This window comes from Pelodiscus sinensis, chromosome 28 (assembly GCF_052426305.1).
Source record: "Pelodiscus sinensis isolate ZL-2025 chromosome 28, ASM5242630v1, whole genome shotgun sequence".
Lineage (NCBI taxonomy): Eukaryota > Metazoa > Chordata > Testudines > Trionychidae > Pelodiscus > Pelodiscus sinensis.
Window position 1 is genome coordinate 19256205 of NC_143079.1, and position 70435 is coordinate 19326639.

A 70435-nucleotide genomic window follows, 5' to 3' on the forward strand; every position below is an offset into this window, starting at 1 on the left:
GACTTTCCCACTCCCTGGTCAGGGGATCTGCTCTGGAGGGGAGCCGGCGGGGGGGGGTCGGTACCTGAGGCTGCAGGCGGCGTTGAGGCAGTCGGCCAAGACCAGTGGGGTGGGGGAGTCCTCCATGATCTCCTGTGAGACCCAAGGAGACAAAGGGGCGTGTGAGGCTGGGGCCCCCAAGAGACGCTCACACGGCCAGCGCCCCCACCCAGCAGGATCCAACCCCACTGCCTCCCGCTGGCCTGTAGCCCCCCTGCCCGGCACAGGGCCCCTCCCAGCACCCCCCTCCCAAACCGGGACCAGCTCAATCCTTGTCCCCAGGCCGTCTCCTGCCCCTCACTGCCCTGGTGACCAGCCTCTGAACCTCCTCATCCCTGCTCCCCAGGCGCATCCTCAGCAGCCCGCTCTGCTAACCTTCCAGCTCCCCCCCCCATGGCCCGGGGAGACCCCTCCCTGTTCCGAATCCCCCTCCCTGTCCAGCACCCCAGACCTGCCCCATTTCTGTGTCCCTCCCTCCTCCAGCATCCCCACGCACCCTCCCCATGTCCACCTCCCCCTCCCCCTCCAGCATTCCTGGCCCCACCCATCCCATTTCCAGCACCCCCACCCGCCGCCATGGCCCAGGCAGACCCCTGTCCACCCCACGTATCCCCTCCCCTCCTCCCGGCCGCCGCGACTCGCTCACCACGATCCTGGCCATCATGGTGTCCTTGCAGCAGCACGGCGCCAGGGTGTCCTCGCCCCTTTGGAGGGCGGCGAGGCAGGCGGGGGGGACGGCCAGGAGGAACCGCTGCAGGGCGGCTGGGCTCTGCACCCCAGAGAGAGTCTGTGAGCCTGGGGCCTGCCTGCCCCCCACGGACAGCTGCAGGGCTCAGGCCTCCCAGGAGTGGAGGTGGGAGCTGCCGGTTATCCAAGTACCCACACTCCCCCCCCCAACTGCTTCCTCAGGCTTGTGGGGGCCCAGCTGGTGCATGACAAGAGACCTCAGCTTGGGGGGCCCAGGTCATGCAGGAGAAGGGGCCCCAGGGGGATCCCCAGGGACAAGCCCCTCCCGGAGGGGGGGACGTGCTGGGAAGGGGCCGGACAATCTCGGGTCCCCCCCCCGTGTGGAGAAGGTTCCTACCGTGTCCCGGGTGTGGAGCTGCTCTTCAATATCATAGATGGCCCCTTCCTCCACCCGGGAGTCCATCCGCTCCTGGCAGAGCTCCGCCGAGGTGCAGGGGGGCTCTGTGCGGGAGGGAAGGGACCAGGGTGACTCCAGCGGCCAGCAGGGGTCACGCGCCCCCATGTCAGGGACCCAGGGCAGGTTGGGCCCCACACGCCCCTCGCAGGGACCCATCCCCCTTCCACCCTCACATCTGCCAACGCCCTCAGCAGAGCCCCCACCAGGAACAAGAGAGCCAAGCAGCAGCTCCCGCCCCCATCCATTGCCCTGGCTGCGGGGCAGACACTGGGGCTGCCCCCCCGTGTACTGGGTGAGCCCCTGGGCCCAGCATGTTCACGGCCCCTCACCTGGGTCTGAGCGGCTGCAGGAGGTGGCCCGGCTGCAGCTGGAGGCCCAGGCGCTGCTGCTCACTGAGCTGGACCCACAGCTGCAGGGGCTGGTGCGGAGAGGCTGGGGGCTCCCGGAGACTGGCAGGTCCCCGGGGGCCGGGCAGGGCGATGCCCCCTGGTGGTAATGGGGGCTGGGCTCCTGGGGCAGGTGTTTCTCTCCACAGAGGAGGCCCCAGAGCCACCCTACCCGGCTGCCCCGCTGCGCTGGGTCCCGCCTTCCCAGCCGCCTCTGGAGCCAGGTCCGGAGGGGCCTGGCCGGTGGGCGAGTCGCCCCGAGCTGGTGGGATTCAGCTTCCCCGCCCGCGGGGACGGAGGAGCTGCTTCCCACCGGCCCTGGGGCCATCTTCAGGGCTTTCCGGAACCACAGCCTGATGTGTTTGGCCATGCTGCAAATGAGGGGAGCAAAGGGGAGCTTGGGGCGCAGCCTGCAGACCGAAATCCAGGGGTTCCAGCTCCCCAGAGCGACTGCCCCCAGCCCCCAAATGGCCCCTTGCTTATCGGCTCGGTCTTGCACAGGCACTTCTGGCCCTTGACCGAGGGCTGGGCCTGCCTGGAACCCAGCCGGCCCCGGGCGGGATCCAAACCCCTGGGGGCTCTTACCTTCTGCAAAACGCTGTCCGGATGTGGAACTCACAGAGGACAAAGCAACTGTGAGCAGGAGACGCACCAGAGCTAAAGCAACCGGGGGTCTCCAAAGTCCCCTGGGCCCGCCCCCCCCTTTATCAGCCTGAGATGTGGGTTCCTCTGTGAGGTCACCACCTCCCCACCTGCCCTTTGCCTGATCTGCTGAGGGCTGCCCAAAGCCCCTGTGAGGTCACTGCCCCCCCCCTCACCTCACCCTGCCAGGCAAATGTCCTGCCTCTGGCCACCCCTCTGGGAAGTTGGAGCCATTCCTAGGGGTCCCCCCCACTCCCTGACTGGGCATCCTGCAGCCAGCAGCTCCAGTAGCCCCATAGGCTGCTCCCTGCCCTACGCTGCAGGCTTCTTGCACAAGAACTGTTTCACACCGGAGTTCTTGCGCAAAAGGTCTCGTGCAAGAGCACCTCCACCCTGCCATGTGCTTTTGCACAAGAGTGTCCATGGCATTGTGAACGCTTTCTTGTGCAAGAAAGCTCTGATGACCATTTTAGCCATAAAAGTGTCTTGCTCAAGAAGCCCCTGGTGCCCGTCCACGCTGCCTTCTTGCACAACAGCTCTTGCACAAAAGGGGCTTATTCCTCGTGGGGAGAGGAATAACTCCTGTGCAAGAAGCCCTCTTTTCTGATGCTTTACTGCAAATTTACTTGCACAAGAATTCACGTGCAGTGTAGACGCGCCACAAGTTTTTGCACAAGAACAGTTGTTCTTGAGCAAAATGCCTGCAGTGCAGACGTGGCCTTGGTGTCACCCAGCACTGGACTTCCTGGCCAGGAGCAAGAGTTAGAGCCTCCCACTCGCCCCGCTGCCTCTCACGGGCTCCCGTCCGGCCCCAGCCCTGGGCTTTGCCCTAGCGCATCCCAGCAAGGCCTCTGGCCTGCACTAGACCCATTGACATGTGGAGAATCCACCACTGCCCTGGGGCGCTTTTGTCTATGGGACTCGGACTCACAGCTGAGCATGGAGCCTGATTTCTCCCAGGACTTGGGCTCTTTCCTGGCCAGGCCCTGGAACTGGTTCCACCTTTGTCTGCCAGGGACCGATACTGTCTCTCCAGGGAGGCCCTGCAGTGCAGGCACCTTCCTTTCCCCCCTCCGGAGCAGTCATTGTTCTGCACCCCACAAAGCAGTGGGGGGCTCCTGGCTGCCCCAGCTCCAATCTCTGAGCTTCTCTCTCAACGGGGGCCAGGCCTGGAGGCTCTAGTCCCCCTGGGTATGTATTTCTACACTACCCCGCTAGTTCGAACTAGGGGGGTAATGTATGCATACCGAACTTGCTAATGAAGCCCGGGATTTGAATTTCCCGGGCTTCATTAGCATAAAGCCGCGCCGCCATTTTTAAAAGCCGGCTAGTGCGAACCCCGTGCCTCGCGGCTACACGCGGCACGGGCTAGATAGTTCGAACTACGTAGCCATTCCGAACTATCTGTACTCCTCGTTCCACGGCACGGGGTTCGCACTAACCGGCTTTTAAAAATGGCGGCGCCGGCTTTATGCTAATGAAGCCCGGGAAATTCAAATCCCGAGCTTCATTAGCAAGTTCGGTATGCATACATTACCCCCCTAGTTCGAACTAGCAGGGTAGTGTAGACATACCCCCTGAGACTCACTGGTGCTGGCTCACCCCCTGTCCTGCTCGTGGCTCCGTTGTCCTCCTCCCCACAGCCCCCCCCAGCTCTAAATGCTGCTCACATCAGTTCCCCTTCCCCGTGGCCAGGCCCTGCAGGGCTCTGGGGGCTGGTTTGCTGCCCTCAGCCCTGCAGTAGCCTGCTCCCCAGTTTGCAGCCCCTCCCATCATGCGTGGGGTCTCCTGGTACCGGAGGGAGGACGGGGGCAGACCAGGAAGGTTAATTTGATGTTGCAGCGGCAGGAAGAGGAGGGGTGGCGCAGAGGAGCTGTCAGTACATTATCCCAATACGCCATCCCAGTGCAGGTGTCGCACTCAGCTCTACCTGCAGAGGAGTCTCTATCTGCGCTGAGCAGAAAGGGGGTCTAGGACACACACACAAGTAGCCCCAGAACCACGCAGGAGCAGAGTCGTTCTGCGAAAGGGAGAGGTTTATTGGGTCTGCGAGGGCGGCCGTAGGGGGGTGTCGTGTGTGTGCCACTCATCTCCGTCTGGGCAGCGGCACCGGTCGGGCTCAGAACTGGGCACAGGACCCGACCACGGCACCATCGATCTCCAGTGTATCGATCTGCTGGAAGCCGCGGCAGAGCTGAATTGCAGAACGGCTGCCCATTGGCAAAGACCTTGAAATGCTGGTTCCTGCAGCCGATGGAGAGGAACCCACTCCTCCTGGGGGGAGGAGCAGCCAAGAGAGGGACCCACTCAGACCGGTCTGGCAGCGTGACGTAGTGGAACCAGCGCTGCCTAGGTAGGGTTTTACCTCCCCCCAGTTTGCTTCTGAGACCGAGTTTCCCCCTCTGCCCCATGGGCTAACAACAAGGCACTTTACAAACATTCTCTGTGTCATCGGCATTGTATGAAGGGGGAAACTGAGGCATGGAGCGGCATCTGATTTATATAGCTCAATCCAGTCCCCACCCCTCTCGGTCTGCAGGAAAAGAAGCCAAGTGCTCTTGTTCCCACCAGTCCTCCATTCCCCTGCTTCCACCTGATGTCAAATACACAAATCTCACTACTTCTTCTTTCCTGCACTTAAGCCAAGCAGATCAGGATGGGGAGGAGACATGAGGGAGCCCCCAGGCTCTTGCTCTTTCTCGCACATACACACACATATATTACTTTAGAAAATGCCAGGTGTGAGCTAGAGGAGAATCTCCATTAACTGTTAGCACTATAGGGCATATGATACATACATAAAGCATTTACAGTCCATCCAGCAGAGGGCAACAATACACCCCGCACACATGTAGCTCCCCCTCCTTTTCCAAATGCCCCAAGATTTAAACTACTGGAGACTACCCATTAGTTGTTAGTTGTATAGGAACTATGGGTATGTCTACACTACAAAGTTAAATTGAACTAACAGCCGTTAGTTGGAATTAACTTTCATAGGTGCTACACATACAAACCGCTAGTTTGGACTTAATTCGAACTAGGTAAACTTCATTCTACCAGGAGTAACGCCAAATTCAAATTCAGTAGTTGGAATTAAGGGCTGTGTAGCCACTTAATTCGAAGTAGCTGGAGCCCAGCCCTCCCCAGGTTCCCCTGGTGGCTGCTCTGGGCCAAAGCAGGAAAACTCCTCTCCTCTCCCCTGCCCTGGGGCCCTTAAAGGGGTAGACTCTGGCCAGACGGCACTTGCCAGAGCCAGCCCTGCCAGCAGTCTCTGCCCCGAACCAGGGGCTGCAGGATGAGCCAGGCAGCCAGTGCCAGCGAGCCGTCCCCCCGCCCAGTCCCCCAGCACCCAGGGGCCAGCCAGGGGCCGTAGATGGCGCGCACCCTCCTGGTCTAGTGTGGAGGTCATGGACCTCATTGAGGTTTGGGGGCAGGCCCCCAGCGTCCATGATCTCTGTACTAGGAGGAGGAACGTGGCCGTCTACGGGCGCATAGCGGCCGCCATGGCCCGAAAGGGACACAGGCCACCCAGGAGCAGGTGCACCTGAAAGTAAAACAGCTGCGGCAGGCGTACGCCATGGCCACCAGGGGCGGCGTCGCAGCAGGGGCTGCCACCTGCCCCTACTTCCCTGCCCTCGACCGACTCTTGGGGGGCGGGGCGGTCCGTGCCAGCCCGGGAGGCAGCGAACCGGGACTGGAGGGCCCTGACCGGGCACACCGGAGGGGCCACCACAAGGAGTTCCAGCACTGAAGTCGGCAGGATCATCCAGGGAGACCGTACCGGGGAAGTAGTTCCAATTAAGTAGTTCGGGGGAGGAGGCGGGAGGGAGACCAGGGACCGCGCACGTGGGCCATGCCTCCCACGGATCACACAGACACCTGTGCACGTGCAAGCACATGCCATGCCACGCTCCAGCTGCGTGACACCCAGGGGCCGTGGCCCAATAGGCACATGCATGTCTGAAGAGACCTGACATGCTCCTGACCCTGGGGCGGGACCACAACTTCACGAGTTTTGCTTACAACACACCTGTTGATACAACCTAGAATCATATTTGCTTTTTTTGCAACAGCATCACACTGTTGACTCATATTCAACTTGTGGTCCACTATGACCCCTAGATCTCTTTCCACCATGCTCCTTCCTAGACAGTCGCTTCCCATCTTGTATGTATGGAACTGATTGTTCCTTCCTAAGTGGAGCACTTTGCATTTCTCTTTATTAATCCTCATCCTGTTTACCTCTGACCATTTCTCTAACTTGCTAAGGTCATTTTGAATTATGTCCCTCTCCTCCAAAGAAGTTGCAACCCCACCCAGTTTGGTATCATCTGCAAACTTAATAAGCGTACTCTCTATCCCAATATCTACATCATTGATGAAGATATTGAACAGTACGGGTCCCAAAACAGACCCTTGAGGAACTCCACTTGTTATCCCTTTCCAGCAGGATTTAGAACCGTTAACAACAACTCTCTGACTACGGTTACCCAGCCAATTATGCACCCACCTTATCGTGGCCCTATCTAAGTTATATTTGCCTAGTTTATCAATAAGAATATCATGCGAGACCGTATCAAATGCCTTACTAAAGTCTAGGTATATGACATCCACCGCTTCTCCCTTATCCACAAGGCTCGTTATCCTATCAAAGAAAGCTATCTGATTAGTTTGGCATGACTTGTTCTTCACAAACCCATGCTGGCTATTCCCTATCACTTTATTACCTTCCAAGTGTTTGCATAGGATTTCCTTAATTACCTGCTCCATTATCTTCCCTGGGACAGACGTTAAACTGACCGGTCTGTAGTTTCCTGGGTTGTTCTTATTCCCCTTTTTATAGATGGGCACAATATTTGCCCTTTTCCAGTCTTCTGGAATCTCCCCTGTCTGCCATGATTTTTCAAAAATCATAGCTAAAGGCTCAGATAGCTCCTCTATCAGCTCCTTGAGTATCCTGGCATGCATTTCATCAGGAGCTGGTGACTTGCTGACATCTAACTTTCCTAAGTGATTTTTAACTTGTTCTTTGTGTATCCTATCTTCTAAACTTACCCTCTCTCTGCTTGTATTCACTACGTTAGGCACACCTCCAGACTTCTCGGTGAAGACCGAAACAAAGAAGTCATTGAGCATCTCTGCCATTTCCAAGTTTCCTGTTACTGCTTCTCCCTCCTCACTAAGCAGTGGGCCTACCCTGTCCTTGGTCTTCCTCTTGCTTTTAATGTATTTATAAAAGATCTTCTTGTTTCCCTTTATGCCTGTAGCTAGTTTGATCTCATTTTGTGCCTTTGCCTTTCTAATCTTGCCCCTGCATTCCCGTGTTGCTTGCCTATATTCATCCTTTGTTAGTTGTCCTAGTTTCCATTTTTTATACGACTCCTTTTTTATTTTGAGATCATGCAAGATCTCCTTGTTAAGCCAAGCTGGTCTTTTGCCATATTTTCTATCTTTCCTACACAGCGGAATTGTTTGCTTTTGGGCACTTAACAACGTCCCTTTGAAATACTTCCAACTCTCCTCAGTTGTTTTTCCCTTCAGTCTTGCTTCCCATGGGACCTTACCTACAAGTTCTCTGAACTTATCAAAATCTGCCTTCCTGAAATCCATTAGCTCAATTGTGCTGGTCTCCCTTCTACCTTTCCTTAAGATCATGAACTCTATTATTTCATGATCACTGTCCCCTATACTGTCTTCCACTTTCAAGTTCTCAACTAGTTCCTCCCTATTTCTTAAAACCAAATCCAGAACAGCTTCTCCTCTGGTAGTTTTTTCAACCTTCTGAAACAGAAAGTTGTCTCCAATGCAGTCCAGAAACTTATTGGATAGCCTGCGCCCCACTGTGTTAGTTTCCCAACATATGTCTGGATAGTTGAAGTCCCCCATCACTACCAAATCTTGGGCTTTGGCTAGTTTTGTTAATTGTTTAAAAAAGGCCTCATCCACCTCTTCCACCTGGCTAGGTGGCCTGTAGTAGACTCCTAGCATGATATCACCCTCGTTTTTTACCCCTTTTAGCTTAACCCAGAGACTGTCTACACAGCTATCTCCTACGTTCATCTCCACTTCAGTCCAAGTGTGTACATTTTTAATATACAAGGCAACCCCTACTCCCTTTCTTCCCTGTCTGTCCTTCCTGAGCAAGCCGTACCCTTCCATACCAACATTCCAATTGTGCGTCCCATCCCACCAGGTTTCTGTAATACCAATGATATCAAAGTTGTATTTATTGGTTAGCAATTCCAGTTCTTCCTGCTTATTACCCATACTTCTTGGATTTGTATATAGGCATCTAAGATACTGATTTGATCTTGCCTCCCTGTTGTGCCCTGACCCTCCTTGCTCCTTCCCATTATAGGCCGTAATCCCCCCCATTTCCAACCCATCTCTCAGTCCCGCACATTCAGCACTTACCTGTGGGCTTTGCTCACCTGTCCCCGTCGAACCTAGTTTAAAGCCCTCCTCACAAGGTTAGCCGGTCTGTGTCCAAACTGAATGACAGGAAATTACCTGTGAGAAATTTGAATGTGTGGAATCCAGGGAGCTCAGGGCTGGGGTGTGTGGGTGTGGGGAGCTCAGGTTAGGGGGATGGAGTGTGAGGATGTGGGGGAGCTCAGGGCAGGGGGGTGGGAAGTCTGTAGATGTGGGGGAGCTCAGAGCAGTGGGATGGAGAATGTGGGAGTATGGGGAGCTCAGGGCGGGGGATGAGGAGTGTGAGGATGTGGGGGAGCTCAGGGCAGGGGGTGGGGAGTGTGGGAGGATGGGGAGCTCAGGGCAGGGGTATGGTGGAGCTCAGGACAGGGGGCTGGGGAGTGTATGGGTGTGGGGAGCTCAGGGCAGGGAGTCCAGGAGTGAGGGGGGGCGCAGTGCAGGGATTGTGGTGCAGGAGTCAGGGGTAGGTGGGGGGGTGTTTGGAGGCTCAGGGCAGGGGACTGGGAGTGCAGCCACTACACTACTTGGCCACCAAATCCCTGGAGTACACTGTGGCTGTGCAGCCCAGCGTGCTGACAGCACCCAAAGCCCCGCCCCCAGCCCGCCAGGCTTAGTGGGGCACCCCAGAGCGGCTTCCTATCGCCCTTGTCTAGCACAACATGGACAGTTGGTTCCCACTACCGTGATCTCCTAGGAGACTGAGACACCATTCTGCCAGGACGGCCCAAGCTGCTGAGGGAAATTGCCCCTCACCATCCCGTCTGTCCAGGTCCCTCTGCCTCTGGGTTTGTTCTTCAAGGGCCAGATGTGTGGGGCTGGGACTGTCCTTGTTCTGTGTTTGCAGAGTGCCCAGCAGAATGGCTCCTGCTTCACCCCTGGCCTAGAAATAACCAGAACAGGCACTTTGGGGAGGGAAGAACCAGGGAAGGGAAGGTTTGGGGCCTGGGGCTAAGAGGCGGGGCTGGGAGGCAGGGCTGGGGTGGAGATGCAGATGTAGGGAGTTGGGGTGGAGGCTGGAAGAAATGGAACTCAAGGAGCTGGAAGGGTTGGTGAAGGATGGAGTAAAGGGAGGGGGGCCAGTCTACAGGACATGGAGGTGCCAGCCACAGGAGGGAGGAAGAGACGTTTGTTTGACAGGACCCCAGGGATTTGGGAGCGAGGAACAGTTGGAGGGGAGTGGGAAACATTTGGGGAGAGGAACCTTTGGGAGACCTGGTGGTGAGGAGGGCGGCAGTCAATGGGAGAGGAGACAAAACGGAGCAGGTGCTGCCTGGGTCCAAGGAGGTGGGGAGAGATGGGGTCTGGGTGTCACGAGTACCAGAGTTAGCTGCACCTCCGTCCTCCTCCCTACCTGGTATCTCTGCCCCCTCCCTCCCGAACTTTCCTTCTGCATGTCTCTGGGCCTCTCTGTCAGTGCCAGAGGGGATCCCTCCCCCCCCATGGCTGGATTCTTCCCTTCCCGAGACATGCAGTCACCATCTCAGTGGGGTGGGAGCCCTTTGATGCTTCGCCTGCGTGTTCCCAGCCGAGAAGGGGCGGCTAATCCCGCAGAAGCAGAGCCCTGCAATTTTGAGTACCTGGACCCAGGGTTTTGCTGCTTTATAGCGGGTGGGGTTAAAATAACGGAACGTCTCTTGTCCCACCAATCCCCCAGGACTCACCCCTCTTCTCTGCATTGCGCAGCGTCCGGGGGATACCGCCCCACGGGGACACTCATGCCCGTGTCCAAGGGGCTGTCCCGTAGCCTATGTCAGTGTGAAAAGCATTAAAGGACCCTGCCCCAGAGGGAGAGCGTCTCTGGGGGCGTTGTCCCGGGATGACTGCAGTGCTTTGTCCACACCAGAGTAGTGAGAGGCAGCCGCAGCCAGGGTTGCCAGATGGTCAATAAAAATACCAGACATACTTGCCATTGCATCACAACCTAGAGTACATCTTATTTAGAAAATTGAGATATTTTCTCAATTTATCTCCTGGACAGAAAGCTCAAATACTGGACTGTCCGGTTCAAACGGGACACCTGGCAACCCTAGCCGCAGCCCCTGCCCGGAAAAGCTCCCACGCTAAGCACCTGGGGGATTTAGGAGCACCAAGCAGTGGGCACAAAGCACAGTCACACACTTGTGCTCCCAACTCCCTTAGGGCTTTGAAAATGCTCCCCTTAGACGAGTTAGAATCAGTGTCCCCGTTTCACAGACGGGAGCTGAGGCCCACTCAGGGGAGTGGCAGGGCCAAGGGCTCTGCAGCAGACCTGGGACTTGAACCTCAGTCTCCCAGAAGTTCCACAACCAGCCCGCTCTGCTTTGCTAAAGGAGCAGGCGGGACTGTTTGTGCAGGAGGAGGAGCTGGGCTGGCTGGCTGGCTGGGGCAGGCCACAGCAGGGCTCAGCCCTTGGCCTGGCTGAGAGCGAGGAGAGGCCTGCAGGCGGAGGGGCAGTGTGACGGACCGGGCCGTGTCTGGGCACAGCTGAGGGCGTCTGCTCAGGGCGAATTGCTCAACTTCGGGGCTCCTTACAGCCCCCAGACTGGTGACCTCTCCACACAGGCCAGAAACCAGTCCCACAGAGCGCTTCAGCTGCCTGCCTGAAGCCTCACGAGCAAAACCCCTCCGGCACCCCAGCAATATCCATGCCCCCGATGGCCCCGGGCCTCATACACCGGTGGGGGTCCTAGCACCCAATCCCACCTACCCCGAACAAGTTCTGTCTGGTCCCAAGAAACCAGCCACAGATCCCTGGTCAATTTACCCTCTGGATCTTACCCACAAATCATGCTGAGCCAATCCTTTAGCATCTAACACCTAAAGGTTTATTATTACAATAAAGAAAAGCATGAGAGTAAGGTTGTTAAAGGAATAGTATGTTACATGCACCGAATCTCCCAGTTCTCGATGCAGCCTCTAGCAGAGATGTTACAGCTGCTTGTTTAAGAGTTCTTGTTGCACATCCTAGGGTCAGGATGGGTTCACAGGTCTTCCAGGCTCTTCGATCCCTGCAATGCTGCCTCTGGAATGAAGTGCTGAGCTGAGAACCAAGATGGCATCGACCACATGGCCTATTTAACCCTCCTTCCTGGCCTCTTCTTGGCTGCAGGAGATCACCTGGTCCTCAGCCTCTCTCTGCTGGCCGCTCTTAGCTGTCCGCCCTCATGCTTTAGGTGTGTCCTTGGCCCATTCAGTGCCATTGTCCCACAAGGCCTCGCTAATTAGCATGTCCACAGGCCGGGCTCTGCCCAATGCTCAACCACATGCAGAGAAATATTCAGGATCCACACAGACTACAGATTCCTAACTACACACACAGACGTTATACAACCACATAAATAGCTTACATAGGACTATCAGATAATAAGCTTCTATTCAGCACCCCACATGGCCCCCTTTTCTACCATTTTCTGGGGCCAACACCCCCACCTATGGGTGCAGCAGTGATCTGGCTGCTCCCCTCAAGATCCAGTAATGTGACAGGCAGTGACTGGAGGAGCTGCCTGGGCATAGACTGTAACCCAGGGGCCCACAGTGCAGCAATCATCAGCAGTGTCTGTGTCTCCCCAGCCCCCATTCAGAGCTGAGTCCAGGTACCTCCCCAGCCCCCTCCCCACCCCCGTCTCCTGCTCAGAGCAGGTCAATAGGGTTCTCCCATTCTTGGGCCTCTGGTTCCCATGCAGCTGCTCCCAACAGGAGTCCCTTGCAGCCCGGCAGGCTGGGGCAGGCCCCATCTCTCCAGCACCAAGGTGATGACGGATACAGACACCAGGAGGAGCGAGACGAGGGTGCAGCCAATGGCCTAGCGGGCAGGAGATGTGGCCGGCCCTGCAAATGGAAAGGACCTGGTGACAGTCGGGTGCAAAGTGGCAAATGGCTCTGCAGTGCCAGCACTAGGCACAGAGCAGCTGCCGTGTAGAGGCCTTGTGTGAGTGCCCAGAGGGCTAGATCTACAGGGGATCATGCTGCAGGGGGCATGTTCCCCCGACAGGAGGCCGAAGTGACAGAGGCTGTTGGGGACTCTCCTCCCTTTGCCCAGGTGGTGTTGGAGGAGCAGGGAAGGACCCAGGTTTGCTCAGGCTGCACCAGGACTTGGTGCAAAGGCCTGACAGGAGCCAGCAACGGACACAGCAGCCCAGACCCTCTCGCCTCTCCCCAGTATGGCTGGCAGCTCACAGGGGCGACCCCGCCCTGGGCACGAGGCCTTGGCACCGGCTGTGGGCTCAGGAGGGGGCGGACATGGGACATAAGCGATGCCGAAGGGAGGGGTGTGGGCATTAGAGGCCACTACCATTGCCCCGCCCCCTTCCCCGCACCTACCCCTGCCCCTGTTCTGAGGCCACACCCCCACTCATTCCACTCCCCCCTCCCTCTGCTGCTTGGGCTCCCCCACCCTCACTCAGGTTCGCTGGCCTGAGGCTGGGGTTACGGTGCAGGATGGCTGGGGAGTGGGGCGCGGGAGAGGCTGCGGGTTGCAGGCTCTGGGACAGGTTCCGGGCAGCGATGGGAGTTTGGGTGCAGACTCAGAGGCAGTTAACTGTGGGAGGAGGATCCAACAGGAGGCTGGGGTTTGGGGTGGGGGGTGTCTACCCCAGCTGCCTGAGAGATACTAGACTGACTCTGGTTTCCTTGTGTCTCCCCGGCTGGGCTCTCACTCCCACTTCTCCTCTCAGGGTCCCTGCCGGCTCCCCTGCTCTATCTGAATGCGTCCCTGGCGCCTCCAACCCCTCCCCCCCACAAGCCTCACGAATGTGGCCCCGACTGAGACATCTCACTCCCCTGGCACTCCAGCCCCAGCACAGATTAACTCTCCTGGGTTCCAGGGAGAGTGGCATTTGCGGGTCCCTCTCAATCTGAGGGGGGGCCAAAAAAGAGGGATCCCCGAACCTCAGTCCTCCCTGTCCCTTCCCCTCACCTCAGTGAGGCTTGTGGGTTTTGGAAGAAGGGTTTTTGTATTTTGCTTTTCTCGTGTGTGGTCCCCAACTGGTTTTTCTGGGGGTCAGTGGCCCTGGAGACAAAAAAGGTTCCTCATCCCTGCCTTTAATAAAGAAAACTTTGAAACCCTTTGTGGTAGACAGAAATTAACATTTTACCTTATTTACAATGAAGTTTCCTAAAGTTAAAACACCTAATCTGTGTAAACATTCCAATTAAACCAGTCACCCAAGCTCCAGCACTAGCACAATGGCGCCGCGTGATGATGCAATGGACGGTGCGCACCCAGGCTCCTCCCCTCAGCTCTCTTCTGCACCCAACCGCCCCGTCCCAGACCCCAAACTCCTCGGTAGAAATGTGGCCCTTGACCACTTGCCAAAATGCCCCCCCCCCATTAAAAATTATTGACAAAGCCTGATCCAAATGTTTTTTGAAACGTTATTTAATCAGAATTTAAATCCATTCTATACAATTGGGAGGGTTGGGGGGAGGGGGACGCAGCTGCTGGCTCCTCAGCTCCTTGTGCTCTCACTGGCTGTCTTCCTGCTGCAAGGGAAGCAGAATCCGTCACATTCATCCCTGGGGACTCAGGGGTACTGGGCCCCCCCAGCATTTCCACCCTCCTCCCCCCTGCGCTGAGACTTGTTCTGCTCTCTGCTCACCCCCCGTCAGGCCCGCAGGGTGAGCTTCTGACCCACCCAGCAGGGACGTGGGGTGGGGGCAGCATGAGGAAAGGGGCGGGGGACTCCCTGAGGGGATGGGAAGGAGACCCTGGCCCTGCCCCACTCTCCTGCATCTGCTCCGGCTGCTCACCATGTATCCCAGGAGCTGATGGGCCTGCCCATGCAGGGCGTGGGCCAGGACCAGCCCGGCCTGGCTGGGGCGCCTCAGGGGGGAGCGGGCAGCGAGCAGAGCCTTGTCTAAAAAGCAGTTCTCCTGCTCTGGCGTGAAGAGCTGCCCAAAGACCTGAAATCAAGAGCACGGGAGGTTTCAGCTGACGGCCCAGAGCCCGGCCCCAACTCCTGGGGCTAAAACAGCTTCCTCCTTCTGCAAACTCCCTTCCAGACCCTGCACCCAGACGCTCTCCTCACCCTGCACCCTAACCCCTGCCCCAGGTCACACCTTCCTCCTGCCCCCAAGACCCTCCCAGACCTCACCCCCCTCCGCACAACAGAGCAGCCCTAGGCCACTGGCCAACATCTTGGAGCGACCTCCATCAAAAAGTGTTGCCCCCCCCCCCCGCCCTGCTTCCCCTCCTACGGGAGAACCGGGGCAAGGGGCGGCGCTGCCCCTAGGAAGCGCCGCCCCTTTGAAACGCCGGGACAGCGTCACAAAGGGGCAGCGCCGCCCTGTCCACGGCTCAAATAGTCGAGGGAAAATGCATCGACCATTCGATCAGCGACTCCCCGCTCCCACCCCGCGTCCTACCCGCACGAGGGCCCCAGCCAGCCCCACCCCCGAGCCCTGCCCTGCCCTGGCAGCGCGTCCTTACCTCTCCCACCCGCACGGTGTTGCTGTGCGCCAGGACCCATCTCTCCTTATAGTAGTGCCTGCACCACAGGTCCTCTGCCTGGTGGATGTTGAGGCCTGCAAGAGACAAACCAGGGTGATTCTGCTGGCAGGTCTGAGCCCTTCCCCTCCCACGGGTCCCTGCAGGCATCCCTGGGCAAATGGAGGGGCACAGGGGGCAGAAGGGGAACACAGAGGGACGCATCCCCCCTTGGGCCAGTCTGGGGGAAAAGGGCTGGGTCCCCTCCCCCCGCCGCCGGCACCCTCAGGGTGTCCCTGGGGCCCAGGTCCCGGCTGGGTTCCTTACCCCTGTGGTGCAGGAGGAGTCGGTACAGGCTGTGCACCCCCTTCCGGGCCAGCCGGCTGACGTCTTCGGATGGGTCCGAAATAAAAAGGCCCAGCTGGGCCACGTGGTGACCCATCCTCGGCCAGTCGGCGGAGTTCTGAGGGGAGAGAAGGGGGGGGGTCCCTCAGCATCCTGGGGCTGCACGTCCCATGCTAACGGCCGCCGAGGCGGTTCTGAGCTCGGGGATGGACAGAGATACCTCCCGGGGCGGGGCGGGGCGGGGCGGGGCGGGGCCGGCCTTGCGAGGAGACAACCCTGAGCAATGGCCCCGACTGAAGGGTCACTCCGGGGGTGGAACAAGGGGATCCACTGACGGCCACTCCCCAGTCTGGGGCCCAGGTGCCCCCCGGAAAGGCCCAGGGTCGCCCCTCCCCGGGGAAAGGAGAACGCGGCCCATTCCCGGCCCATTCCCAGCTCTGCCTCCCGGGGACGCTCCCAGCCCCGCGCCCTGCAGCCCCAGACCCCCCGGCTCCGAGGTCACTTACCTCAAACCCCGGGAGGGTGGTGGCGACTCCCAGCAGGGCCGTGGTGCTGCCAAGGGCCCTGGCTCGCTCCTGGGGCAGGCGGGACTCCAGCCACGGGCTCAGGTGCTGGGGGGGAAAGAGGCAGGTCAGGACCCGTAGGGAGGCGCCGGTTCTGGGCAGAGCCTGGGGCTCCTCTCAGACTGTGCCCCCCCCCACCCCCAGCCACTGACACAGCTCCTCTCTCGGCCCCCCGAGGAAGCAGGGCCAATGGCCCCGTCCCCCCCACGGGGCTCACCTCCATGATCAGCTGCAGCCTGACGGTGTCTGGGGACTCGGCGAGGAGGCTTGCCAGTAGGGCCTGGAGGTCGACGGGAAGGGCCCGGATGAACTGCTGCAAGACAAGGGGGAGCCCTGGGTCAGAGGGGGGTTGGGGAATCCAGGGTGCAGCCTTGAGCAGGGTCTGAGCCGCCTCGCAGAGCAGGGAGGAGCCCAGGCTGGGCATGGAAGGGACGGGCCCCCAGGGAGAGCAACGGGAAACCTGGAGGGAAGGATTCAAACCTGCAGCTTCTTCTCTCCCTCTGCCCCCACCCCCACTCCTCTCTGGAGCTCCAGCCCAGCCCGGGAGCAGGGCCCGGAGGGACGTACCTGTGTGTGGATGGGCTCCTGCTGCCAGTCCCCAGACACAGTCTGTCCCACGGCCGCCCTCAGCAGGGGGCTCAGGAGCTGGGCCTGTAGGGGAGGCTGCAAGGTGCTGGCAGGAGAGAGGGGCAGAGACTGTTAATTCAGCAGCAGGGCTGTGTCCAGACTCAGGGGGTTTTTCGGGAAAAGTAGCCTTTTTCCGAAAAAACATCACCTGCGTCTAGACTGCAGTCGCGTTCTTTCGAAATTAAATCGAAAGAACGCGGCTTTTCTTTCCACGGCGGTAAACCTCATTTCACGAGGAAGAACGCCTTCTTTGGAAAGTGCTTCTTTCGAACGAAGGCGTTCTTGAATGGAACTAGGGCTTCTTCGAAAGAGAGCATCCAGACTCACTGGGTGCTCTCTTTCGAAAGAGGCTTGCAGTCTAGACATAGCCCAGGAGACAGAGACTTTCCCACTCCCTGGTCAGGGGATCTGCTCTGGGGGGGAGTCGGCGGGGGGGGTCGGTACCTGAGGCTGCAGGCGGCGTTGAGGCAGTCGGCCAAGACCAGTGCGGGGGGGGAGTCCTCCATGATCTCCTGTGAGACCCAAGGAGACAAAGGGGCGTGTGAGGCTGGGGCCCCCAAGAGACGCTCACACGGCCAGCGCCCCCACCCAGCAGGATCCAACCCCACTGCCTCCCGCTGGCCTGTAGCCCCCCTGCCCGGCACAGGGCCCCTCCCAGCACCCCCCTCCCAAACCGGGACCAGCTCAATCCTTGTCCCCAGGCCGTCTCCTGCCCCTCACTGCCCTGGTGACCAGCCTCTGAACCTCCTCATCCCTGCTCCCCAGGCGCATCCTCAGCAGCCCGCTCTGCTAACCTTCCAGCTCCCCCCCCCATGGCCCGGGGAGACCCCTCCCTGTTCCGAATCCCCCTCCCTGTCCAGCACCCCAGACCTGCCCCATTTCTGTGTCCCTCCCTCCTCCAGCATCCCCACCCACCCTCCCCATGTCCACCACCCCCTCCCCCTCCAGCACTCCTAGCCCCACCCATCCCATTTCCAGCACCCCCACCCGCCGCCATGGCCCAGGCAGACCCCTGTCCACCCCACGTATCCCCTCCCCTCCTCCCGGCCGCCACGACTCGCTCACCACGATCCTGGCCATCATGGTGTCCTTGCAGCAGCGCGGCGCCAGGGTGTCCTCGCCCCTTTGGAGGGCGGCGAGGCAGGCGGGGGGGACGGCCAGGAGGAACCGCTGCAGGGCGGCTGGGCTCTGCACCCCAGAGAGAGTCTGTGAGCCTGGGGCCTGCCTGCCCCCCACGGACAGCTGCAGGGCTCAGGCCTCCCAGGAGTGGAGGTGGGAGCTGCCGGTTGTCCAAGCACCCACACTCCCCCCCCAACTGCTGCCTCAGGCTTGTGGGGGCCCAGCTGGTGCATGACAAGAGACCTCAGCTTGGGGGGCCCAGGTCATGCAGGAGAAGGGGCCCCAGGGGGATCCCCAGGGACAAGCCCCTCCCGGAGGGGGGGACGTGCTGGGAAGGGGCCGGACAATCTCGGGTCCCCCCCGTGTGGAGAAGGTTCCTACCGTGTCCCGGGTGTGGAGCTGCTCTTCAATATCATAGATGGCCCCTTCCTCCACCCGGGAGTCCATCCGCTCCTGGCAGAGCTCCGCCGAGGCGCAGGGGGGCTCTGTGCGGGAGGGAAGGGACCAGGGTGACACCAGCGGCCAGCAGGGGTCACGCGCCCCCATGTCAGGGACCCAGGGCAGCTTGGGCCCCACACGCCCCTCGCAGGGACCCATCCCCCTTCCACCCTCACATCTGCCAACGCCCTCAGCAGAGCCCCCGCCAGGAACAAGAGAGCCAAGCAGCAGCTCCCGCCCCCATCCATTGCACTGGCTGCGGGGCAGACACTGGGGCTGCCCCCCCGTGTACTGGGTGAGCCCCTGGGCCCAGCATGTTCACGGCCCCTCACCTGGGTCTGAGCGGCTGCAGGAGGTGGCCCGGCTGCAGCTGGAGGCCCAGGCGCTGCTGCTCACTGAGCTGGACCCACAGCTGCAGGGGCTGGTGCGGAGAGGCTGGGGGCTCCCGGAGACTGGCAGGTCCCCGGGGGCTGGGCAGGGCGATGCCCCCTGGTGGTAATGGGGGCTGGGCTCCTGGGGCAGGTGTTTCTCTCCACAGAGGAGGCCCCAGAGCCACCCTACCCGGCTGCCCCGCTGGGCTGGGTCCCGCCTTCCCAGCCGCCTCTGGAGCCAGGTCCGGAGGGGCCTGGCCGGTGGGCGAGTCGCCCCGAGCTGGTGGGATTCAGCTTCCCCGCCCGCGGGGACGGAGGAGCTGCTCCCCACCGGCCCTGGGGCCATCTTCAGGGCTTTCCGGAACCACAGCCTGATGTGTTTGGCCATGCTGCAAATGAGGGGAGCAAAGGGGAGCTTGGGGCGCAGCCTGCAGAGCGAAATCCAGGGGTTCCAGCTCCCCAGAGCGACTGCCCCCAGCCCCCAAATGGCCCCTTGCTTATCGGCTCGGTCTTCCACAGGCACTGCAAGGACCTGAGTCTCCTGCCCATCAACAGCCCCTGCTCGGCCAATCAGGGGAGAGTCTAAGGTGTGGGGGGGGGTGGAGCGTTCTCCCCAAAGACACTGGCATAGACCTGGTCCAGCCCCACCTCCCCAGTCCCCACAATGGGGGCTGCATCCCCCGCCCCACGGCTCCTGCAAACCACCCCCCCTCCTTCAGCTAGTCTGTTGGGTCACAAGCTGGGGGGGCAGCAGGGGAAGGTCACAGAAGAGGCAAGAACAGAGCAGAAATGTGGGCGGGATGGAGGAAAAGGGAAACCAACCAGGAGAAAGCCCCAGTGGCGCTAAGGACACAGCCCAGGTGAGGAATCACCTTCTGGCCCTTGACCGAGGGCTGGGCCTGCCTGGAACCCAGCCGGCACCGGGCGGGATCCAAACCCCTGGGGGCTCTTACCTTCTGCAAAACGCTGTCCGGATGTGGAACTCACAGAGGACAAAGCAACTGTGAGCAGGAGACGCACCAGAGCTAAAGCAACCGGGGGTCTCCAAAGTCCCCTGGGCCCGCCCCCCCCTTTTCTCAGCCTGAGATGTGGGCTCCTCTGTGAGGTCACCACCTCCCCACCTGCCCTTTGCCTGATCTGCTGAGGGCTGCCCAAAGCCCCTGTGAGGTCACTGCCCCCCCACCTCACCCTGCCAGGCAAATGTCCTGCCTCTGGCCACCCCTCTGGGAAGTTGGAGCCATTCCTAGGGGTCCCCCCCCACTCCCTGACTGGGCATCCTGCAGCCAGCAGCTCCAGTAGCCCCATAGGCTGCTCCCTGCCCTACACTGCAGGCTTCTTGCACAAGAACTGTTTCACACCGGAGTTCTTGCGCAAAAGGTCTCGTGCAAGAGCACCTCCACCCTGCCATGTGCTTTTGCACAAGAGTGTCCATGGCATTGTGAACGCTTTCTCGTGCAAGAAAGCTCTGATGACCATTTTAGCCATAAAAGTGTCTTGCTCAAGAAGCCCCTGGTGCCCGTCCACGCTGCCTTCTTGCACAACAGCTCTTGCACAAAAGGGGCTTATTCCTCGTGGGGAGAGGAATAACTCCTGTGCAAGAAGCCCTCTTTTCTGATGCTTTACTGCAAATTTACTTGCACAAGAATTCACGTGCAGTGTAGACGCGCCACAAGTTTTTGCACAAGAACAGTTGTTCTTGAGCAAAATGCCTGCAGTGCAGACGTGGCCTTGTTGTCACCCAGCACTGGACTTCCTGGCCAGGAGCAAGAGTTAGAGCCTCCCACTCGCCCCGCTGCCTCTCACGGGCTCCCGTCCGGCCCCAGCCCTGGGCTTTGCCCTAGCGCATCCCAGCAAGGCCTCTGGCCTGTGTGACGGCGCATTGGGGGTCCCCTGTCTCCTGCACCCCGAAATGGCACAAACAGACCGCACCAGCCGGTGGAATAGAGGAAGTTTATTGCCTCTCCAGGATACAGCACAGCACAGATGTAATCTGGTCACAGAGCTGGGCTAGGATGCCTCAGGCCCCCTTGAGTTGGGGGAGACTGGGCCCCTAAACTCCAGCTCCTCTCCCTAGGCTGTCTCCTCCATCCTCACAGACAGCCAGCCACCAACTCTCTCACTTCCAGCCCTGCCCCCCAGCCAGGGCAGCATTCCACCTTCCTTTGTTCCTCTCCATGGGGGGTGTCTGGTCACTGGTTTGCATAGGGACTCATCCTGTTTTGCTGGGTCATGGCCCCCACGACAGCCAGTGGGGGTTACCCCAGAGCCAGCAGCATAGAAACCAGCCAGGTACCCCCACTACGTCACAGTTCTCCCCCCTCCGAGAGCGAACTGAGCAGGGTCACTCCGCTCGTGACCTAGGGAAGTTCGGGTCCTCTGCGTGGGAACCCGCCCTGGGGACATGGGTGCTCCCCTTGACTTGGGCCTGATGAGGCCCCACATGAGCTGGCTTCCCTCTGTCCACTCGCCGCCCCGCTCCAGGGCGACTGGCACGGGCCTGTCCTCGGGGGTCACACCCACCCTTCCGCTGGCCTTGATCTCTGGCCGGGGTCTCTCGGGCCGGGGCCATGAGCCCAGCGAGCCTTCTCTGGACAGCCAGGGCGGCTTCCATTCCCGATGCTCCATCCAGGGATGTCTTCCCCTCCCATAACTCTCTCAGCAAGCCCAGAGGGTCCTCTATCTGGGGTAGAGACCCCCAAGCCGCTTTCCTACTGTCTTGGGCCTTCCCGCCCCTCTGGCAGGAGTCACAGGACCGGCAGTACCGCTGCACGGCTGTAAAGATTCCCGGCCAATAGAAGTGCTGGAGCAGCCTCAGCCGGGTGCTCCGGATCCCCCGGTGGCCCCCAACGGGGACATCGTGGGCCAAATACAGCAGCTTGAGGCGATACTTTCGGGGGACGACCAGCTGCCGCTGGACCCTCCATGCCCTCACCTACCTGGGGGGAAGCCATTCACGGAACAGGAGCCCACGCTCCCGCAGGAATCTCTCCTGGCCACCTCTCCCCCGGGGCTGAGCTGCACAGAGGCCAGCCTGGTCCCTCAGCCTCTGCAAGGAGGGGTCTGCCTGCACCTCAGCCTGGAATTCAGCTGCTGAGGCAGGGATCGGGACCTGTCCCCCACCTCTGCCTAGGTCCAGAGTCCCTGCCTGGCTGGACCCCGTGTCCACTGGGATGGGACCCTGAGGCTGCTGCCAGGAGTCCTTCCCTGGACCCACGTTGTCAGCCCCCCGCTGGCTCTGGGTGGTGACTAGAGCCCGCTGGGATTCATGGGGCCACTCCTCTAGGTCATTCCCCATCAGCACCTCGGTGGGCAAGTGCGGGTGCACGCCCACTTCCTTGAGGCCTTCCTTCGCCCCCCATTTCAGATGCACCCTGGCTACAGGCACCTTAAACGGGGACCCGTCTATGCCCTTCAGGGTCAGCTGGGTGTGGGGTATTATCCGCTCTGGGGCCACTATGTCGGATCGGGCCAGAGTCACCTCCGCCCCCGTGTCCCAGAAGCCCGTCACCTTCCTACCATCCACCTCCAGGGGTATGAGGCACTCGCTCCGCAGGGGCCATCCTGCCCCCACACGGTAGACAGAGAAATCCGCCTCCTGAGAATCAGACCTCCCAGGGGAGGTGCACTGAGCATCCTTCCCCTCTCTCTGAGCTGAGGTTTGCCTGCCAGCCCCTGCCTCTGGGGCAGCCTGCCCTTCCTCCCGCCCCAGCCAGTTAACCCTGGAAAGTCCCCGGTCCTGGGACCTGGTGCACTGAGCCCTCTTGTGGCCTTTTTGCCCACAGCGCTGGCAAGTTAGGCTTTGGGCTGTCTCTGTCCAGGCCCTGGCTGGTTCTCTGGGGTATCGATGACTGGTCCTGGTCCCTGGGGCTCGCCTCGGAGGTGTCTCTCTCCGTTGCTCAGCCAAGATCCGGTCTCTGCGCGGTTCCCTCTCTCTCTGGGACTCCGGTTCACACCCGGACCGGCTCTCCGTGAACTCATCCGCCAGCCTCCCAGCCTCCTGGGGGTTCTCTGGTCTCCAGTCCTTGAGCCACAGCCTCAGTTTGGGTGGGCACGCTTCATAGAACTGCTCCATCAGGACCAGCTTGAGCAGCTCCTCTGCAGTCTGGGCTCCGACTCCAGACACCCACTTGCGGCCGTATTGCGACAGGCGGGAGGCCAGATCCACATAGGTCTCCCGTGGCTCTTTCTGTACCCCCCGGAACTTCTTCCTGTACATCTCGGGGGTCAGCCCGAACTTATGCAGCAGGGCCTCCTTGACTCGGTTGTAATCCCCTGGCTGTAGGTCCTCCAGCTGACTGAGCACTCCGGCCGCCTCCTGGTTCAGTGCGGGGATGAGCTCCTGCAGCCAGTCAGCTGGGGGAACCCGTTGCAGTCCACAGGCCCTCTCAAAGGAGCTAAGGAACCCGTCTATGTCGCCCACGTCCTTCAATTGGGCCACCACGAGCCTCTCCAAGCGTCTGGCAGTCCTGGGACCTTGGGGCCCATCCGCACTTGGCGCAGCCGGTGCCCCGCCGGTTCTCCGCTCTGCCATGGCCAGCTCATGCTGTCGCTGCCTCTCTCGGTCCTGGCGGTCCCTCTCTCGATCTTGGCGCTCCTTCTCTCGGTCCTCTACTTCCAATTCCTTGATCCGCAGCTGGATCTCCAGCCGCTGCAGCTCCGCTGGGCTGGCCCCTGCCCTAGATGGGCTATTACTTGCAGGCCTCCCGGGAGACGCTGTCTCATATCTCCAGAGGGTTCCAGCGCTCCTCCCCCTCTCTGAGCCTGACACACTCTCAGGGGGGGTCTGGCTGCTTCCCCTGGGGACAAGATCCTGGCCCTGTGGCTGATCATTCTCCTCCAGCTGGGCAATCAGCTGGGCCTTGGTTGCTTTCCGCACAGGCAAGCCCCTCTCTCTGCACAGCCCCACCAGCTCTGCCTTCAAGAGTCGGGCGTAGGCCATCTGCCTGCTGGGTCCCTCGGTGCAGACTCACCAGTCTAGTGCTGCAGCGCCCCACGATTCCCCGGAACCGCTTTGCTCTGCCTCAAGCATGCCTGGCTCCAGGGCTCTTGCTTCTACGGCGCCTTGTCGCTTGCCGCTGGGAGCTTCATCCACGGGGTGCAGTGGATCCCACTCCTGACACCAGTGTGACGGCGCGTTGGGGGTCCCCTGTCTCCTGCACCCCGAAATGGCACAAACAGACCGCACCAGCCGGTGGAATAGAGGAAGTTTATTGCCTCTCCAGGATACAGCACAGCACAGATGTAATCTGGTCACAGAGCTGGGCTAGGATGCCTCAGGCCCCCTTGAGTTGGGGGGAGACTGGGCCCCTAAACTCCAGCTCCTCTCCCTAGGCTGTCTCCTCCATCCTCACAGACAGCCAGCCACCAACTCTCTCACTTCCAGCCCTGCCCCCCAGCCAGGACAGCATCCACCTTCCTTTGTTCCTCTCTATGGGGGGTGTCTGGTCACTGGTTTGCATAGGGACTCATCCTGTTTTGCTGGGTCATGGCCCCCACGACAGCCAGTGGGGGTTACCCCAGAGCCAGCAGCATAGAAACCAGCCAGGTACCCCCACTACGTCACAGCCTGCATTGACATGTGGAGAATCCACCACTGCCCTGGGGCGCTTTTGTCTATGGGACTCGGACTCACAGCTGAGCATGGAGCCTGATTTCTCCCAGGACTTGGGCTCTTTCCTGGCCAGGCCCTGGAACTGGTTCCACCTTTGTCTGCCAGGGACCGATACTGTCTCTCCAGGGAGGCCCTGCAGTGCAGGCACCTTCCTTTCCCCCCTCGGGAGCAGTCATTGTTCTGCACCCCACAAAGCAGTGGGGGGCTCCTGGCTGCCCCAGCTCCAATCTCTGAGCTTCTCTCTCAACGGGGGCCAGGCCTGGAGGCTCTAGTCCCCCTGGGTATGTATTTCTACACTACCCCGCTAGTTCGAACTAGGGGGGTAATGTATGCATACCGAACTTGCTAATGAAGCCCGGGATTTGAATTTCCCGGGCTTCATTAGCATAAAGCCGGCGCCGCCATTTTTAAAAGCCGGCTAGTGCGAACCCCGAGCCGTGGAACGAGGAGTACAGATAGTTCGGAATGGCTACGTAGTTCGAACTATCTAGCCCGTGCCGCGTGTAGCCGCGCGGCACGGGGTTCTCACTAGCCGGCTTTTAAAAATGGCGGCGCCGGCTTTATGCTAATGAAGCCCGGGAAATTCAAATCCCGGGCTTCATTAGCAAGTTCGGTATGCATACATTACCCCCTTAGTTCGAACTAGCGGGGTAGTGTAGACATACTCCCTGAGACTCACTGGTGCTGGCTCACCCCCTGTCCTGCTCTTGGCTCCGTTGTCCTCCTCCCCACAGCCCCCCCCAGCTCTAAATGCTGCTCACATCAGTTCCCCTTCCCCGTGGCCAGGCCCTGCAGGGCTCTGGGGGCTGGTTTGCTGCCCTCAGCCCTGCAGTAGCCTGCTCCCCAGTTTGCAGCCCCTCCCATCATGCGAGGGGTCTCCTGGTACCGGAGGGAGGACGGGGGCAGACCAGGAAGGTTAATTTGATGTTGCAGCGGCAGGAAGAGGAGGGGTGGCGCAGAGGAGCTGTCAGTACATTATCCCAATACGCCATCCCAGTGCAGGCGTCGCACTCAGCTCTACCTGCAGAGGAGTCTCTATCTGCGCTGAGCAGAAAGGGGGTCTAGGACACACACACAAGTAGCCCCAGAACCACGCAGGAGCAGAGTCGTTCTGCGAAAGGGAGAGGTTTATTGGGTCTGCGAGGGCGGCCGTAGGGGGTGTCGTGTGTGTGCCACTCATCTCCGTCTGGGCAGCGGCACCGGTCGGGCTCAGAACTGGGCACAGGACCCGACCACGGCACCATCGATCTCCAGTGTATCGATCTGCTGGAAGCCGCGGCAGAGCTGAATTGCAGAACGGCTGCCCATTGGCAAAGACCTTGAAATGCTGGTTCCTGCAGCCGATGGAGAGGAACCCACTCCTCCTGGGGGGAGGAGCAGCCAAGAGAGGGACCCACTCAGACCGGTCTGGCAGCGTGACGTAGTGGAACCAGCGCTGCCTAGGTAGGCTTTTACCTCCCCCCAGTCTGCTTCTGAGACCGAGTTTCCCCCTCTGCCCCATGGGCTAACAACAAGGCACTTTACAAACATTCTCTGTGTCATCGGCATTGTATGAAGGGGGAAACTGAGGCATGGAGCGCCATCTGATTTATATAGCTCAAGCCAGTCCCCACCCCTCTCGGTCTGCAGGAAAAGAAGCCAAGTGCTCTTGTTCCCACTACTCCTCCATTCCCCTGCTTCCACCTGATGTCAAATACACAAAGCTCACTACTTCTTCTTTCCTGCACTTAAGCCAAGCAGATCGGGATGGGGAGGAGACATGAGGGAGCCCCCCGGCTCTTGCTCTTTCTCGCACATACACACACATATATTACTTTAGAAAATGCCAGGTGTGAGCTAGAGGAGAATCTCCATTAACTGTTAGCACTATAGGGCATATGATACATACATAAAGCATTTACAGTCCATCCAGCAGAGGGCAACAATACACCCCGCACACATGTAGCTCCCCCTCCTTTTCCAAATGCCCCAAGATTTAAACTACTGGAGACTACCCATTAGCTGTTAGTTGTATAGGAACTATGGGTATGTCTACACTACAAAGTTAATTCGAACTAACAGCCGTTAGTTGGAAGTAACTTTCATAGGTGCTACACATACAAACCGCTAGTCTGGACTTAATTCGAACTAGGTAAACCTCATTCTACCAGGAGTAACGCCAAATTCGAATTCAGTAGTTGGAATTAAGGGCTGTGTAGCCACTTAATTCGAAGTAGCTGGAGCCCAGCCCTCCCCAGGTTCCCCTGGTGGCTGCTCTGGGCCAAAGCAGGAAAACTCCTCTCCTCTCCCCAGCCCTGGGGCCCTTAAAGGGGTAGACTCTGGCCAGACGGCACTTGCCAGAGCCAGCCCTGCCAGCAGTCTCTGCCCCGAACCAGGGGCTGCAGGATGAGCCAGGCAGCCAGTGCCAGCGAGCCGTCCCCCCGCCCAGTCCCCCAGCACCCAGGGGCCAGCCAGGGGCCGTAGATGGCGTGCACCCTCCTGGTCTAGTGTGGAGGTCATGGACCTCATTGAGGTTTGGGGGCAGGCCCCCAGCGTCCATGATCTCTGTACTAGGAGGAGGAACGTGGCCGTCTACGGGCGCATAGCGGCCGCCATGGCCCGAAAGGGACACAGGCCACCCAGGAGCAGGTGCACCTGAAAGTAAAACAGCTGCGGCAGGCGTACGCCATGGCCACCAGGGGCGGCGCCGCAGCAGGGGCTGCCACCTGCCCCTACTTCCCTGCCCTCGACCGACTCTTGGGGGGCGGGGCGGTCCGTGCCAGCCCGGGAGGCAGCGAGCCGGGACTGGAGGGCCCTGACCTGGGCACACCGGAGGGGCCACCACAAGGAGTTCCAGCACTGGAGTCGGCAGGGTCATCCAGGGAGACCGTACCGGGGAAGTAGTTCCAATTAAGTAGTTCGGGGGAGGAGGCGGGAGGGAGACCAGGGACCGCGCACGTGGGCCATGCCTCCCACGGATCACACAGACACCTGTGCACGTGCAAGCACATGCCATGCCACGCTCCAGCTGCGTGACACCCAGGGGCCGTGGCCCAATAGGCACATGCATGTCTGAAGAGACCTGACATGCTCCTGACCCTGGGGCGGGACCCAGCAGGATGCTTTCCCTCCACACGTCTCCTCTACATGGAGGCAGGGGACATCTCCCCCCCCCCCCCGCCCGCCCACCGCCCCGGCCACACTATACATGGCACAGGGACATGGGTGCAGTCTTGGGGCAGCTCCCCGTCCCGGGGAGAGCCAGACATCCTGACCATGGCCTCTGTACAAGCACAGCGGCTCTGACGGTGCAGGGCATGGTCGCCCTCACGTTGCGGGGCGGGGGGAGGGGGCTGGGCATCATCTACTGTGTCCCCAGGGAGAAGTGACCACTCTCTTTCTCTACAGCTGTACCAGCTGCTCGTGCAGGGCGCACCACCCCACCCGGGACATGCTCCCGCACCCATGGCCTGCTCCGGTCCGCCACCACAGAGCAGGAGTACTGGGACCGGCACCTGGGGTCCTTGCGAGCCCTGCACCACACCGTCAAGGCCTGGATGTGGGAAGACCTGCAGCTCCGCCAGGAGCAGCTGGCTGAGGACCGAGCCAGAAATGCAAATCTGCAGGCCCTGCTGCAGAGCATGGTGCCCTGTGCTGATCCTGCGCCTGCTGCCCCCCCAACAACTGTCCCTCCTCCCACTCCTGCCCCCCCTCCCACCTCTTCCTCCTCAACCCCCACACCCTCCTCCTCCTCAATGTCCACACCCCCCACCTCAACCTCTGCACCCTCCACCCCATCCCCCCGGGGACGCCGAGGCCCCCTCCCTTGCCGTGCTGGGAGGCGGTTGGCCCGGCGTCACCCCCACCCCGATCCCTGAGTTTCCCCTCCCCCTCTTTCCCCTTGCTTTCCCCTTCCAGCTCCCTCCTCCCAGGTTTCCCCCTCCCCTCTCCCACACTCTCTCCTGCCCTTTCCTGCCTCCTTTCCCCCGTCTCCCCACAGTTTTATTTCCCCTCCCCAGTTTTGTTAAATAAAGAGAGTTTGTATTTTTGAACACACGTGTCCTTTATTTTTTTTTACATCAGGAAGGGGGGCTAGGGAGGGGTAAGTGGAAGAAGGTGAGGGAGGAATGGGGCATGAGCCCCCGATGGGGAGGACTAGGGTGGCTCTGCAGGCTCCTTGGGTGGAAGCTCTCCTGCAGGGCCTCCTGGATCCTGACAGTCCCCCGATTGAATTCAAATTAGCTTTTAGGTCTAGATACACTAGTTCAAATTAGCTTAGTTCGAATTAACTAATTCGAATTCAGTTCGTTCGAATTCGTGCTGTAGTGTAGACATACCCATTAATGACACACTCTTGCAGTTCTGATGCCATGCAACAGAGGGCAACAGACTGCACCGAAAACGTTGCGTATGAAAAAAAAAGCTTATTGAAGTTTTTCTACAATATTTTACCAACATTTTTAAAGCACAAATCGTTTAATTTCAGTTAAATCTTTGCCCTCAAACACTTCACGTGCAATGATCTTGGGCATTCCACACAATAATTTAGCATTGAAAGGCGATCTTTTCCTGTGCTTTGCGGTGACAATTTGGATTTGGGCATCCAAATCCAAACTGGCAGGAAAATGTCTATTTGAAACTAAACCTCACACAAGCCATTTGTGCTTCTAACTGACCGTTCTGTCTCCTTTCATTTGCAAAAAACTCAAAACAAAGGAAAATGTCCAATAGAAGCCCAGGTGGGATGGTACGTCTGGTGCCTCCTGTCACAGCAACCCCCCACCCAGTGAGTGCAGAGGAGGCAATAACTCACTGGCTGCCGGGTTACGACAGGGGCAGGGAATTCCAGAAGAAACTCGCCCAGCAGAAGGGTTTGGCATTCCCCCTCGGAAAGAGCCACTTTCCTGCCCTGAAAAGACATTTCCAGGCTCAGTCATGCTGGGCGAAGCCCAGGAAAGGGGCATGGAGACAAAGCATCTCATTGGACAAGCCCGCCCCCCCCTGTTGTGTCATCATATTTCCTTTGGCATCCGTTGCCATGTGTGACGGACCGGACCGGGCCGTGTCTGGGCACAGCTGAGGGCATCCGCTCAGGGCGAATTGCTCAAATTCGGGGCTCCTTACAGCCCCCAGACTGGTGACCTTTCCAAACAGGCCACAAACCAGTCCCACGGAGCGCTTCAGCAGCCTGCCTGAAGCCTCCCGAGCAAAACCCCTCCGACACCCCAGCAATATCCGTGCCCCAGATGGCCCCGGGCCTCATACACCGGTGAGGTCACTCGTCAGGTCGGGCCGGTGAACTACGAGATCTATCAACCGGATCGGAAGAAGAAAACCCAAATATTTCATGTAAATTTCCTGAAGCACTGGCGAGAACGGGAGGCCCTGATGATTACCCCCTAGCCAGCGGAGCCCACTCTAGGGCCGGAAATACCTGATCTGGGGGAGGAAAGAGAGCCACAGCTGGGAATCACCCTCTCTGCAACCCAGGTGAAACAAGCACATTGTCTCATAGGGTATGTCGACACTACCCCGCTACTTCGTGGAATGAGGAGTAACGGTAGTTCGAACTAGGAAGCCTAGTTCGTGCCCCGTGTAGCCGCGCTGCACGGGGTTCGAACCAGCGGGCTTTTAAAAATGGCGGCGCCCCGCTTATGCAAATGAAGCCCGGGAAATTCAAATCCCGGGCTTCATCTGCAAGTGCGGTATGCCTACATTACCCTCCTAGTTCGAACTAGGAGGGTAGTGTAGACATACCCAGAGAGACATTTCGAAAGACCTTCACAACCCAACCCGGCCATACTGGGGTAATAACACATAACATTTGGACCCCTCCAGGCCAAGTGGTACGAGAAGGTACTCGGCCTCTCCCCCGCCAGATGCGGAAGGTAGTCGAGGAGGAAGTCCAGTCGATGCTGCAACTGGGAGTGATAGAGCGCTCCCAGAGCGAGTGGCGTAGCCCAATCGTCTTGGTGCCGAAGCCAGATGGCAGTGTCCGCTTCTGCATCGATTTCAGACGAGTAAATGAAATTTCAAAATTTGACGCCTACCCCATGCCGCGAACAGACGCACTGTTAGAACGCTTGGGGAGAGCCGACTTTATAACCACCCTAGATCTTACAGAGGGATATTGGCAGATCCCCCTGGACTCCGAATCGAGAGAAAAAACTGCCTTTTCAACTCCCCCGGGATTGTTCCATTTTATAAGGATGCCATTCGGACTCCATGGGGCCCCTGCAACATTTCAGCGAATGATGGACCGCTTGCTATCCCCGCATACGGCGTATGCCGCCGCGTACCTAGATGATGTGGTAATTTACAGCCAAGATTGGGAGGAACATCTGGAGCGGGTAGCGGCCGTAATGCGGACATTGCGGGATGCCGGCCTGACCACCAATCCCACGAAATGTAAACTTGGCTGGCAGGAAACCACCTACCTCGGGTACCAGCTGGGATGGGGCCTAGTCCGGCCTCTAGTAGGGAAGGTGGAGGCGGTCCAAAACTACCCGGCACCCAACTCCAAGAAGAAAGTAAGACGGTTTTTAGGGTTGGCAGGCTACTATCGCCGTTTTGTGCCACACTTTGCAACTCGAGCCGCGCCTCTCACGGCGCTCCTCAAGAAAGACAGTCCTCAAAGGATCAGGTGGTCGCCGGAATGCAAGACAGCTTTTCAGGACCTAAAAGCCGCTGTGTGCAGCGAGCCAGTTCTGTTCAGCCCCGATTTCTCCCGGCCCTTCATTGTCCAGACGGACGCGTCAGACTGCGGACTGGGGGCAGTACTGTCCCAGGAAATTGAGGGAGAAGAACACCCAGTGCTGTATATCAGCCGAAAACTATTTCCTCGAGAGCGCCTCTATGCCGCAATTGAGAAGGAGGCCCTAGCGATAAAGTGGGCCATCGAGGCGCTGCGGTATTACCTCCTTGGAGACTCTTTTATTCTTTTTACAGACCATGCACCCCTACAATGGCTCCATCAGATGCGGGATACCAACAGTCGCATCATGAGATGGTACCTGTCCCTCCAACCGTATGTATTCACAGTGAAACACCGAGCAGGGAGGGACAATGTCGATGCCCTGTCCCGCAGGGAGGAAGAGCAGAATCCCGGTCCCGGAGATTGGGAGCTGGACTTAAGGGGGGAGGAGTGTAGGGGGGTGGAATGGCCACCCACTGAGCCGGAGGCGGAGGAACCCCTCTGGGAGCCATTTTGGGCCCAGCCTAGCCCCGCCCCCTCACCTGACCGGAAGTCAAAGGGCGGGACTAGGACTATAAGAAGGCTGCCTGGGAGCTCAGTCAGGGCCCAGCCCAAAGTTATAGTGAGGAGGCTGCTGTCAGGCAGCCCCATCATTGGGGAGCTTCACAGATCCCATCGAGCCCTTGTGGGGGATGAGCCGGGGGCAGAGCCAGGATTGTGCACTGGGAGCAGGGTGGGCTCAACCCCCCTTGCAGCAGCAAGCGCCCCGCGATCTGCAGGGTGGGAGGCGAGTCCCAGTCCCCGCGATGGCCATGGTGCGAATCCTGAGCAGCGCCACTCGCCTTCCACAGGCATCTGTGGGGACTGGAAGAACCATTTCACAGCGGCGCAGAGCAAGGCCTTCGACGGGATCTACCGGGACCGCATGGGAGGCCTCCTGGGGGCGTTCCCCTGGGATGCGCCCTGGGATTGAACAGTGGGAATAAAGCATCCAGGAGACCACGAGGAGCCAGGGCTGAGTTGCTGGGAGTGGCTGGCTGCCGTGGTTCACACAGCCTATGGGAGGGAATGGCTCCGGCCTGGCAGGATGGACCAGGCTGAGGAGCGTTGCCTGGCTTGGGCATTTCATGCCAGTGCTACCTGCCATGCCCTTGCCCTCCCTCCCACCAAGTTCCATAATCAGCCTGGCCTCTTATTGCCACAGGGAGCACCTCCAGGGTCAGCCTCCAGCCACTGCAGCTCGCTCCCTCGGCCTGTGACACCTCCCTGAACCTTACCGGCACCGCTCTACAGACTGAGGTGCATGTTCTGGGAGTGAGGTGTTGTGTCATCGTCTGCCCTGGAACTCTGGGTGCCTTAAATGCTCTGCTGCTGGGCTCACAGCCTGACACCCATAGCCTCCGACAAGCCCACAGAGCCCTGTGTGCGCCAGCCTGTGGCTTCCTTCTTCCCTCCAGAGCTGAGTTTCCCCCAGGCAGGCTTTTCGCAGGAGTACGAGGTGCAGCCTTCCTGTCTCCTCCTTGCTGGCAGGGCCCATCCCACTTAGCTCTGACTCCTGCACTCCCCACACCGCCAGCCCCCTGCCCTGAAGGACCCGAGCAAGGCCAAGTAAGTCTTCTAGTAAAATATTACAGCTTCAAAAGAGAAGCAATGTTTTGGTAAGAGAGTGAAGGAGAGAGGTACAGATTGGCCTTTCTCACCCTCGTTGTCTGAAGAAACAGTTCAGCATTCAGTAACTAAAGGGTTCACCCTGGAAAGTGGGTGACCAGGAAGTGTTGGCAGGTAGCCAGGAGAACCAATGGGAAGAACGTGTTAGAGTTGGCTTGAAAGGGAATCTGCCTGCTGCTTTTCCTTTGGGCATTCAAACCAAGAACTGGGGGGAAGGGAGATGAATACCCATGCCTAGAAATGGACTAGACTTTGGAAGTACAAACATGTGAGTAGATAGGGAATGTTTATAGTTAGACACAATTTTCTTTGTTTTGGTGTTTAGTTAACCCCCCCTTACGCTGTAACTAAAACTGAATCCCAGGGAAGCAATTCTCTGTGTTTTAATCTATTCTTTTCTCAGCTGCTCTATAACACCTAGCAATGAAGTATCCTTTATCAAGAATATCTTTTTGTTTTGTTAATAAGAACACCCTTTTAAAGACTAGGATCTGATTCTTGTGTCCTGGAAAGTAATAGGAGGTGGGTGAGTGCATGACTAAGACTGAGAGGTCAGCTATCAGAGATTTTTATCAGGGTTTTCTTCAAGCTTGCTAGTGGTAGCAGAGCTTGGGATACCCCTCTGAAGAAGTTCCCAGGAGCCAGCATCCCACACCGGCAGCTCCTCATAGTTGTGCCATCCTCAGCTGTGGCATCTCCTGTCTGGGATCGGATCTCTCTGCTTGGGAAGAGGGAGGACGTGGCTTTGGAGGTCACTGGGGGGCCTGGTGCTGTGCAGAGGCAGCAGTCGGGCCCCACACACACTCCCCACATCAGTAGGAGCCATGGGGAAGCAGAGCACAACAGAGCAAGTGCATTTGTCCAGTGCTGTCTGACTCCGCCATGGCTCCTGCCACACAGAGAATAGAGGGGGCATGACTGCTGCCTCCATGTGGTGCCAGCCCCCCAGTGATCCCCAAAGCTGCATCCTAGGGTACAAGATGCCACGCAGGGAGAGGGCGGGGTGATGGTGGGAAAGAGCAGGGCATGGGGCAGTAATGGACAGGAAGTCCCAGGCCAGATTGTGCAATTGCTCCAGCTGAGGATGGCCCATGGGCTGGGGACAGTGCTGCTGAACACGATCTGGGGGTTATCCAAGATCACAAATGGGCATATGAGTCAACAAGGTAATACAGCTGCAAAAAAGGGTTTGTCTAAACAGGGCTCTGGCTTGTCAGATCTGGGCGGTGCCTGTCCTCCTCCACCAGTCTCAGCTGACGGACTCTGTTGGGTTCTGGCTGCCACACTGTAGGGAAGATGTGGGCCAGGTGGAGCGAGTCCAGGGGAGAGTCACAAAAATGATAAAAGGTGTAAAATACCTGACCCATGAGAACGCCATAGACAGTCTTGAGAAAAGAAAAGGTAGGGAGGGCCGATAACAGGCCTTCGCGTGTGTTACGGGCTCTTCTAAAGGGGCTGATGATCACTTGTCTCTATGTCCACTGAAGTTGGACAATGTGTGAGGGACTTTACCTGCACCGAGGGAGATTTAGGGGAACTTTCTGTCCCTAAGGGCAGTTAAGCTCTGGAAGAGGCTCCCAAAGGAGGCTGTGGAATCGCTGTCGCTGGAGGCGTTTAAAAAGAGGCTGGGCAGACACCTGTGAGGAATGGTCCAGGGTGACGTGCTCCCCTCACAGCTCAGACTTGAAGATTTCAGGGGGTTTCTTGACGCCCTGCCCCTCCAGGGCTCTGTGCTTTCTGCCTCGCTGCTCTGAACGAACTCCCCGAAAACATCCATTGAGCTGCCTCATCATCCCTTCCCTCCGTAGCACTCCCCGTCTCCATGACGCCTGCAAAGCCAGGAGAACCCTGGGGCTGATGGTGTGATGAGACCACTGCCTCTCCTGGAGACGATGACTCCTTGTGCTGCCCTCCCAGGCAGTCTGGGCGCTGAACTTCTCTTCACTGATCAGGTGCCCAGCACAGGGCGGTTCTCCTCACGGCGCAGCAAACGGCTTGGCTGGGGCTGTGACAGACCGGACTGTGTCTGGGCACAGCTGAGGGCTTCCGCTCAGGGCGAATTGCTCAACTTCGGGGCTCCTTACAGTCCCCAGACTGGTTACCTCTCCAAACAGGCCACAAACCAGTCTCACAGAGTGCTTCAGCTGCCTGCCTGAAGCCTCACGAGCAAAACCCCTCCGAAACCCCAGCAATATCCGTGCCCCCGATGGCCCCGGGCCTCATACACCGGTGGGGGGGTCTTAGCACCCAATCCCACCTACCCCGAACAAGTACTGTCCGGTTCCAAGAAACCAGCCACAGATCCCTGGTCAATTTACCCTCTGGACCTTACCCACAAATCATGCTGAGCCAATCCTTTAGCATCTAACATCTAAAGGTTTATTATTACAATAAAGAAAAGCATGAGAGTAAGGTTGTTAAAGGATAGTACATTACATGCATCAAATTTCCCGGTTCTCGATGCAGCCTCTAGCAGAGATGTTACAGCTGCTGGCTTACAAGTCCTTGTTGCGCATCCTAGGGTCAGGATGGGCACACAGTTCTTCCTGGCTCTTCGATCCCTGCACTGCTGCCTCTGGGATGAAGTGCTGAGCTGAGTACCAAGATGGAGTCGACCACATGGCCTATTTATCCCTCCTTCCTGGCCTCTTCTTGGCTACAGCAGGTCACCTGGCCCATGGCTTATCCCTGTGTTCCCTGCTGGTAGCCACTAGGTATGAGTCACCACTCTTGAGGTGTGTCCTTGGCCTAAAGAGGGCTATTGTTCCAGAGCTTTACTCGTTAGCATATCCATAGGCTGAGCTGCTTTGCCCATAGTTCAACCACATACAGAGAAACATTTGGTATCCACACAAAATACATGCTTATAACTTCACATACCAACATTATACAATCACATGAATAGCATATATGGAATCAGAAGAAAGTAGGCTTCTACTGGACACCTCACGTGGCCCCCCTTTGTGCCACTTTTGGGGCCAACACCCCCACATGGGTGCAGCAGTGATCTGGCTGCTCCCCTCAACATCCAGTAACATGACTGGGGGCAGGGAGGAAAAGTTGCTTTCCTCTCCCCCACATTGTTTCCTAAAAATCCCCCCTCACTTTCTGTGTCTAGCGTCAGGAGTGAAAGCAACTTAAAATTCTGACAGGTACTGTGGTACCACACCTCCCTTTGTGGAGGTCAAGGCAAGAGCTTGAATCACAGAATCATAGAATAATAGGACTGGAAGGGACCTCAAGAGGTCATCGAGTCCAGCCTCCCGCCCTCAAGGCAGGACCAAGCTCAGTCTACACCATCCCTGACAGATGTCTATCTAACCTGTTCTTAAATAACTCCAGAGAGGGAGATTCCACCACCTCCCTTGGCAATTTATTGCAATATTTGACCACCCTGACGGTTAGGAATTTTTTCCTAATGTCCATTCTAAACCTCCCCTGCTGCACTTTAAGCCCATTACTCCTTGTCCTGTCCTCAGAAACCAAGAGGAACAAATTTTCTCCTTCCTCCTTGTGACACCCTTTTAGATATTTGAAAACCGCTATCATGTCCCCCCTTAATCTTCTTTTTTCCAAACTAAACAAGCCCAGTTCATGAAGCCTGGCTTCATAGGTCATGTTCTCTAAACCTTTAATCATTCTTGTCGCTCTTCTCTGTACCCTTTCCAATTTCTCCACCTCTTTCTTGAAATGTGGCGCCCAGAACTGGACACAGTACTCCAGCTGAGGCCTAACTAGTGCAGAGTAGAGCGGCAGAATGACTTCATGAGTTTTGCTTACAACACACCTGTTGATACAACCTAGAATCATATTTGCTTTTTTTGCAACAGCATCACACTGTTGACTCATATTCAACTTGTGGTCCACTATGACCCCTAGATCTCTTTCCACCATGCTCCTTCCTAGACAGTCGCTTCCCATCTTGTATGTATGGAACTGATTGTTCCTTCCTAAGTGGAGCACTTTGCATTTCTCTTTATTAAACCTCATCCTGTTTACCTCTGACCATTTCCCTAACTTGCTAAGGTCATTTTGAATTATGTCCCTCTCCTCCAAAGAAGTTGCAACCCCACCCAGTTTGGTATCATCTGCAAACTTAATAAGCGTACTCTCTATCCCAATATCTACATCATTGATGAAGATATTGAACAGTACGGGTCCCAAAACAGACCCTTGAGGAACTCCACTTGTTATCCCCTTCCAGCAGGATTTAGAACCGTTAACAACAACTCTCTGACTACGGTTACCCAGCCAATTATGCACCCACCTTATCGTGGCCCTATCTAAGTTATATTTGCCTAGTTTATCAATAAGAATATCATGCGAGACCGTATCAAATGCCTTACTAAAGTCTAGGTATATGACATCCACCGCTTCTCCCTTATCCACAAGGCTCGTTAGCCTATCAAAGAAAGCTATCAGATTAGTTTGGCATGACTTGTTCTTCACAAACCCATGCTGGCTATTCCCTATCACTTTATTACCTTCCAAGTGTTTGCATATGATTTCCTTAATTACCTGCTCCATTATCTTCCCTGGGACAGACGTTAAACTGACCGGTCTGTAGTTTCCTGGGTTGTTCTTATTCCCCTTTTTATAGATGGGCACAATATTTGCCCTTTTCCAGTCTTCTGGAATCTCCCCTGTCTGCCATGATTTTTCAAAAATCATAGCTAAAGGCTCAGATAGCTCCTCTATCAGCTCCTTGAGTATCCTGGGATGCATTTCATCAGGAGCTGGTGACTTGCTGACATCTAACTTTCCTAAGTGATTTTTAACTTCTTCTTTGTGTATCCTATCTTCTAAACTTACCCTCTCTCTGCTTGTATTCACTACGTTAGGCACACCTCCAGACTTCTCGGTGAAGACCGAAACAAAGAAGTCATTGAGCATCTCTGCCATTTCCAAGTTTCCTGTTACTGCTTCTCCCTCCTCACTAAGCAGTGGGCCTACCCTGTCCTTGGTCTTCCTCTTGCTTTTAATGTATTTATGAAAGGTCTTCTTGTTTCCCTTTATGCCTGTAGCTAGTTTGATCTCATTTTGTGCCTTTGCCTTTCTAATCTTGCCCCTGCATTCCCGTGTTGCTTGCCTATATTCATCCTTTGTTAGTTGTCCTAGTTTCCATTTTTTATACGACTCCTTTTTTATTTTGAGATCATGCAAGATCTCCTTGTTAAGCCAAGCTGGTCTTTTGCCATATTTTCTATCTTTCCTACACAGCGGAATTGTTTGCTTTTGGGCCCTTAACAACGTCCCTTTGCAATACTTCCAACTCTCCTCAGTTGTTTTTCCCTTCAGTCTTGCTTCCCATGGGACCTTACCTACAAGTTCTCTGAACTTATCAAAATCTGCCTTCCTGAAATCCATTAGCTCAATTGTGCTGGTCTCCCTTCTACCTTTCCTTAAGATCATGAACTCTATTATTTCATGATCACTGTCCCCTATACTGTCTTCCACTTTCAAGTTCTCAACTAGTTCCTCCCTATTTCTTAAAACCAAATCCAGAACAGCTTCTCCTCTGGTAGCTTTTTCAACCTTCTGAAACAGAAAGTTGTCTCCAATGCAGTCCAGAAACTTATTGGATAGCCTGTTCCTCGCTGTGTTAGTTTCCCAACATATGTCTGGATAGTTGAAGTCCCCCATCACCACCAAATCTTGGGCTTTGGCTAGTTTTGTTAATTGTTTTAAAAAGGCCTCTTCCACCTGGCTAGGTGGCCTGTAGTAGACTCCTAGCATGATATCACCCTCGTTTTTTACCCCTTTTAGCTTAACCCAGAGACTGTCTACACAGCTATCTCCTACGTTCATCTCCACTTCAGTCCAAGTGTGTACATTTTTAATATACAAGGCAACCCCTCCTCCCTTTTTTCCCTGTCTGTCCTTCCTGAGCAAGCCGTACCCTTCCATACCAACATTCCAATCGTGCGTCCCATCCCACCAGGTTTCTGTAATACCAATGATATCAAAGTTGTATTTCTTGGTTAGCAATTCCAGTTCTTCCTGCTTATTACCCATACTTCTTGGATTTGTATATAGGCATCTAAGATACTGATTTGATCTTGCCTCCCTGTTGTGCCCTGACCCTCCTTGCTCCTTCCCATTATAGGCCGTAATCCCCCCCATTTCCAACCCATCTCTCAGTCCCGCACATTCAGCACTTACCTGTGGGCTTTGCTCACCTGTCCCCGTCGAACCTAGTTTAAAGCCCTCCTCACAAGGTTAGCCGGCCTGTGTCCAAACTGAATGACAGGAAATTACCTGTGAGAAATTTGAATGTGTGGAATCCAGGGAGCTCAGGGCTGGGGTGTGTGGGTGTGGGGAGCTCAGGTTAGGGGGATGGAGTGTGAGGATGTGGGGGAGCTCAGGGCAGGGGGGTGGGAAGTCTGTAGATGTGGGGGAGCTCAGAGCAGTGGGATGGGGAATGTGGGAGTATGGGGAGCTCAGGGCGGGGGATGAGGAGTGTGAGGATGTGGGGGAGCTCAGGGCAGGGGGTGGGGAGTGTGGGAGGATGGGGAGCTCAGGGCAGGGGTATGGTGGAGCTCAGGACAGGGGGCTGGGGAGTGTATGGGTGTGGGGAGCTCAGGGCAGGGAGTCCAGGAGTGAGGGGGGGCGCAGTGCAGGGATTGTGGTGCAGGAGTCAGGGGTAGGTGGTGGGGGGTGTTTGGAGGCTCAGGGCAGGGGACTGGGAGTGCAGCCACTACACTACTTGGCCACCAGATCCCTGGAGTACACTGTGGCTGTGCAGCCCAGCGTGCTGACAGCACCCAAAGCCCCGCCCCCAGCCCGCCAGGCTTAGTGGGGCACCCCAGAGCGGCTTCCTATCGCCCTTGTCTAGCACAACATGGACAGTTGGTTCCCACTACCGTGATCTCCTAGGAGACTGAGACACCATTCTGCCAGGACGGCCCAAGCTGCTGAGGGAAATTGCCCCCCACCATCCCGTCTGTCCAGGTCCCTCTGCCTCTGGGTTTGTTCTTCAAGGGCCAGATGTGTGGGGCTGGGACTGTCCTTGTTCTGTGTTTGCAGAGTGCCCAGCAGAATGGCTCCTGCTTCACCCCTGGCCTAGAAATAACCAGACCAGGCAGTTTGGGGAGGGAAGAACCAGGGAAGGGAAGGTTTGGGGCCTGGGGCTAAGAGGCGGGGCTGGGAGGCAGGGCTGGGCTGGAGATGCAGATGTAGGGAGTTGGGGTGGAGGCTGGAAGAAATGGAACTCAAGGAGCTGGAAGGGTTGGTGAAGGATGGAGTAAAGGGAGGGGGGCCAGGCTACAGGACATGGAGGTGCCAGCCACAGGAGGGAGGAAGAGACGTTTGTTTGACAGGACCCCAGGGATTTGGGAGTGAGGAACAGTGGGAGGGGAGTGGGAAACATTTGGGGAGAGGAACCTTTGGGAGACCTGGTGGTGAGGAGGGCGGCAGTCAATGGGAGAGGAGACAAAAAGGAGCAGGTGCTGCCTGGGTCCAAGGAGGTGGGGAGAGATGGGGTCTGGGTGTCACGAGTACCAGAGTTAGCTGCACCTCCGTCCTCCTCCCTACCTGGTATCTCTGCCCCCTCCCTCCCGAACTTTCCTTCTGCCTGTCTCTGGGCCTCTCTGTCAGTGCCAGAGGGGATCCCCCCCCCCCCATGGCTGGATTCTTCCCTTCCCGAGACATGCAGTCACCATCTCAGTGGGGTGGGAGCCCTTTGATGCTTCGCCTGCGTGTTCCCAGCCGAGAAGGGGCGGCTAATCCCGCAGAAGCAGAGCCCTGCACTTTTGAGTACCTGGACCCAGGGTTTTGCTGCTTTATAGCGGGTGGGGTTAAAATAACGGAACGTCTCTTGTCCCACCAATCCCCCAGGACTCACCCCTCTTCTCTGCATTGCGCAGCGTCCGGGGGTTACCGCCCCGCGGGGACACTCATGCCCGTGTCCAAGGGGCTGTCCCGTAGCCTATGTCAGTGTGAAAAGCATTAAAGGACCCTGCCCCAGAGGGAGAGCGTCTCTGGGGGCGTTGTCCCGGGATGACTGCAGTGCTTTGTCCACACCAGAGTAGTGAGAGGCAGCCGCAGCCAGGGTTGCCAGATGGTCAATAAAAATACCAGACATACTTGCCATTGCATCTCAACCTAGAGTACATCTTATTTAGAAAATTGAGATATTTTCTCAATTTATCTCCTGGACAGAAAGCTCAAATACTGGACTGTCCGGTTCAAACGGGACACCTGGCAACCCTAGCCGCAGCCCCTGCCCGGAAAAGCTCCCACGCTAAGCACCTGGGGGATTTAGGAGCACCAAGCAGTGGGCACAAAGCACAGTCACACACTTGTGCTCCCAACTCCCTTAGGGCTTTGAAAATGCTCCCCTTAGATGAGTTAGAATCTGTGTCCCCGTTTCACAGATGGGAGCTGAGGCCCACTCAGGGGAGTGGCAGGGCCAAGGGCTCTGCAGCAGACCTGGGACTTGAACCTCAGTCTCCCAGAAGTTCCACAACCAGCCCGCTCTGCTTTGCTAAAGGAGCAGGCGGGACTGTTTGTGCAGGAGGAGGAGCTGGGCTGGCTGGCTGGCTGGGGCAGGCCACAGCAGGGCTCAGCCCATGGCCTGGCTGAGAGCGAGGAGAGGCCTGCAGGCTGAGGGGCAGTGTGACGGACCGGGCCGTGTCTGGGCACAGCTGAGGGCGTCTGCTCAGGGCGAATTGCTCAACTTCGGGGCTCCTTACAGCCCCCAGACTGGTGACCTCTCCACACAGGCCACAAACCAGTCCCACAGAGCGCTTCAGCTGCCTGCCTGAAGCCTCACGAGCAAAACCCCTCCGGCACCCCAGCAATATCCATGCCCCCGATGGCCCCGGGCCTCATACACCGGTGGGGGTCCTAGCACCCAATCCCACCTACCCCGAACAAGTTCTGTCTGGTCCCAAGAAACCAGCCACAGATCCCTGGTCAATTTACCCTCTGGATCTTACCCACAAATCATGCTGAGCCAATCCTTTAGCATCTAACACCTAAAGGTTTATTATTACAATAAAGAAAAGCATGAGAGTAAGGTTGTTAAAGGAATAGTATGTTACATGCACCGAATCTCCCAGTTCTTGATGCAGCCTCTAGCAGAGATGTTACAGCTGCTGGTTTAAGAGTTCTTGTTCAGATAATATGCTGCTATTCAGCTCCCCACATGGCCCCCTTTTCTACCATTTTCTGGGGCCAGCACCCCCACCTATGGGTGCAGCAGTGATCTGGCTGCTCCCCTCAAGATCCAGTAATGTGACAGGCAGTGACTGGAGGAGCTGCCTGGGCATAGACTGTAACCCAGGGGCCCACAGTGCAGCAATCATCAGCAGTGTCTGTGTCTCCCCAGCCCCCATTCAGAGCTGAGTCCAGGTACCTCCCCAGCCCCCTCCCCACCCCCGTCTCCTGCTCACAGCAGGTCAATAGGGTTCTCCCATTCTTGGGCCTCTGGTTCCCATGCAGCTGCTCCCAACAGGAGTCCCTTGCAGCCCGGCAGGCTGGGGCAGGCCCCATCTCTCCAGCACCAAGGTGATGACGGATACAGACACCAGGAGGAGCGAGACGAGGGTGCAGCCAATGGCCTAGCGGGCAGGAGATGTGGCCGGCCCTGCAAATGGAAAGGACCTGGTGACAGTCGGGTGCAAAGTGGCAAATGGCTCTGCAGTGCCAGCACTAGGCACAGAGCAGCTGCCGTGTAGAGACCTTGGGTGAGTGCCCAGAGGGCTAGATCTACAGGGGATCATGCTGCAGGGGGCATGTTCCCCCGACAGGAGGCCGAAGTGACAGAGGCTGTTGGGGACTCTCCTCCCTTTGCCCAGGTGGTGTTGGAGGAGCAGGGAAGGACCCAGGTTTGCTCAGGCTGCACCAGGACTTGGTGCAAAGGCCTGACAGGAGCCAGCAACGGACACAGCAGCCCAGACCCTCTCGCCTCTCCCCAGTATGGCTGGCAGCTCACAGGGGCGACCCCGCCCTGGGCACGAGGCCTTGGCACCGGCTGTGGGCTCAGGAGGGGGCGGACATGGGACATAAGCGATGCCGAAGGGAGGGGTGTGGGCATTAGAGGCCACTACCATTGCCCCGCCCCCTTCCCCGCACCTACCCCTGCCCCTGTTCTGAGGCCACGCCCCCACTCATTCCACTCCCCCCTCCCTCTGCTGCTTGGGCTCCCCCACCCTCACTCAGGTTCGCTGGCCTGAGGCTGGGGTTACGGTGCAGGATGGCTGGGGAGTGGGGCGCGGGAGAGGCTGCGGGTTGCAGGCTCTGGGACAGGTTCAGGGCAGCGATGGGAGTTTGGGTGCAGACTCAGAGGCAGTTAACTGTGGGAGGAGGATCCAACAGGAGGCTGGGGTTTGGGGTGGGGGGTGTCTACCCCAGCTGCCTGAGAGATACTAGACTGACTCTGGTTTCCTTGTGTCTCCCCGGCTGGGCTCTCACTCCCACTTCTCCTCTCAGGGTCCCTGCCGGCTCCCCTGCTCTATCTGAATGCGTCCCTGGTGCCTCCAACCCCCCCAAGCCTCACGAATGTGGCCCCGACTGAGACATCTCACTCCCCTGACACTCCAGCCCCAGCACAGATTAACTCTCCTGGGTTCCAGGGAGAGTGGCATTTGCGGGTCCCTCTCAATCTGAGGGGGGGCCAAAAATGAGGGATCCCCGAACCTCAGTCCTCCCTGTCCCTTCCCGTCACCTCAGTGAGGCTTGTGGGTTTTGGAAGAAGGGTTTTTGTATTTTGCTTTTCTCGTGTGTGGTCCCCAACTGGTTTTTCTGGGGGTCAGTGGCCCTGGAGACAAAAAAGGTTCCTCATCCCTGCCTTTAATAAAGAAAACTTTGAAACCCTTTGTGGTAGACAGAAATTAACATTTTACCTTATTTAAAATGAAGTTTCCTAAAGTTAAAACACCTAATCTGTGTAAACATTCAAATTAAACCAGTCACCCAAGCTGCAGCACTAGCACAATGGCGCCGCGTGATGATGCAATGGACGGTGCGCACCCAGGCTCCTCCCCTCAGCTCTCTTCTGCACCCAACCGCCCCGTCCCAGACCCCAAACTCCTCGGTAGAAATGTGGCCCTTGACCACTTGCCAAAATGCCCCCCCCCCCATTAAAAATTATTGACAAAGCCTGATCCAAATGTTTTTTGAAACGTTATTTAATCCGAATTTAAATCCATTCTATACAATTGGGAGGGTTGGGGGGAGGGGGACGCAGCTGCTGGCTCCTCAGCTCCTTGTGCTCTCACTGGCTGTCTTCCTGCTGCAAGGGAAGCAGAATCCGTCACATTCATCCCTGGGGACTCAGGGGTACTGGCCCCCCCAGCATTTCCACCCTCCTCCCCCCTGCGCTGAGACTTGTTCTGCTCTCTGCTCACCCCCCGTCAGGCCCGCAGGGTGAGCTTCTGACCCACCCAGCAGGGACGTGGGGTGGGGGCAGCATGAGGAAAGGGGCGGGGGACTCCCTGAGGGGATGGGAAGGAGCCCCTGGCCCTGCCCCACTCTCCTGCATCTGCTCCGGCTGCTCACCATGTATCCCAGGAGCTGATGGGCCTGCCCATGCAGGGCGTGGGCCAGGACCAGCCCGGCCTGGCTGGGGCGCCTCAGGGGGGAGCGGGCAGCGAGCAGAGCCTTGTCTAAAAAGCAGTTCTCCTGCTCTGGCGTGAAGAGCTGCCCAAAGACCTGAAATCAAGAGCACGGGAGGTTTCAGCTGACGGCCCAGAGCCCGGCCCCAACTCCTGGGGCTAAAACAGCTTCCTCCTTCTGCAAACTCCCTTCCAGACCCTGCACCCAGACGCTCTCCTCACCCTGCACCCTAACCCCTGCCCCAGGTCACACCTTCCTCCTGCCCCCAAGACCCTCCCAGACCTCACCCCCTCCGCACAACAGAGCAGCCCTAGGCCACTGGCCAACATCTTGGAGCGACCTCCATCAAAAAGTGTTGCCCCCCCCCGCCCTGCTTCCCCTCCTACGGGAGATCCGGGCTCCGTGCGTCCCTGCCCCTAGGAAGCGCCGCCCCTTTGAAACGCCGGGACAGCGTCACAAAGGGGCAGCGCCGCCCTGTCCACGGCTCGAATAGTCGAGGGAAAATGCATCGACCATTCGATCAGCGACTCCCCGCTCCCACCCCGCGTCCTACCCGCACGAGGGCCCCAGCCAGCCCCACCCCCGAGCCCTGCCCTGCCCTGGCAGCGCGTCCTTACCTCTCCCACCCGCACGGTGTTGCTGTGAGCCAGGACCCATCTCTCCTTATAGTAGTGCCTGCACCACAGGTCCTCTGCCTGGTGGATGTTGAGGCCTGCAAGAGACAAACCAGGGTGATTCTGCTGGCAGGTCTGAGCCCTTCCCCTCCCACGGGTCCCTGCAGGCATCCCTGGGCAAATGGAGGGGCACAGGGGGCAGAAGGGGAACACAGAGGGACGCATCCCCCCTTGGGCCAGTCTGGGGGGAAAGGGCTGGGTCCCCTCCCCCCGCCGCCGGCACCCTCAGGGTGTCCCTGGGGCCCAGGTCCCGGCTGGGTTCCTTACCCCTGTGGTGCAGGAGGAGTCGGTACAGGCTGTGCACCCCCTTCCGGGCCAGCCGGCTGACGTCTTCGGATGGGTCCGAAATAAAAAGGCCCAGCTGGGCCACGTGGTGACCCATCCTCGGCCAGTCGGCGGAGTTCTGAGGGGAGAGAAGAGGGGGGGTCCCTCAGCATCCTGGGGCTGCACGTCCCATGCTAACGGCCGCCGAGGCGGTTCTGAGCTCGGGGACGGACAGAGACACCTCCCGGGGCGGGGCGGGGCGGGGCGGGGCGGGGCCGGCCTTGCGAGGAGACAACCCTGAGCAATGGCCCCGACTGAAGGGTCACTCCGGGGGTGGAACAAGGGGATCCACTGACGGCCACTCCCCAGTCTGGGGCCCAGGTGCCCCCCGGAAAGGCCCAGGGTCGCCCCTCCCCGGGGAAAGGAGAACGCGGCCCATTCCCGGCCCATTCCCAGCTCTGCCTCCCGGGGACGCTCCCAGCCCCGCGCCCTGCAGCCCCAGACCCCCCGGCTCCGAGGTCACTTACCTCAAACCCCGGGAGGGTGGTGGCGACTCCCAGCAGGGCCGTGGTGCTGCCAAGGGCCCTGGCTCGCTCCTGGGGCAGGCGGGACTCCAGCCACGGGCTCAGGTGCTGGGGGGGAAAGAGGCAGGTCAGGACCCGTAGGGAGGCGCCGGTTCTGGGCAGAGCCTGGGGCTCCTCTCAGACTGTGCCCCCCCCCACCCCCAGCCACTGACACAGCTCCTCTCTCGGCCCCCCGAGGAAGCAGGGACAATGGCCCCGTCCCCCCCACGGGGCTCACCTCCATGATCAGCTGCAGCCTGGCGGTGTCTGGGGACTCGGCGAGGAGGCTTGCCAGTAGGGCCTGGAGGTCGACGGGAAGGGCCCGGATGAACTGCTGCAAGACAAGGGGGAGCCCTGGGTCAGAGGGGGGTTGGGGAATCCAGGCCACCCGCTGGCCCCGGGGTGCAGCCTTGAGCAGGGTCTGAGCCGCCTCGCAGAGCAGGGAGGAGCCCAGGCTGGGCATGGAAGGGACGGGCCCCCAGGGAGAGCAACGGGAAACCTGGAGGGAAGGATCCAAACCTGCAGCTTCTTCTCTCCCTCTGCCCCCACCCCCACTCCTCTCTGGAGCTCCAGCCCAGCCCGGGAGCAGGGCCCGGAGGGACGTACCTGTGTGTGGATGGGCTCCTGCTGCCAGTCCCCAGACACAGTCTGTCCCACGGCCGCCCTCAGCAGGGGGCTCAGGAGCTGGGCCTGTAGGGGAGGCTGCAAGGTGCTGGCAGGAGAGAGGGGCAGAGACTGTTAATTCAGCAGCAGGGCTGTGTCCAGACTCAGGGGGTTTTTCGGGAAAAGTAGCCTTTTACCGAAAAAACATCACCTGCGTCTAGACTGCAGTCGCGTTCTTTCGAAATTAAATCGAAAGAACGCGGCTTTTCTTTCCACGGCGGTAAACCTCATTTCACGAGGAAGAACGCCTTCTTTGGAAAGTGCTTCTTTCGAAGGAAGGCGTTCTTGAATGGAACTAGGGCTTCTTCGAAAGAGAGCATCCAGACTCACTGGGTGCTCTCTTTCGAAAGAGGCTTGCAGTCTAGACATAGCCCAGGAGACAGAGACTTTCCCACTCCCTGGTCAGGGGATCTGCTCTGGGGGGGAGTCGGCGGGGGGGGGTCGGTACCTGAGGCTGCAGGCGGCGTTGAGGCAGTCGGCCAAGACCAGTGGGGTGGGGGAGTCCTCCATGATCTCCTGTGAGACCCAAGGAGACAAAGGGGCGTGTGAGGCTGGGGCCCCCAAGAGACGCTCACACGGCCAGCGCCCCCACCCAGCAGGATCCAACCCCACTGCCTCCCGCTGGCCTGTAGCCCCCCTGCCCGGCACAGGGCCCCTCCCAGCACCCCCCTCCCAAACCGGGACCAGCTCAATCCTTGTCCCCAGGCCGTCTCCTGCCCCTCACTGCCCTGGTGACCAGCCTCTGAACCTCCTCATCCCTGCTCCCCAGGCGCATCCTCAGCAGCCCGCTCTGCTAACCTTCCAGCTCCCCCCCCCATGGCCCGGGGAGACCCCTCCCTGTTCCGAATCCCCCTCCCTGTCCAGCACCCCAGACCTGCCCCATTTCTGTGTCCCTCCCTCCTCCAGCATCCCCGCCCACACTCCCCATGTCCACCTCCCCCTCCCCCTCCAGCACTCCTGGCCCCACCCATCCCATTTCCAGCACCCCCACCCGCTGCCATGGCCCAGGCAGACCCCTGTCCACCCCACGTATCCCCTCCCCTCCTCCCGGCCGCCGCGACTCGCTCACCACGATCCTGGCCATCATGGTGTCCTTGCAGCAGCGCGGCGCCAGGGTGTCCTCGCCCCTTTGGAGGGCGGCGAGGCAGGCGGGGGGGACGGCCAGGAGGAACCGCTGCAGGGCGGCTGGGCTCTGCACCCCAGAGACAGTCTGTGAGCCTGGGGCCTGCCTGCCCCCCACGGACAGCTGCAGGGCTCAGGCCTCCCAGGAGTGGAGGTGGGAGATGCCGGTTGTCCAAGCACCCACACTCCCCCCCCAACTGCTTCCTCAGGCTTGTGGGGGCCCAGCTGGTGCATGACAAGAGACCTCAGCTTGGGGGGCCCAGGTCATGCAGGAGAAGGGGCCCCAGGGGGATCCCCAGGGACAAGCCCCTCCCGGAGGGGGGGACGTGCTGGGAAGGGGCCGGACAATCTCGGGTCCCCCCCGTGTGGAGAAGGTTCCTACCGTGTCCCGGGTGTGGAGCTGCTCTTCAATATCATAGATGGCCCCTTCCTCCACCCGGGAGTCCATCCGCTCCTGGCTGAGCTCCGCCGAGGCGTGGGGGGGCTCTGTGCGGGAGGGAAGGGACCAGGGTGACTCCAGCGGCCAGCAGGGGTCACGCGCCCCCATGTCAGGGACCCAGGGCAGCTTGGGCCCCACACGCCCCTCGCAGGGACCCATCCCCCTTCCACCCTCACATCTGCCAACGCCCTCAGCAGAGCCCCCACCAGGAACAAGAGAGCCAAGCAGCAGCTCCCGCCCCCATCCATTGCCCTGGCTGCGGGGCAGACACTGGGGCTGCCCCCCCGTGTACTGGGTGAGCCCCTGGGCCCAGCATGTTCACGGCCCCTCACCTGGGTCTGAGCGGCTGCAGGAGGTGGCCCGGCTGCAGCTGGAGGCCCAGGCGCTGCTGCTCACTGAGCTGGACCCACAGCTGCAGGGGCTGGTGCGGAGAGGCTGGGGGCTCCGGGAGACTGGCAGGTCCCCGGGGGCCGGGCAGGGCGATGCCCCCTGGTGGTAATGGGGGCTGGGCTCCTGGGGCAGGTGTTTCTCTCCACAGAGGAGGCCCCAGAGCCACCCTACCCGGCTGCCCCGCTGGGCTGGGTCCCGCCTTCCCAGCCGCCTCTGGAGCCAGGTCCGGAGGGGCCTGGCCGGTGGGCGAGTCGCCCCGAGCTGGTGGGATTCAGCTTCCCCGCCCGCGGGGACGGAGGAGCTGCTTCCCACCGGCCCTGGGGCCATCTTCAGGGCTTTCCGGAACCACAGCCTGATGTGTTTGGCCATGCTGCAAATGAGGGGAGGAAAGGGGAGCTTGGGGCGCAGCCTGCAGAGCGAAATCCAGGGGTTCCAGCTCCCCAGAGCGACTGCCCCCAGCCCCCAAATGGCCCCTTGCTTATCGGCTCGGTCTTGCACAGGCACTGCAAGGACCTGAGTCTCCTGCCCATCAACAGCCCCTGCTCGGCCAATCAGGGGAGAGTCTAAGGTGTGGGGGGGTGGAGCGTTCTCCCCAAAGACACCGGCATAGACCTCGTCCAGCCCCACCTCCCCAGTCCCCACAATGGGGGCTGCATCCCCCGCCCAACGGCTCCTGCAAACCACCCCCCCTCCTTCAGCTAGTCTGTTGGGTCACAAGCTGGGGGGGCAGCAGGGGAAGGTCACAGAAGAGGCAAGAACAGAGCAGAAATGTGGGCGGGAGGGAGGAAAAGGGAAACCAACCAGGAGAAAGCCCCAGTGGCGCTAAGGACACAGCCCAGGTGAGGAATCACCTTCTGGCCCTTGACCGAGGGCTGGGCCTGCCTGGAACCCAGCCGGCCCCGGGCGGGATCCAAACCCCTGGGGGCTCTTACCTTCTGCAAAACGCTGTCCGGATGTGGAACTCACAGAGGACAAAGCAACTGTGAGCAGGAGACGCACCAGAGCTAAAGCAACCGGGGGTCTCCAAAGTCCCCTGGGCCCGCCCCCCCCTTTTCTCAGCCTGAGATGTGAGCTCCTCTGTGAGGTCACCACCTCCCCACCTGCCCTTTGCCTGATCTGCTGAGGGCTGCCCAAAGCCCCTGTGAGGTCACTGCCCCCCCCACCTCACCCTGCCAGGCAAATGTCCTGCCTCTGGCCACCCCTCTGGGAAGTTGGAGCCATTCCTAGGGGTCCCCCCCACTCCCTGACTGGGCATCCTGCAGCCAGCAGCTCCAGTAGCCCCATAGGCTGCTCCCTGCCCTACGCTGCAGGCTTCTTGCACAAGAACTGTTTCACACCGGAGTTCTTGCGCAAAAGGTCTCGTGCAAGAGCACCTCCACCCTGCCATGTGCTTTTGCACAAGAGTGTCCATGGCATTGTGAACGCTTTCTCGTGCAAGAAAGCTCTGATGACCATTTTAGCCATAAAAGTGTCTTGCTCAAGAAGCCCCTGGTGCCCGTCCACACTGCCTTCTTGCACAACAGCTCTTGCACAAAAGGGGTAGAAATGTAGCCGTGTTAGTCTGGGGTAGTTGAAGCAAAATGCAGGACAATGTAGCACTTTAAAGACTAACAAGATGGTTTATTAGATGATGAGCTTTCGTGGGCCAGACCCGGGCTTATTCCTTGTGGGCCACCAACTCTCTCACTTCCAGTCCTGCCCCCCAGCCAGGGCAGCATCCACCATCCTTTGTTCCTCTCCATGGGGGGTGTCTGGTCACTGGTTTGCATAGTGACTCATCCTGTTTTGCTGGGTCATGGCCCCCACGACAGCCAGTGGGGGTTACCCCAGAGCCAGCAGCATAGAAACCAGCCAGGTACCCCCACTACGTCACAGCCTGCATTGACATGTGGAGAATCCACCACTGCCCTGGGGCGCTTTTGTCTATGGGACTCGGACTCACAGCTGAGCATGGAGCCTGATTTCTCCCAGGACTTGGGCTCTTTCCTGGCCAGGCCCTGGAACTGGTTCCACCTTTGTCTGCCAGGGACCGATACTGTCTCTCCAGGGAGGCCCTGCAGTGCAGGCACCTTCCTTTCCCCCCTCGGGAGCAGTCATTGTTCTGCACCCCACAAAGCAGTGGGGGGCTCCTGGCTGCCCCAGCTCCAATCTCTGAGCTTCTCTCTCAACGGGGGCCAGGCCTGGAGGCTCTAGTCCCCCTGGGTATGTATATCTACACTACCCCGCTAGTTCGAACTAGGGGGGTAATGTATGCATACCGAACTTGCTAATGAAGCCCGGGATTTGAATTTCCCGGGCTTCATTAGCATAAAGCCGGCGCCGCCATTTTTAAAAGCCGGCTAGTGCGAACTACGTAGCCATTCCGAACTATCTGTACTCCTCGTTCCACGGCTCGGGGTTCGCACTAGCCGGCTTTTAAAAATGGCGGCGCCGGCTTTATGCTAATGAAGCCCGGGAAATTCAAATCCCGGGCTTCATTAGCAAGTTCGGTATGCATACATTACCCCCCTAGTTCGAACTAGCGGGGCAGTGTAGACATACCCCCTGAGACTCACTGGTGCTGGCTCACCCCCTGTCCTGCTCGTGGCTCCGTTGTCCTCCTCCCCACAGCCCCCCCCAGCTCTAAATGCTGCTCACATCAGTTCCCCTTCCCCGTGGCCAGGCCCTGCAGGGCTCTGGGGGCTGGTTTGCTGCCCTCAGCCCTGCAGTAGCCTGCTCCCCAGTTTGCAGCCCCTCCCATCATGCGTGGGGTCTCCTGGTACCGGAGGGAGGACGGGGGCAGACCAGGAAGGTTAATTTGATGTTGCAGCGGCAGGAAGAGGAGGGGTGGCGCAGAGAAGCTGTCAGTACATTATCCCAATACGCCATCCCAGTGCAGGCGTCGCACTCAGCTCTACCTGCAGAGGAGTCTCTATCTGCGCTGAGCAGAAAGGGGGTCTAGGACACACACACAAGTAGCCCCAGAACCACGCAGGAGCAGAGTCGTTCTGCGAAAGGGAGAGGTTTATTGGGTCTGCGAGGGCGGCCGTAGGGGGGTGTCGTGTGTGTGCCACTCATCTCCGTCTGGGCAGCGGCACCGGTCGGGCTCAGAACTGGGCACAGGACCCGACCACGGCACCATCGATCTCCAGTGTATCGATCTGCTGGAAGCCGCGGCAGAGCTGAATTGCAGAACGGCTGCCCATTGGCAAAGACCTTGAAATGCTGGTTCCTGCAGCCGATGGAGAGGAACCCACTCCTCCTGGGGGGAGGAACAGCCAAGAGAGGGACCCACTCAGACCGGTCTGGCAGCGTGACGTAGTGGAACCAGCGCTGCCTAGGTAGGGTTTTACCTCCCCCCAGTCTGCTTCTGAGACCGAGTTTCCCCCTCTGCCCCATGGGCTAACAACAAGGCACTTTACAAACATTCTCTGTGTCATCGGCATTGTATGAAGGGGGAAACTGAGGTATGGAGCGCCATCTGATTTATATAGCTCAAGCCAGTCCCCACCCCTCTCGGTCTGCAGGAAAAGAAGCCAAGTGCTCTTGTTCCCACTACTCCTCCATTCCCCTGCTTCCACCTGATGTCAAATACACAAAGCTCACTACTTCTTCTTTCCTGCACTTAAGCCAAGCAGATCGGGATGGGGAGGAGACATGAGGGAGCCCCCCGGCTCTTGCTCTTTCTCGCACATACACACACATATATTACTTTAGAAAATGCCAGGTGTGAGCTAGAGGAGAATCTCCATTAACTGTTAGCACTATAGGGCATATGATACATACATAAAGCATTTACAGTCCATCCAGCAGAGGGCAACAATACACCCCGCACACATGTAGCTCCCCCTCCTTTTCCAAATGCCCCAAGATTTAAACTACTGGAGACTACCCATTAGCTGTTAGTTGTATAGGAACTATGGGTATGTCTACACTACAAAGTTAATTCGAACGAACAGCCTTTAGTTGGAAGTAACTTTCATAGGTGCTACACATACAAACCACTAGTCTGGACTTAATTCGAACTAGGTAAACCTCATTCTACCAGGAGTAACGCCAAATTCGAATTCAGTAGTTGGAATTAAGGGCTGTGTAGCCACTTAATTCGAAGTAGCTGGAGCCCAGCCCTCCCCAGGTTCCCCTGGTGGCTGCTCTGGGCCAAAGCAGGAAAACTCCTCTCCTCTCCCCAGCCCTGGGGCCCTTAAAGGGGTAGACTCTGGCCAGACGGCACTTGCCAGAGCCAGCCCTGCCAGCAGTCTCTGCCCCGAACCAGGGGCTGCAGGATGAGCCAGGCAGCCAGTGCCAGCGAGCCGTCCCCCCGCCCAGTCCCCCAGCACCCAGGGGCCAGCCAGGGGCCGTAGATGGCGCGCACCCTCCTGGTCTAGTGTGGAGGTCATGGACCTCATTGAGGTTTGGGGGCAGGCCCCCAGCGTCCATGATCTCTGTACTAGGAGGAGGAACGTGGCCGTCTACGGGCGCATAGCGGCCGCCATGGCCCGAAAGGGACACAGGCCACCCAGGAGCAGGTGCACCTGAAAGTAAAACAGCTGCGGCAGGCGTACGCCATGGCCACCAGGGGCGGCGCCGCAGCAGGGGCTGCCACCTGCCCCTACTTCCCTGCCCTCGACCGACTCTTGGGGGGCGGGGCGGTCCGTGCCAGCCCGGGAGGCAGCGAGCCGGGACTGGAGGGCCCTGACCTGGGCACACCGGAGGGGCCACCACAAGGAGTTCCAGCACTGGAGTCGGCAGGGTCATCCAGGGAGACCGTACCGGGGAAGTAGTTCCAATTAAGTAGTTCGGGGGAGGAGGCGGGAGGGAGACCAGGGACCGCGCACGTGGGCCATGCCTCCCACGGATCACACAGACACCTGTGCACGTGCAAGCACATGCCATGCCACGCTCCAGCTGCGTGACACCCAGGGGCCGTGGCCCAATAGGCACATGCATGTCTGAAGAGACCTGACATGCTCCTGACCCTGGGGCGGGACCCAGCAGGATGCTTTCCCTCCACACGTCTCCTCTACATGGAGGCAGGGGACATCTCCCCCCCCCCCCCCGCCCGCCCACCGCCCCGGCCACACTATACATGGCACAGGGACATGGGTGCAGTCTTGGGGCAGCTCCCCGTCCCGGGGAGAGCCAGACATCCTGACCATGGCCTCTGTACAAGCACAGCGGCTCTGACGGTGCAGGGCATGGTCGCCCTCACGTTGCGGGGCGGGGGGAGGGGGCTGGGCATCATCTACTGTGTCCCCAGGGAGAAGTGACCACTCTCTTTCTCTACAGCTGTACCAGCTGCTCGTGCAGGGCGCACCACCCCACCCGGGACATGCTCCCGCACCCATGGCCTGCTCCGGTCCGCCACCACAGAGCAGGAGTACTGGGACCAGCACCTGGGGTCCTTGCGAGCCCTGCACCACACCGTCAAGGCCTGGATGTGGGAAGACCTGCAGCTCCGCCAGGAGCAGCTGGCTGAGGACCGAGCCAGAAATGCAAATCTGCAGGCCCTGCTGCAGAGCATGGTGCCCTGTGCTGATCCTGCGCCTCCTGCCCCCCCAACAACTGTCCCTCCTCCCACTCCTGCCCCCCTCCCACCTCTTCCTCCTCAACCCCCACACCCTCCTCCTCCTCAATGTCCACACCCCCCACCTCAACCTCTGCACCCTCCACCCCATCCCCCCGGGGACGCCGAGGCCCCCTCCCTTGCCGTGCTGGGAGGCGGTTGGCCCGGCGTCACCCCCACCCCGATCCCTGACTTTCCCCTCCCCCTCTTTCCCCTTCCTTTCCCCTTCCAGCTCCCTCCTCCCAGTTTTCCCCCTCCCCTCTCCCACACTCTCTCCTGCCCTTTCCTGCCTCCTTTCCCCCGTCTCCCCACAGTTTTATTTCCCCTCCCCAGTTTTGTTAAATAAAGAGAGTTTGTATTTTTGAACACACGTGTCCTTTATTTTGTTTTACATCAGGAAGGGGGGCTAGGGAGGGGTAAGTGGAAGAAGGTGAGGGAGGAATGGGGCATGAGCCCCCGATGGGGAGGACTAGGGTGGCTCTGCAGGCTCCTTGGGTGGAAGCTCTCCTGCAGGGCCTCCTGGATCCTGACAGTCCCCCGATTGAATTCAAATTAGCTTTTAGGTCTAGATACACTAGTTCAAATTAGCTTAGTTCGAATTAACTAATTCGAATTCAGTTCGTTCGAATTCCTGCTGTAGTGTAGACATACCCATTAATGACACACTCTTGCAGTTCTGATGCCATGCAACAGAGGGCAACAGACTGCACCGAAAACGTTGCGTATGAAAAAAAAAGCTTATTGAAGTTTTTCTACAATATTTTACCAACATTTTTAAAGCACAAATCGTTTAATTTCAGTTAAATCTTTGCCCTCAAACACTTCACGTGCAATGATCTTGGGCATTCCACACAATAATTTAGCATTGAAAGGCGATCTTTTCCTGTGCTTTGCGGTGACAATTTGGATTTGGGCATCCAAATCCAAACTGGCAGGAAAATGTCTATTTGAAACTAAACCTCACACAAGCCATTTGTGCTTCTAACTGACCGTTCTGTCTCCTTTCATTTGCAAAAAACTCAAAACAAAGGAAAATGTCCAATAGAAGCCCAGGTGGGATGATACGTCTGGTGCCTCCTGCCACAGCAACCCCCCACCCAGTGAGTGCAGAGGAGGCAATAACTCACTGGCTGCCGGGTTACGACAGGGGCAGGGAATTCCAGAAGAAACTCGCCCAGCAGAAGGGTTTGGCATTCCCCCTCGGAAAGAGCCACTTTCCTGCCCTGAAAAGACATTTCCAGGCTCAGTCATGCTGGGCGAAGCCCAGGAAAGGGGCATGGAGACAAAGCATCTCATTGGGGTTCGAACCAGCGGGCTTTTAAAAATGGCGGCGCCCCGCTTATGCAAATGAAGCCCGGGAAATTCAAATCCCGGGCTTCATCTGCAAGTGCGGTATGCCTACATTACCCTCCTAGTTCGAACTAGGAGGGTAGTGTAGACATACCCAGAGAGACATTTCAAAAGACCTTCACAACCCAACCCGGCCATACTGGGGTAATAACACATAACATTTGGACCCCTCCAGGCCAAGTGGTACGAGAAGGTACTCGGCCTCTCCCCCGCCAGATGCGGAAGGTAGTCGAGGAGGAAGTCCAGTCGATGCTGCAACTGGGAGTGATAGAGCGCTCCCAGAGCGAGTGGCGTAGCCCAATCGTCTTGGTGCCGAAGCCAGATGGCAGTGTCCGCTTCTGCATCGATTTCAGACGAGTAAATGAAATTTCAAAATTTGACGCCTACCCCATGCCGCGAACAGACGCACTGTTAGAACGCTTGGGGAGAGCCGACTTTATAACCACCCTAGATCTTACAGAGGGATATTGGCAGATCCCCCTGGACTCCGAATCGAGAGAAAAAACTGCCTTTTCAACTCCCCCGGGATTGTTCCATTTTATAAGGATGCCATTCGGACTCCATGGGGCCCCTGCAACATTTCAGCGAATGATGGACCGCTGGCTATCCCCGCATACGGCGTATGCCGCCACGTACCTAGACGATGTGGTAATTTACAGCCAAGATTGGGAGGAACATCTGGAGCGGGTAGCGGCCGTAATGCGGACATTGCGGGATGCCGGCCTGACCACCAATCCCACGAAATGTAAACTTGGCTGGCAGGAAACCACCTACCTCGGGTACCAGCTGGGATGGGGCCTAGTCCGGCCTCTAGTAGGGAAGGTGGAGGCGGTCCAAAACTACCCGGCACCCAACTCCAAGAAGAAAGTAAGACGGTTTTTAGGGTTGGCAGGCTACTATCGCCGTTTTGTGCCACACTTTGCAACTCGAGCCGCGCCTCTCACGGCGCTCCTCAAGAAAGACAGTCCTCAAAGGATCAGGTGGTCGCCGGAATGCAAGACAGCTTTTCAGGACCTAAAAGCCGCTGTGTGCAGCGAGCCAGTTCTGTTCAGCCCCGATTTCTCCCGGCCCTTCATTGTCCAGACGGACGCGTCAGACTGCGGACTGGGGGCAGTACTGTCCCAGGAAATTGAGGGAGAAGAACACCCAGTGCTGTATATCAGCCGAAAACTATTTCCTCGAGAGCGCCGCTACGCCGCAATTGAGAAGGAGGCCCTAGCGATAAAGTGGGCCATCGAGGCGCTGCGGTATTACCTCCTTGGAGACTCTTTTATTCTTTTTACAGACCATGCACCCCTACAATGGCTCCATCAGATGCGGGATACCAACAGTCGCATCATGAGATGGTACCTGTCCCTCCAACCGTATGTATTCACAGTGAAACACCGAGCAGGGAGGGACAATGTCGATGCCCTGTCCCGCAGGGAGGAAGAGCAGAATCCCGGTCCCGGAGATTGGGAGCTGGACTTAAGGGGGGAGGAGTGTAGGGGGGTGGAATGGCCACCCACTGAGCCGGAGGCGGAGGAACCCCTCTGGGAGCCATTTTGGGCCCAGCCTAGCCCCGCCCCCTCACCTGACCGGAAGTCAAAGGGCGGGACTAGGACTATAAGAAGGCTGCCTGGGAGCTCAGTCAGGGCCCAGCCCAAAGTTATAGTGAGGAGGCTGCTGTCAGGCAGCCCCATCATTGGGGAGCTTCACAGATCCCATCGAGCCCTTGTGGGGGATGAGCCGGGGGCAGAGCCAGGATTGTGCACTGGGAGCAGGGTGGGCTCAACCCCCCCTTGCAGCAGCAAGCGCCCCGCGATCTGCAGGGTGGGAGGCGAGTCCCAGTCCCCGCGATGGCCATGGTGCGAATCCTGAGCAGCGCCACTCGCCTTCCACAGGCATCTGTGGGGACTGGAAGAACCATTTCACAGCGGCGCAGAGCAAGGCCTTCGACGGGATCTACCGGGACCGCATGGGAGGCCTCCTGGGGGCGTTCCCCTGGGATGCGCCCTGGGATTGAACAGTGGGAATAAAGCATCCAGGAGACCACGAGGAGCCAGGGCTGAGTTGCTGGGAGTGGCTGGCTGCCGTGGTTCACACAGCCTATGGGAGGGAATGGCTCCGGCCTGGCAGGATGGACCAGGCTGAGGAGCGTTGCCTGGCTTGGGCATTTCATGCCAGTGCTACCTGCCATGCCCTTGCCCTCCCTCCCACCAGGTTGCATAATCAGCCTGGCCTCTTAGGGTATGTCTACACTACAGCGCTAGTTCGAACTAACTTAGTTCGAATTAGTTAATTCGAACTAAGCTAGTTCGAACTAACGCATCTAGAACTAAAAACTAGTTCGAACTAGCGTTTTGCTAGTTCGAACTAGCAAGTCCACATTGAGTGGACTCTGAACAGGGCTTAAGGATGGCCGGAAGCAGTGCCGGCAGGGCATAAAAGGAGGACTTAGAGCATGGAGATGCTGTCTCAGGCTAGCCGAGGGCTGCGCTTAAAGGGTCCCGACCCCCACCCCGGACACACAGTTCTAAGGGGTGCCCCGCTTGCAAAGAAGTTCTGGCTTGGAGTGCCCTGAGTGCCCACACTGGGCACATCACACCACTCGGCCATCAGCCCGGCTGCACTTGCCGCAGGCTGCCATCTGGGGAGAAGGAGTAATTGGGGGGCTGCAGGAGAGCTTCCACCCCCAGAAGCCCGCAGAGCCAGCCCAGTCCTCCCCATCGGGGGCTCGTACCCCATTCCTCCCTCACCTCCTTCCACTTACCCTTCCTTAGCCCCCCTTCTTATTGATGTACAAAATAAAGATAACGTTTCTTCCAACATTGACTCTGTCTTTATTGAAAAAAAACTGGGGGAGACTGGGAAAAGGAGGTGGGAGAGGGGAAGAGAAAGGCTGGGAGAGGGGAGGGCAACTAACATGATCAGGGGTTGGGAACAGGTCCCAGATGAAGAAAGGCTACAGAGACTGGGACTGTTCAGCTTAGAAAAGAGGAGACGGAGGGGGGACAGGATAGAGGTCTCTAAAAGCAGGGGTTGGGTGGAGAGGGTGCATTCAGAAAAGTTCTTCCTGAGTTCCCATAAAGAAGGACTAGAGGACACCAAAGGAAAGGAATGGGTAGCAGGCTTGAAACTAGTAAGAGAAAGTTGTTGTTGTTGTTGACAAAGCAAATAGTTAACCTGTGGAACTCCTTGCTGCAGGAGGCTGTGAAGGCTAGAACTAGAACTTAGTTGAAAGGGAAGTGAGATCAAGTCATGGAGGTTGGGTCCATGGAGTCCTATTAGCCAGAGGGTAGGAGTGGTGTCCCTGCCCAAAGTTTGTGGAAGGCTGGAGAGGGATGGCACGAGACAAATGGCTTGGTCATTGTCTTCGGTCCATCCCCTCCAGGGTCCCTAGGGTTGGCCGCTGTTGGCAGACAGGCTACTGGGCTAGATGGACCTTTGGTCTGACCCAGTACGGCCATTGTAAGCTCAGGGCTCAGGGTCGGGGGTCTCAGTGGACCCCCTTGATTTTCATGCACACCTGGTCCTGGGTGGCCAGGCTGGCAGCTCTCCTGCCCTAGACGGCCACTTTCCTGTGCCTAGTGCGGAGATCGTGGACGAGGTCCACGATGTCCGCACTAGCCCAGGAAGGTGCCCGCCTCTTGCGGTCCAGGGCAAGCTCCCGGGAGCCGCCAGCCTGGTCCCGGCAAGAGGGGGTGGGCTGGGGGGCATCGGGTGGGTGGCTCTGTGCCGTGCCAGGTGCAGGGTCTGCTAGCTGGGTGCTGGCAGGCTTGCACCTGGCACGGGCACCGTAGCCAGCCCGTGCCCCTTTAAGGGGTCCGGGGCCGGGAGGGGGGCATAGAGTTTCCCTGGTGTTGGCCAGAGTGGCCACCAGGGAAACCTGGGGAGGGCTAGCCTCCCACTAGTTCGAACTAAAGGGCTACACAGCCCTTAGTTCGAACTAGCTAGTTCGAACTAGGCGTTAGTCCTCGTAAAATGAGGTTTACCTAGTTCGAACTAAGCTCTCCGCTAGTTCGATTCAAATTCGAACTAGCGGAGCGCTAGTGTAGCACCTATTAAAGTTAGTTCGAACTAACGTCCGTTAGTTCGAACTAACTTTGTAGTGTAGACATACCCCCCTTGCCACAGGGAGCACCTCCAGGGTCAGCCTCCAGCCACTGCAGCTCGCTCCCTCGGCCTGTGACACCTCCCTGAACCTTACCGGCACCGCTCTACAGACTGAGGTGCATGTTCTGGGAGTGAGGTGTTGTGTCATCGTCTGCCCTGGAACTCTGGGTGCCTTAAATGCTCTGCTGCTGGGCTCACAGCCTGACACCCATAGCCTCCGACAAGCCCACAGAGCCCTGTGTGCGCCAGCCTGTGGCTTCCTTCTTCCCTCCAGAGCTGAGTTTCCCCCAGGCAGGCTTTTCGCAGGAGTACGAGGTGCAGGCTTCCTGTCTCCTCCTTGCTGGCAGGGCCCATCCCACTTAGCTCTGACTCCTGCACTCCCCACACCGCCAGCCCCCTGCCCTGAAGGACCCGAGCAAGGCCAAGTAAGTCTTCTAGTAAAATATTACAGCTTCAAAAGAGAAGCAATGTTTTGGTAAGAGAGTGAAGGAGAGAGGTACAGATTGGCCTTTCTCACCCTCGTTGTCTGAAGAAACAGTTCAGCATTCAGTAACTAAAGGGTTCACCCTGGAAAGTGGGTGACCAGGAAGTGTTGGCAGGTAGCCAGGAGAACCAATGGGAAGAACGTGTTAGAGTTGGCTTGAAAGGGAATCTGCCTGCTGCTTTTCCTTTGGGCATTCAAACCAAGAACTGGGGGGAAGGGAGATGAATACCCATGCCTAGAAATGGACTAGACTTTGGAAGTACAAACATGTGAGTAGATAGGGAATGTTTATAGTTAGACACAATTGTCTTTGTTTTGGTGTTTAGTTAACCCCCCCTTACGCTGTAACTAAAACTGAATCCCAGGGAAGCAATTCTCTGTGTTTTAATCTATTCTTTTCTCAGCTGCTCTATAACACCTAGCAATGAAGTATCCTTTATCAAGAATATCTTTTTGTGTTGTTAATAAGAACACCCTTTTAAAGACTAGGATCTGATTCTTGTGTCCTGGAAAGTAATAGGAGGTGGGTGAGTACATGACTAAGACTGAGAGGTCAGCTATCAGAGATTTTTATCAGGGTTTTCTTCAAGCTTGCTAGTGGTAGCAGAGCTTGGGATACCCCTCTGAAGAAGTTCCCAGGAGCCAGCATCCCACACCGGCAGCTCCTCATAGTTGTGCCATCCTCAGCTGTGGCATCTCCTGTCTGGGATCGGATCTCTCTGCTTGGGAAGAGGGAGGACGTGGCTTTGGAGGTCACTGGGGGGCCTGGTGCTGTGCAGAGGCAGCAGTCGGGCCCCACACACACTCCCCACATCAGTAGGAGCCATGGGGAAGCAGAGCACAACAGAGCAAGTGCATTTGTCCAGTGCTGTCTGACTCCGCCATGGCTCCTGCCACACAGAGAATAGAGGGGGCATGACTGCTGCCTCCATGTGGTGCCAGCCCCCCAGTGATCCCCAAAGCTGCATCCTAGGGTACAAGATGCCACGCAGGGAGAGGGCGGGGTGATGGTGGGAAAGAGCAGGGCATGGGGCAGTAATGGACAGGAAGTCCCAGGCCAGATTGTGCAATTGCTCCAGCTGAGGATGGCCCATGGGCTGGGGACAGTGCTGCTGAACACGATCTGGGGGTTATCCAAGATCACAAATGGGCATATGAGTCAACAAGGTAATACAGCTGCAAAAAAGGGTTTGTCTAAACAGGGCTCTGGCTTGTCAGATCTGGGCGGTGCCTGTCCTCCTCCACCAGTCTCAGCTGACGGACTCTGTTGGGTTCTGGCTGCCACACTGTAGGGAAGATGTGGGCCAGGTGGAGCGAGTCCAGGGGAGAGTCACAAAAATGATAAAAGGTGTAAAATACCTGACCCATGAGAACGCCATAGACAGTCTTGAGAAAAGAAAAGGTAGGGAGGGCCGATAACAGGCCTTCACGTGTGTTACGGGCTCTTCTAAAGGGGCTGATGATCACTTGTCTCTATGTCCACTGAAGTTGGACAATGTGTGAGGGACTTTACCTGCACCGAGGGAGATTTAGGGGAACTTTCTGTCCCTAAGGGCAGTTAAGCTCTGGAAGAGGCTCCCAAAGGAGGCTGTGGAATCGCTGTCGCTGGAGGCGTTTAAAAAGAGGCTGGGCAGACACCTGTGAGGAATGGTCCAGGGTGACGTGCTCCCCTCACAGCTCAGACTTGAAGATTTCAGGGGGTTTCTTGACGCCCTGCCCCTCCAGGGCTCTGTGCTTTCTGCCTCGCTGCTCTGAACGAACTCCCCGAAAACATCCATTGAGCTGCCTCATCATCCCTTCCCTCCGTAGCACTCCCCGTCTCCATGACGCCTGCAAAGCCAGGAGAACCCTGGGGCTGATGGTGTGATGAGACCACTGCCTCTCCTGGAGACGATGACTCCTTGTGCTGCCCTCCCAGGCAGTCTGGGCGCTGAACTTCTCTTCACTGATCAGGTGCCCAGCACAGGGCGGTTCTCCTCATGGCGCAGCAAACGGCTTGGCTGGGGCTGTGACAGACCGGACTGTGTCTGGGCACAGCTGAGGGCGTCTGCTCAGGGCGAATTGCTCAAATCCGGGGCTCCTTACAGCCCCCAGACTGGTGACCTCTCCACACAGGCCACAAACCAGTCCCACAGAGCGCTTCAGCTGCCTGCCTGAAGCCTCACGAGCAAAACCCCTCCGGCACCCCAGCAATATCCATGCCCCCGATGGCCCCGGGCCTCATACACTGGTGGGGATCCTAGCACCCAATCCCACCTACCCCGAACAAGTACTGTCTGGTCCCAAGAAACCAGCCACAGATCCCTGGTCAATTTACCCTCTGGATCTTACCCACAAATCATGCTGAGCCAATCCTTTAGCATCTAACACCTAAAGGTTTATTATTACAATAAAGAAAAGCATGAGAGTAAGGTTGTTAAAGGAATAGTATGTTACATGCACCGAATCTCCCAGTTCTCGATGCAGCCTCTAGCAGAGATGTTACAGCTGCTGGTTTAAGAGTTCTTGTTGCACATCCTAGGGTCAGGATGGGTTCACAGGTCTTCCGGGTTCTTCGATCCCTGCAATGCTGCCTCTGGGATGAAGTGCTGAGCTGAGAACCAAGATGGCATCGACCACATGGCCTATTTATCCCTCCTTCCTGGCCTCTTCTTGGCTGCAGGAGATCACCTGGTCCTCAGCCTCTCTCTGCTGGCGGCTCTTAGGTGTCCGCCCTCATGCTTTAGGTGTGTCCTTGGCCCATTCAGTGCCATTGTCCCACAGGGCCTCGCTAATTAGCATGTCCACAGGCCGGGCTCTGCCCAATGCTCAACCACATGCAGAGAAATATTCAGGATCCACACAGACTACAGATTCCTAACTACACACACAGACGTTATACAACCACATAAATAGCTTACCTAGGACTATCAGACAATAAGCTTCTATTCAGCACCCCACATGGCCCCCTTTTCTACCATTTTCTGGGGCCAGCACCCCCACCTATGGGTGCAGCAGTGATCTGGCTGCTCCCCTCAAGATCCAGTAATGTGACAGGCAGTGACTGGAGGAGCTGCCTGGGCATAGACTGTAACCCAGGGGCCCACAGTGCAGCAATCAACAGCAGTGTCTGTGTCTCCCCAGCCCCCATTCAGAGCTGAGTCCAGGTACCTCCCCAGCCCCCTCCCCACCCCCGTCTCCTGCTCACAGCAGGTCAATAGGGTTCTCCCATTCTTGGGCCTCTGGTTCCCATGCAGCTGCTCCCAACAGGAGTCCCTTGCAGCCCGGCAGGCTGGGGCAGGCCCCATCTCTCCAGCACCAAGGTGATGACGGATACAGACACCAGGAGGAGCGAGACGAGGGTGCAGCCAATGGCCTAGCGGGCAGGAGATGTGGCCGGCCCTGCAAATGGAAAGGACCTGGTGACAGTCGGGTGCAAAGTGGCAAATGGCTCTGCAGTGCCAGCACTAGGCACAGAGCAGCTGCCGTGTAGAGGCCTTGTGTGAGTGCCCAGAGGGCTAGATCTACAGGGGATCATGCTGCAGGGGGCATGTTCCCCCGACAGGAGGCCGAAGTGACAGAGGCTGTTGGGGACTCTCCTCCCTTTGCCCAGGTGGTGTTGGAGGAGCAGGGAAGGACCCAGGTTTGCTCAGGCTGCACCAGGACTTGGTGCAAAGGCCTGACAGGAGCCAGCAACGGACACAGCAGCCCAGACCCTCTCGCCTCTCCCCAGCTCACAGGGGCGACCCCGCCCTGGGCACGAGGCCTTGGCACCGGCTGTGGGCTCAGGAGGGGGCGGACATGGGACATAAGCGATGCCGAAGGGAGGGGTGTGGGCATTAGAGGCCACTACCATTGCCCCGCCCCCTTCCCCGCACCTACCCCTGCCCCTGTTCTGAGGCCACGCCCCCACTCATTCCACTCCCCCCTCCCTCTGCTGCTTGGGCTCCCCCACCCTCACTCAGGTTCGCTGGCCTGAGGCTGGGGTTACGGTGCAGGAAGGCTGGGGAGTGGGGCGCGGGAGAGGCTGCAGGTTGCAGGCTCTGGGACAGGTTCAGGGCAGCGATGGGAGTTTGGGTGCAGACTCAGAGGCAGTTAACTGTGGGAGGAGGATCCAACAGGAGGCTGGGGTTTGGGGTGGGGGGTGTCTACCCCAGCTGCCTGAGAGATACTAGACTGACTCTGGTTTCCTTGTGTCTCCCCGGCTGGGCTCTCACTCCCACTTCTCCTCTCAGGGTCCCTGCCGGCTCCCCTGCTCTATCTGAATGCGTCCCTGGTGCCTCCAGCCCCCCCAAGCCTCACGAATGTGGCCCCGACTGAGACATCTCACTCCCCTGGCACTCCAGCCCCAGCACAGATTAACTCTCCTGGGTTCCAGGGAGAGTGGCATTTGCGGGTCCCTCTCAATCTGAGGGGGGGCCAAAAATGAGGGATCCCCGAACCTCAGTCCTCCCTGTCCCTTCCCCTCACCTCAGTGAGGCTTGTGGGTTTTGGAAGAAGGGTTTTTGTATTTTGCTTTTCTCGTGTGTGGTCCCCAACTGGTTTTTCTGGGGGGCAGTGTCTCTGGAGACAAAAAAATTCCTCATCCCTGCCTTTAATAAAGAAAACTTTGAAACCCTTTGTGGTAGACAGAAATTAACATTTTACCTTATTTAAAATGAAGTTTCCTAAAGTTAAAACACCTAATCTGTGTAAACATTCCAATTAAACCAGTCACCCAAGCTCCAGCACTAGCACAATGGCGCCGCGTGATGATGCAATGGACGGTGCGCACCCAGGCTCCTCCCCTCAGCTCTCTTCTGCACCCAACCGCCCCGTCCCAGACCCCAAACTCCTCGGTAGAAATGTGGCCCTTGACCACTTGCCAAAATGCCCCCCCCCATTAAAAATTATTGACAAAGCCTGATCCAAATGTTTTTTGAAACGTTATTTAATCAGAATTTAAATACATTCTATACAATTGGGAGGGTTGGGGGGAGGGGGACGCAGCTGCTGGCTCCTCAGCTCCTTGTGCTCTCACTGGCTGTCTTCCTGCTGCAAGGGAAGCAGAATCCGTCACATTCATCCCTGGGGACTCAGGGGTACTGGGCCCCCCCAGCATTTCCACCCTCCTCCCCCCTGCGCTGAGACTTGTTCTGCTCTCTGCTCACCCCCCGTCAGGCCCGCAGGGTGAGCTTCTGACCCACCCAGCAGGGACGTGGGGTGGGGGCAGCATGAGGAAAGGGGCGGGGGACTCCCTGAGGGGATGGGAAGGAGACCCTGGCCCTGCCCCACTCTCCTGCATCTGCTCCGGCTGCTCACCATGTATCCCAGGAGCTGATGGGCCTGCCCATGCAGGGCGTGGGCCAGGACCAGCCCGGCCTGGCTGGGGCGCCTCAGGGGGGAGCGGGCAGCGAGCAGAGCCTTGTCTAAAAAGCAGTTCTCCTGCTCTGGCGTGAAGAGCTGCCCAAAGACCTGAAATCAAGAGCACGGGAGGTTTCAGCTGACGGCCCAGAGCCCGGCCCCAACTCCTGGGGCTAAAACAGCTTCCTCCTTCTGCAAACTCCCTTCCAGACCCTGCACCCAGACGCTCTCCTCACCCTGCACCCTAACCCCTGCCCCAGGTCACACCTTCCTCCTGCCCCCAAGACCCTCCCAGACCTCACCCCCTCCGCACAACAGAGCAGCCCTAGGCCACTGGCCAACATCTTGGAGCGACCTCCATCAAAAAGTGTTGCCCCCCCCCGCCCTGCTTCCCCTCCTACGGGAGATCCGGGGCAAGGTGCGGCGCTGCCCCTAGGAAGCGCCGCCCCTTTGAAACGCCGGGACAGCGTCACAAAGGGGCAGCGCCGCCCTGTCCACGGCTCGAATAGTCGAGGGAAAATGCATCGACCATTCGATCAGCGACTCCCCGCTCCCACCCCGCGTCCTACCCGCACGAGGGCCCCAGCCAGCCCCACCCCCGAGCCCTGCCCTGCCCTGGCAGCGCGTCCTTACCTCTCCCACCCGCACGGTGTTGCTGTGAGCCAGGACCCATCTCTCCTTATAGTAGTGCCTGCACCACAGGTCCTCTGCCTGGTGGATGTTGAGGCCTGCAAGAGACAAACCAGGGTGATTCTGCTGGCAGGTCTGAGCCCTTCCCCTCCCACGGGTCCCTGCAGGCATCCCTGGGCAAATGGAGGGGCACAGGGGGCAGAAGGGGAACACAGAGGGACGCATCCCCCCTTGGGCCAGTCTGGGGGGAAAGGGCTGGGTCCCCTCCCCCCGCCGCCGGCACCCTCAGGGTGTCCCTGGGGCCCAGGTCCCGGCTGGGTTCCTTACCCCTGTGGTGCAGGAGGAGTCGGTACAGGCTGTGCACCCCCTTCCGGGCCAGCCGGCTGACGTCTTCGGATGGGTCCGAAATAAAAAGGCCCAGCTGGGCCACGTGGTGACCCATCCTCGGCCAGTCGGCGGAGTTCTGAGGGGAGAGAAGAGGGGGGGTCCCTCAGCATCCTGGGGCTGCACGTCCCATGCTAACGGCCGCCGAGGCGGTTCTGAGCTCGGGGACGGACAGAGACACCTCCCGGGGCGGGGCGGGGCGGGGCGGGGCGGGGCCGGCCTTGCGAGGAGACAACCCTGAGCAATGGCCCCGACTGAAGGGTCACTCCGGGGGTGGAACAAGGGGATCCACTGACGGCCACTCCCCAGTCTGGGGCCCAGGTGCCCCCCGGAAAGGCCCAGGGTCGCCCCTCCCCGGGGAAAGGAGAACGCGGCCCATTCCCGGCCCATTCCCAGCTCTGCCTCCCGGGGACGCTCCCAGCCCCGCGCCCTGCAGCCCCAGACCCCCCGGCTCCGAGGTCACTTACCTCAAACCCCGGGAGGGTGGTGGCGACTCCCAGCAGGGCCGTGGTGCTGCCAAGGGCCCTGGCTCGCTCCTGGGGCAGGCGGGACTCCAGCCACGGGCTCAGGTGCTGGGGGGGAAAGAGGCAGGTCAGGACCCGTAGGGAGGCGCCGGTTCTGGGCAGAGCCTGGGGCTCCTCTCAGACTGTGCCCCCCCCCACCCCCAGCCACTGACACAGCTCCTCTCTCGGCCCCCCGAGGAAGCAGGGACAATGGCCCCGTCCCCCCCACGGGGCTCACCTCCATGATCAGCTGCAGCCTGGCGGTGTCTGGGGACTCGGCGAGGAGGCTTGCCAGTAGGGCCTGGAGGTCGACGGGAAGGGCCCGGATGAACTGCTGCAAGACAAGGGGGAGCCCTGGGTCAGAGGGGGGTTGGGGAATCCAGGCCACCCGCTGGCCCCGGGGTGCAGCCTTGAGCAGGGTCTGAGCCGCCTCGCAGAGCAGGGAGGAGCCCAGGCTGGGCATGGAAGGGACGGGCCCCCAGGGAGAGCAACGGGAAACCTGGAGGGAAGGATCCAAACCTGCAGCTTCTTCTCTCCCTCTGCCCCCACCCCCACTCCTCTCTGGAGCTCCAGCCCAGCCCGGGAGCAGGGCCCGGAGGGACGTACCTGTGTGTGGATGGGCTCCTGCTGCCAGTCCCCAGACACAGTCTGTCCCACGGCCGCCCTCAGCAGGGGGCTCAGGAGCTGGGCCTGTAGGGGAGGCTGCAAGGTGCTGGCAGGAGAGAGGGGCAGAGACTGTTAATTCAGCAGCAGGGCTGTGTCCAGACTCAGGGGGTTTTTCGGGAAAAGTAGCCTTTTACCGAAAAAACATCACCTGCGTCTAGACTGCAGTCGCGTTCTTTCGAAATTAAATCGAAAGAACGCGGCTTTTCTTTCCACGGCGGTAAACCTCATTTCACGAGGAAGAACGCCTTCTTTGGAAAGTGCTTCTTTCGAAGGAAGGCGTTCTTGAATGGAACTAGGGCTTCTTCGAAAGAGAGCATCCAGACTCACTGGGTGCTCTCTTTCGAAAGAGGCTTGCAGTCTAGACATAGCCCAGGAGACAGAGACTTTCCCACTCCCTGGTCAGGGGATCTGCTCTGGGGGGGAGTCGGCGGGGGGGGGTCGGTACCTGAGGCTGCAGGCGGCGTTGAGGCAGTCGGCCAAGACCAGTGGGGTGGGGGAGTCCTCCATGATCTCCTGTGAGACCCAAGGAGACAAAGGGGCGTGTGAGGCTGGGGCCCCCAAGAGACGCTCACACGGCCAGCGCCCCCACCCAGCAGGATCCAACCCCACTGCCTCCCGCTGGCCTGTAGCCCCCCTGCCCGGCACAGGGCCCCTCCCAGCACCCCCCTCCCAAACCGGGACCAGCTCAATCCTTGTCCCCAGGCCGTCTCCTGCCCCTCACTGCCCTGGTGACCAGCCTCTGAACCTCCTCATCCCTGCTCCCCAGGCGCATCCTCAGCAGCCCGCTCTGCTAACCTTCCAGCTCCCCCCCCCATGGCCCGGGGAGACCCCTCCCTGTTCCGAATCCCCCTCCCTGTCCAGCACCCCAGACCTGCCCCATTTCTGTGTCCCTCCCTCCTCCAGCATCCCCGCCCACACTCCCCATGTCCACCTCCCCCTCCCCCTCCAGCACTCCTGGCCCCACCCATCCCATTTCCAGCACCCCCACCCGCTGCCATGGCCCAGGCAGACCCCTGTCCACCCCACGTATCCCCTCCCCTCCTCCCGGCCGCCGCGACTCGCTCACCACGATCCTGGCCATCATGGTGTCCTTGCAGCAGCGCGGCGCCAGGGTGTCCTCGCCCCTTTGGAGGGCGGCGAGGCAGGCGGGGGGGACGGCCAGGAGGAACCGCTGCAGGGCGGCTGGGCTCTGCACCCCAGAGACAGTCTGTGAGCCTGGGGCCTGCCTGCCCCCCACGGACAGCTGCAGGGCTCAGGCCTCCCAGGAGTGGAGGTGGGAGATGCCGGTTGTCCAAGCACCCACACTCCCCCCCCAACTGCTTCCTCAGGCTTGTGGGGGCCCAGCTGGTGCATGACAAGAGACCTCAGCTTGGGGGGCCCAGGTCATGCAGGAGAAGGGGCCCCAGGGGGATCCCCAGGGACAAGCCCCTCCCGGAGGGGGGGACGTGCTGGGAAGGGGCCGGACAATCTCGGGTCCCCCCCGTGTGGAGAAGGTTCCTACCGTGTCCCGGGTGTGGAGCTGCTCTTCAATATCATAGATGGCCCCTTCCTCCACCCGGGAGTCCATCCGCTCCTGGCTGAGCTCCGCCGAGGCGTGGGGGGGCTCTGTGCGGGAGGGAAGGGACCAGGGTGACTCCAGCGGCCAGCAGGGGTCACGCGCCCCCATGTCAGGGACCCAGGGCAGCTTGGGCCCCACACGCCCCTCGCAGGGACCCATCCCCCTTCCACCCTCACATCTGCCAACGCCCTCAGCAGAGCCCCCACCAGGAACAAGAGAGCCAAGCAGCAGCTCCCGCCCCCATCCATTGCCCTGGCTGCGGGGCAGACACTGGGGCTGCCCCCCCGTGTACTGGGTGAGCCCCTGGGCCCAGCATGTTCACGGCCCCTCACCTGGGTCTGAGCGGCTGCAGGAGGTGGCCCGGCTGCAGCTGGAGGCCCAGGCGCTGCTGCTCACTGAGCTGGACCCACAGCTGCAGGGGCTGGTGCGGAGAGGCTGGGGGCTCCGGGAGACTGGCAGGTCCCCGGGGGCCGGGCAGGGCGATGCCCCCTGGTGGTAATGGGGGCTGGGCTCCTGGGGCAGGTGTTTCTCTCCACAGAGGAGGCCCCAGAGCCACCCTACCCGGCTGCCCCGCTGGGCTGGGTCCCGCCTTCCCAGCCGCCTCTGGAGCCAGGTCCGGAGGGGCCTGGCCGGTGGGCGAGTCGCCCCGAGCTGGTGGGATTCAGCTTCCCCGCCCGCGGGGACGGAGGAGCTGCTTCCCACCGGCCCTGGGGCCATCTTCAGGGCTTTCCGGAACCACAGCCTGATGTGTTTGGCCATGCTGCAAATGAGGGGAGGAAAGGGGAGCTTGGGGCGCAGCCTGCAGAGCGAAATCCAGGGGTTCCAGCTCCCCAGAGCGACTGCCCCCAGCCCCCAAATGGCCCCTTGCTTATCGGCTCGGTCTTGCACAGGCACTGCAAGGACCTGAGTCTCCTGCCCATCAACAGCCCCTGCTCGGCCAATCAGGGGAGAGTCTAAGGTGTGGGGGGGTGGAGCGTTCTCCCCAAAGACACCGGCATAGACCTCGTCCAGCCCCACCTCCCCAGTCCCCACAATGGGGGCTGCATCCCCCGCCCAACGGCTCCTGCAAACCACCCCCCCTCCTTCAGCTAGTCTGTTGGGTCACAAGCTGGGGGGGCAGCAGGGGAAGGTCACAGAAGAGGCAAGAACAGAGCAGAAATGTGGGCGGGAGGGAGGAAAAGGGAAACCAACCAGGAGAAAGCCCCAGTGGCGCTAAGGACACAGCCCAGGTGAGGAATCACCTTCTGGCCCTTGACCGAGGGCTGGGCCTGCCTGGAACCCAGCCGGCCCCGGGCGGGATCCAAACCCCTGGGGGCTCTTACCTTCTGCAAAACGCTGTCCGGATGTGGAACTCACAGAGGACAAAGCAACTGTGAGCAGGAGACGCACCAGAGCTAAAGCAACCGGGGGTCTCCAAAGTCCCCTGGGCCCGCCCCCCCCTTTTCTCAGCCTGAGATGTGGGCTCCTCTGTGAGGTCACCACCTCCCCACCTGCCCTTTGCCTGATCTGCTGAGGGCTGCCCAAAGCCCCTGTGAGGTCACTGCCCCCCCCACCTCACCCTGCCAGGCAAATGTCCTGCCTCTGGCCACCCCTCTGGGAAGTTGGAGCCATTCCTAGGGGTCCCCCCCACTCCCTGACTGGGCATCCTGCAGCCAGCAGCTCCAGTAGCCCCATAGGCTGCTCCCTGCCCTACGCTGCAGGCTTCTTGCACAAGAACTGTTTCACACCGGAGTTCTTGCGCAAAAGGTCTCGTGCAAGAGCACCTC